The sequence below is a fragment of the Eubalaena glacialis genome, chromosome 19 (genome assembly GCF_028564815.1).
Source record: "Eubalaena glacialis isolate mEubGla1 chromosome 19, mEubGla1.1.hap2.+ XY, whole genome shotgun sequence".
In the NCBI taxonomy this organism is placed as follows: Eukaryota; Metazoa; Chordata; class Mammalia; order Artiodactyla; family Balaenidae; genus Eubalaena; species Eubalaena glacialis.
This window is the reverse complement of record NC_083734.1, coordinates 33059523-33131168: the sequence shown is the minus strand read 5'-3', so window position 1 is coordinate 33131168 and position 71646 is coordinate 33059523.

The window sequence follows — 71646 nt, the reverse complement described above, 5'->3', positions numbered from 1 at the left end:
CCTAGGGTGAAATGCAGGTTTCACTCTGCCGTCTGAGAAATCTTGCCCTGCACGTGACTGAGATCACGGCCTGTTAGATCCGTACCCAATCGCACATACAATTCCGCTGGTGGGCACACAGAGCTCCGGCAGAGCTCGAAGTTCCCAGAGCACGTGCAATACTCCTAGTGGCTGCAACAAACAATGTCGTACACAGCACACTTGGACCTTGACGTCCTTTCAAGGAAAGGCCGCAGGGCAGGGTCATTGAATCGAGAGAGGGAAACACTTGGCTGCATTCCTCAGGTGAGACACAGGTCAAACTGTGCCGGCTGAAAAGCTCAGGTTCCCTTTGGGAAGCTCTTCGTTGTATGCGGGACGGGAAGGCCTTTGCTTGCAGGCTGTGGCCATTGCCAGGCTAGGACGGAGGAAACACCGCCTTTCCAAGCACGCTTGTTAGCACGCATGGGAGAGAACTCACGCCCTGTTTCAGTCCCCTGCCAGCCATACATACACGTCAAGGACAGTGTTCCCAGAGATACCTTCCTGTAAATGGGAGAGAGGAAGTTTGACTGGGCAAAATTCAGCCTTGGCAGGCCGTCTGAACAGCTTACTCCCTTGATGGCTTTGGAGCAGAGAGCATCACGCAGCGTTCCGTGAAGCTCATGGTAGGCTGATTTTAGGGCTCTCGCCGACACTCCTCGGGCTCTAGCACTCTCAACCTCTTCCGGCCCTTACTGGCCTTCTCTGACACACCTCGGCGAGTACAGAGCTTAGGGCGACACATTCCGTTTACGATGGGAAGCAGGAATTCACAGCAGTGTGTCACTCCGTCCGGCCTTCTCTCCTTTGGTACGCAGAGCTTTTGCACTTCTTGCAAACACCTCAGCGGAGAGCCCAAAGTATTCCTGATCTCTTCAACAATGTAGTGTTGCTCTAGACTTGAAATGTGTCTGCGCTGCGAGATACATTAGAGTGTGTAGTCGTTGCTTCTGAAGGTGAGGAACCCTTCCCAAATGGGCTTTCAGGGTGAAACCTGTTGCGAGTGGCCGTCTGCAAGCCCTTGCGATCACATTCGTCAGCGGCTGTGGTGGCAGTCAAGTTCTGACAGCAAATGGAAATATCAGCTCTCCATGTTTACGAAACGCACCGCTCCGTGTGTCAAACGGAAAAGTCTACCTTTCCTTCAGAGTCCTCAACCCTGTGAGACAAACATGCTGTGGGTGGCTCCATTCAAAGTGTTTCTCAGGATACCGGGGGAAACTTCCCATTCTAAGAGGGACGAATAGGCTCTGTTTGTTTCCTGTCCGGTCAAGTCCATTTCCAGGAACACATCAGAGTCCTTGGTAAAGCTCGTTGTGTGAATGGGCAGAGGAAGAAAGCACTCAGTGCTGGAGAAGGTTAGCTGGCTGACATTGCAGGCACAGTACACAGCACTCTGTACTTGCACCTTGCCTGTGGCAAATGCATACATACTCTGATGAGGAAGAGACAAGCGGTGCAGGTCCTCTACTGGATTTCCCACTTACTTGTAGATGACAACACAGAAGCTTGCCCATGGAACTTGAGACCGGCTTATGTGCAAGTCTACCCAAAATGGAAGAGCCGTTTCCTCCTGCCCCCAGGGACACGTTCCATACTTTGCCTGTGCAGAGGCTGTGAGGCTTTGTTGATCCAGCTCGTGGGAAACGGATATATAAATTCTGTGAGGAACGAGGATTTCCTTCCCTGCAGCAGCGCCTGTGCTTCCACGTTGCCTTTGGCACACGGTGCTCGAGCGGCGCTCTCAATGAACTGGAAAGAGCCAAATGACAGGAATGTTAATCACGACGCTTCATGCACCACCCTCACCCTTCACATACATCTTCCCCTCAGGGAAATATCCCTGAAGGGTAGTAGAGTCCTAGGGGGAGAAACAAGTGCCTGCAAACCTAGGGTGAAATGCAGGTTTCACTCTGCCGTCTGAAAAATCTTGCCCTGCACGTGACTGAGATCACGGCGTGTTAGATCCGTACCCAATCGCACATACAATTCCGCTGGTGGGCACACAGAGCTCCGGCAGAGCTCGAAGTTCCCAGAGCACGTGCAATACTCCTGGTGCCTGCAACAAGCAATGTCGTACACAGCACACTTGGACCTTGACTTCCTTTCAAGGAAAGGCCGCAGGGCAGGGTCATTGAATCGAGAGAGGGAAACACTTGGCTGCATTCCTCAGGTGAGACACAGGTCAAACTGTGCCGGCTGAAAAGCTCAGGTTCCCTTTGGGAAGCTCTTCGTTGTATGCGGGACGGGAAGGCCTTTGCTTGCAGGCTGTGGCCATTGCCAGGCTAGGACGGAGGAAACACCGACTTTCCAAGCACGCTTGTTAGCACGCATGGGAGAGAACTCACGCCCTGTTTCAGTCCCCTGCCAGCCATACATACACGTCAAGGACAGTGTTCCCAGAGATACCTTCCTGTAAATGGGAGAGAGGAAGTTTGACTGGGCAAAACTCAGCCTTGGCAGGCCGTCTGAACAGCTTACTCCCTTGATGGCTTTGGAGCAGAGAGCATCACGCAGCGTTCCGTGAAGCTCATGGTAGGCTGATTTTAGGGCTCTCGCCGACACTCCTCGGGCTCTAGCACTCTCAACCTCTTCCGGCCCTTACTGGCCTTCTCTGACACACCTCGGCGAGTACAGAGCTTAGGGCGAAACATTCCGTTTACGATGGGAAGCAGGAATTCACAGCAGTGTGTCACTCCGTCCGGCCTTCTCTCCTTTGGCACGCAGAGCTTTTGCACTTCTTGCAAACACCTCAGCGGAGAGCCCAAAGTATTCCTGATCTCTTCAACAATGTAGTGTTGCTCTAGACTTGAAATGTGTCTGCGCTGCGAGATACATTAGAGTGTGTAGTCGTTGCTTCTGAAGGTGAGGAACCCTTCCCAAATGGGCTTTCAGGGTGAAACCTGTTGCGAGTGGCCGTCTGCAAGCCCTTGCGATCACATTCGTCAGCGGCTGTGGTGGCAGTCAAGTTCTGACAGCAAATGGAAATATCAGCTCTCCATGTTTACGAAACGCACCGCTCCGTGTGTCAAACGGAAAAGTCTACCTTTCCTTCAGAGTCCTCAACCCTGTGAGACAAACATGCTGTGGGTGGCTCCATTCAAAGTGTTTCTCAGGATACCGGGGGAAACTTCCCATTCTAAGAGGGACGAATAGGCTCTGTTTGTTTCCTGTCCGGTCAAGTCCATTTCCAGGAACACATCAGAGTCCTTGGTAAAGCTCGTTGTGTGAATGGGCAGAGGAAGAAAGCACTCAGTGCTGGAGAAGGTTAGCTGGCTGACATTGCAGGCACAGTACACAGCACTCTGTACTTGCACCTTGCCTGTGGCAAATGCATACATACTCTGATGAGGAAGAGACAAGCGGTGCAGGTCCTCTACTGGATTTCCCACTTACTTGTAGATGACAACACAGAAGCTTGCCCATGGAACTTGAGACCGGCTTATGTGCAAGTCTACCCAAAATGGAAGAGCCGTTTCCTCCTGCCCCCAGGGACACGTTCCATACTTTGCCTGTGCAGAGGCTGTGAGGCTTTGTTGATCCAGCTCGTGGGAAACGGATATATAAATTCTGTGAGGAACGAGGATTTCCTTCCCTGCAGCAGCGCCTGTGCTTCCACGTTGCCTTTGGCACACGGTGCTCGAGCGGCGCTCTCAATGAACTGGAAAGAGCCAAATGACAGGAATGTTAATCACGACGCTTCATGCACCACCCTCACCCTTCACATACATCTTCCCCTCAGGGAAATATCCCTGAAGGGTAGTAGAGTCCTAGGGGGAGAAACAAGTGCCTGCAAACCTAGGGTGAAATGCAGGTTTCACTCTGCCGTCTGAAAAATCTTGCCCTGCACGTGACTGAGATCACGGCGTGTTAGATCCGTACCCAATCGCACATACAATTCCGCTGGTGGGCACACAGAGCTCCGGCAGAGCTCGAAGTTCCCAGAGCACGTGCAATACTCCTGGTGCCTGCAACAAGCAATGTCGTACACAGCACACTTGGACCTTGACTTCCTTTCAAGGAAAGGCCGCAGGGCAGGGTCATTGAATCGAGAGAGGGAAACACTTGGCTGCATTCCTCAGGTGAGACACAGGTCAAACTGTGCCGGCTGAAAAGCTCAGGTTCCCTTTGGGAAGCTCTTCGTTGTATGCGGGACGGGAAGGCCTTTGCTTGCAGGCTGTGGCCATTGCCAGGCTAGGACGGAGGAAACACCGACTTTCCAAGCACGCTTGTTAGCACGCATGGGAGAGAACTCACGCCCTGTTTCAGTCCCCTGCCAGCCATACATACACGTCAAGGACAGTGTTCCCAGAGATACCTTCCTCTAAATGGGAGAGAGGAAGTTTGACTGGGCAAAACTCAGCCTTGGCAGGCCGTCTGAACAGCTTACTCCCTTGATGGCTTTGGAGCAGAGAGCATCACGCAGCGTTCCGTGAAGCTCATGGTAGGCTGATTTTAGGGCTCTCGCCGACACTCCTCGGGCTCTAGCACTCTCAACCTCTTCCGGCCCTTACTGGCCTTCTCTGACACACCTCGGCGAGTACAGAGCTTAGGGCGAAACATTCCGTTTACGATGGGAAGCAGGAATTCACAGCAGTGTGTCACTCCGTCCGGCCTTCTCTCCTTTGGCACGCAGAGCTTTTGCACTTCTTGCAAACACCTCAGCGGAGAGCCCAAAGTATTCCTGATCTCTTCAACAATGTAGTGTTGCTCTAGACTTGAAATGTGTCTGCGCTGCGAGATACATTAGAGTGTGTAGTCGTTGCTTCTGAAGGTGAGGAACCCTTCCCAAATGGGCTTTCAGGGTGAAACCTGTTGCGAGTGGCCGTCTGCAAGCCCTTGCGATCACATTCGTCAGCGGCTGTGGTGGCAGTCAAGTTCTGACAGCAAATGGAAATATCAGCTCTCCATGTTTACGAAACGCACCGCTCCGTGTGTCAAACGGAAAAGTCTACCTTTCCTTCAGAGTCCTCAACCCTGTGAGACAAACATGCTGTGGGTGGCTCCATTCAAAGTGTTTCTCAGGATACCGGGGGAAACTTCCCATTCTAAGAGGGACGAATAGGCTCTGTTTGTTTCCTGTCCGGTCAAGTCCATTTCCAGGAACACATCAGAGTCCTTGGTAAAGCTCGTTGTGTGAATGGGCAGAGGAAGAAAGCACTCAGTGCTGGAGAAGGTTGGCTGGCTGACATTGCAGGCACAGTACACAGCACTCTGTACTTGCACCTTGCCTGTGGCAAATGCATACATACTCTGATGAGGAAGAGACAAGCGGTGCAGGTCCTCTACTGGATTTCCCACTTACTTGTAGATGACAACACAGAAGCTTGCCCATGGAACTTGAGACCGGCTTATGTGCAAGTCTACCCAAAATGGAAGAGCCGTTTCCTCCTGCCCCCAGGGACACGTTCCATACTTTGCCTGTGCAGAGGCTGTGAGGCTTTGTTGATCCAGCTCGTGGGAAACGGATATATAAATTCTGTGAGGAACGAGGATTTCCTTCCCTGCAGCAGCGCCTGTGCTTCCACGTTGCCTTTGGCACACGGTGCTCGAGCGGCGCTCTCAATGAACTGGAAAGAGCCAAATGACAGGAATGTTAATCACGACGCTTCATGCACCACCCTCACCCTTCACATACATCTTCCCCTCAGGGAAATATCCCTGAAGGGTAGTAGAGTCCTAGGGGGAGAAACAAGTGCCTGCAAACCTAGGGTGAAATGCAGGTTTCACTCTGCCGTCTGAAAAATCTTGCCCTGCACGTGACTGAGATCACGGCGTGTTAGATCCGTACCCAATCGCACATACAATTCCGCTGGTGGGCACACAGAGCTCCGGCAGAGCTCGAAGTTCCCAGAGCACGTGCAATACTCCTGGTGCCTGCAACAAGCAATGTCGTACACAGCACACTTGGACCTTGACTTCCTTTCAAGGAAAGGCCGCAGGGCAGGGTCATTGAATCGAGAGAGGGAAACACTTGGCTGCATTCCTCAGGTGAGACACAGGTCAAACTGTGCCGGCTGAAAAGCTCAGGTTCCCTTTGGGAAGCTCTTCGTTGTATGCGGGACGGGAAGGCCTTTGCTTGCAGGCTGTGGCCATTGCCAGGCTAGGACGGAGGAAACACCGACTTTCCAAGCACGCTTGTTAGCACGCATGGGAGAGAACTCACGCCCTGTTTCAGTCCCCTGCCAGCCATACATACACGTCAAGGACAGTGTTCCCAGAGATACCTTCCTCTAAATGGGAGAGAGGAAGTTTGACTGGGCAAAACTCAGCCTTGGCAGGCCGTCTGAACAGCTTACTCCCTTGATGGCTTTGGAGAAGAGAGCATCACGCAGCGTTCCGTGAAGCTCATGGTAGGCTGATTTTAGGGCTCTCGCCGACACTCCTCGGGCTCTAGCACTCTCAACCTCTTCCGGCCCTTACTGGCCTTCTCTGACACACCTCGGCGAGTACAGAGCTTAGGGCGACACATTCCGTTTACGATGGGAAGCAGGAATTCACAGCAGTGTGTCAAGCCCTCCGGCCTTCTCTCCTTTGGCACGCAGAGCTTTTGCACTTCTTGCAAACACCTCAGCGGAGAGCCCAAAGTATTCCTGATCTCTTCAACAATGTAGTGCTGCACTAGACTTCAAATATGTCTCTGCTGCGAGATACATTAGAGCGTGTAGTCGTTGCTTCTGAAGGTGAGGAACCCTTCCCAAATGGGCTTTCAGGGTGAAACCTGTTGCGAGTGGCCTTCTGCAAGCCGTTGCGATCACATTCGTCAGCGGCTGTGGTGGCAGTCAAGTTCTGACAGCAAATGGAAATATCAGCTCTCCATGTTTACAAAACGCACCCCTCCTTGTGTCAAAGGGAAAAGTCTACCTTTCCTTCAGAGTCCTCAACCCTGTGAGACAAACATGCTGTGGGTGGCTCCATTCAAAGTGTTTCTCAGGATACCGGGGGAAACTTCCCATTCTAAGAGGGACGAATAGGCTCTGTTTGTTTCCTGTCCGGTCAAGTCCATTTCCAGGAACACATCAGAGTCCTTGGTAAAGCTCGTTGTGTGAATGGGCAGATGAAGAAAGCACTCAGTGCTGAAGAAGGTTAGCTGGCTGACATTGCAGGCACAGTACACAGCACTCTGTACTTGCACCTTGCCTGTGGCAAATGCATACATACTCTGATGAGGAAGAGACAAGCGGTGCAGGTCCTCTACTGGCTTTCCCACTTACTTGTAGATGACAACAGAGAAGCTTGCCCATGGAACTTGAGACCGGCTTATGTGCAAGTCTACCCAAAATGGAAGAGCCGTTTCCTCCTGCCCCCAGGGACACGTTCCATACTTTGCCTGTGCAGAGGCTTTGAGGCTTTGTTGATCCAGCTCGTGGGAAACGGATATATAAATTCTGTGAGGAACGAGGATTTCCTTCCCTGCAGCAGCGCCTGTGCTTCCACGTTGCCTTTGGCACACGGTGCTCGAGCGGCGCTCTCAATGAACTGGAAAGAGCCAAATGACAGGAATGTTAATCACGACGCTTCATGCACCACCCTCACCCTTCACATACATCTTCCCCTCAGGGAAATATCCCTGAAGGGTAGTAGAGTCCTGGGGGAGAAACAAGTGCCTGCAAACCTAGGGTGAAGTGCAGGTTTCACTCTGCCGTCTGAAAAATCGTGCCCTGCACGTGACTGAGATCACGGCGTGTTAGATCCGTACCCAATCGCACATACAATTCCGCTGGTGGGCACACAGAGCTCCGGCAGAGCTCGAAGTTCCCAGAGCACGTGCAATACTCCTGGTGCCTGCAACAAGCAATGTCGTACACGGCACACTTGGACCTTGACGTCCTTTCAAGGAAAGGCCGCAGGGCAGGGTCATTGAATCGAGAGAGGGAAACACTTGGCTGCATTCCTCAGGTGAGACACAGGTCAAACTGTGCCGGCTGAAAAGCTCAGGTTCCCTTTGGGAAGCTCTTCGTTGTAGGCGGGACGGGAAGGCCTTTGCTTGCAGGCTGTGGCCATTGCCAGGCTAGGACGGAGGAAACACCGCCTATCCCAGCACGCTTGTTAGCACGCATGGGAGAGAACTCACGCCCTGTTTCAGTCCCCTGCCAGCCATACATACACGTCAAGGACAGTGTTCCCAGAGATACCTTCCTGTAAATGGGAGAGAGGAAGTTTGACTGGGCAAAACTCAGCCTTGGCAGGCCGTCTGAACAGCTTACTCCCTTGATGGCTTTGGAGCAGAGAGCATCACGCAGCGTTCCGTGAAGCTCATGGTAGGCTGATTTTAGGGCTCTCGCCGACACTCCTCGGGCTCTAGCACTCTCAACCTCTTCCGGCCCTTACTGGCCTTCTCTGACACACCTCTGCGAGTACAGAGCTTAGGGCGACACATTCCGTTTACGATGGGAAGCAGGAATTCACAGCAGTGTGTCAAGCCCTGCGGCCTTCTCTCCTTTGGCACGCAGAGCTTTTGCACTTCTTACAAACACCTCAGCGGAGAGCCCAAAGTATTCCTGATCTCTTCAACAATGTAGTGCTGCACTAGACTTCAAATATGTCTTCGCTGCGAGATATATTACAGCGTGTAGTCGTTGCTTCTGAAGGTGAGGAACGCTTCCCAAATGGGCTTTCAGGGTGAAACCTGTTGCGAGTGGCCTTCTGCAAGCCCTTGCGATCACATTCGTCAGCGGCTGTGGTGGCAGTCAAGTTCTGACAGCAAATGGAAATATCAGCTCTCCATGTTTACAAAACGCACCCCTCCGTGTGTCAAAGGGAAAAGTCTACCTTTCCTTCAGAGTCCTCAACCCTGTGAGACAAACATGCTGTGGGTGGCTCCATTCAAAGTGTTTCTCAGGATACCGGGGGAAACTTCCCATTCTAAGAGGGACGAATAGGCTCTCTTTGTTTCCTGTCCGGTCAAGTCCATTTCCAGGAACACATCAGAGTCCTTGGTAAAGCTCGTTGTGTGAATGGGCAGAGGAAGAAAGCACTCAGTGCTGGAGAAGGTTAGCTGGCTGACATTGCAGGCACAGTACACAGCACTCTGTACTTGCACCTTGCCTGTGGCAAATGCATACATACTCTGATGAGGAAGAGACAAGCGGTGCAGGTCCTCTACTGGCTTTCCCACTTACTTGTAGATGACAACAGAGAAGCTTGCCCATGGAACTTGAGACCGGCTTATGTGCAAGTCTACCCAAAATGGAAGAGCCGTTTCCTCCTGCCCCCAGGGACACGTTCCATACTTTGCCTGTGCAGAGGCTTTGAGGCTTTGTTGATCCAGCTCGTGGGAAACGGATATATAAATTCTGTGAGGAACGAGGATTTCCTTCCCTGCAGCAGCGCCTGTGCTTCCACGTTGCCTTTGGCACACGGTGCTCGAGCGGCGCTCTCAATGAACTGGAAAGAGCCAAATGACAGGAATGTTAATCACGACGCTTCATGCACCACCCTCACCCTTCACATACATCTTCCCCTCAGGGAAATATCCCTGAAGGGTAGTAGAGTCCTGGGGGAGAAACAAGTGCCTGCAAACCTAGGGTGAAGTGCAGGTTTCACTCTGCCGTCTGAAAAATCGTGCCCTGCACGTGACTGAGATCACGGCGTGTTAGATCCGTACCCAATCGCACATACAATTCCGCTGGTGGGCACACAGAGCTCCGGCAGAGCTCGAAGTTCCCAGAGCACGTGCAATACTCCTGGTGCCTGCAACAAGCAATGTCGTACACAGCACACTTGGACCTTGACGTCCTTTCAAGGAAAGGCCGCAGGGCAGGGTCATTGAATCGAGAGAGGGAAACACTTGGCTGCATTCCTCAGGTGAGACACAGGTCAAACTGTGCCGGCTGAAAAGCTCAGGTTCCCTTTGGGAAGCTCTTCGTTGTAGGCGGGACGGGAAGGCCTTTGCTTGCAGGCTGTGGCCATTGCCAGGCTAGGACGGAGGAAACACCGCCTATCCCAGCACGCTTGTTAGCACGCATGGGAGAGAACTCACGCCCTGTTTCAGTCCCCTGCCAGCCATACATACACGTCAAGGACAGTGTTCCCAGAGATACCTTCCTGTAAATGGGAGAGAGGAAGTTTGACTGGGCAAAACTCAGCCTTGGCAGGCCGTCTGAACAGCTTACTCCCTTGATGGCTTTGGAGCAGAGAGCATCACGCAGCGTTCCGTGAAGCTCATGGTAGGCTGATTTTAGGGCTCTCGCCGACACTCCTCGGGCTCTAGCACTCTCAACCTCTTCCGGCCCTTACTGGCCTTCTCTGACACACCTCTGCGAGTACAGAGCTTAGGGCGACACATTCCGTTTACGATGGGAAGCAGGAATTCACAGCAGTGTGTCAAGCCCTGCGGCCTTCTCTCCTTTGGCACGCAGAGCTTTTGCACTTCTTACAAACACCTCAGCGGAGAGCCCAAAGTATTCCTGATCTCTTCAACAATGTAGTGCTGCACTAGACTTCAAATATGTCTTCGCTGCGAGATATATTACAGCGTGTAGTCGTTGCTTCTGAAGGTGAGGAACGCTTCCCAAATGGGCTTTCAGGGTGAAACCTGTTGCGAGTGGCCTTCTGCAAGCCCTTGCGATCACATTCGTCAGCGGCTGTGGTGGCAGTCAAGTTCTGACAGCAAATGGAAATATCAGCTCTCCATGTTTACAAAACGCACCCCTCCGTGTGTCAAAGGGAAAAGTCTACCTTTCCTTCAGAGTCCTCAACCCTGTGAGACAAACATGCTGTGGGTGGCTCCATTCAAAGTGTTTCTCAGGATACCGGGGGAAACTTCCCATTCTAAGAGGGACGAATAGGCTCTCTTTGTTTCCTGTCCGGTCAAGTCCATTTCCAGGAACACATCAGAGTCCTTGGTAAAGCTCGTTGTGTGAATGGGCAGAGGAAGAAAGCACTCAGTGCTGGAGAAGGTTAGCTGGCTGACATTGCAGGCACAGTACACAGCACTCTGTACTTGCACCTTGCCTGTGGCAAATGCATACATACTCTGATGAGGAAGAGACAAGCGGTGCAGGTCCTCTACTGGCTTTCCCACTTATTTGTAGATGACAACAGAGAAGCTTGCCCATGGAACTTGAGACCGGCTTATGTGCAAGTCTACCCAAAATGGAAGAGCCGTTTCCTCCTGCCCCCAGGGACATGTTCCGTACTTTGCCTGGGCAGAGGCTGTGAGGCTTTGTTGATCCAGCTCGTGGGAAACGGATATATAAATTCTGTGAGGAACGAGGATTTCCTTCCCTGCAGCAGCGCCTGTGCTTCCACGTTGCCTTTGGCACACGGTGCTCGAGCGGCACTCTCAATGAACTGGAAAGAGCCAAATGACAGGAATGTTAATCACGACGCTTCATGCACCACCCTCACCCTTCACATACATCTTCCCCTCAGGGAAATATCCCTGAAGGGTAGTAGAGTGTTAGGGGGAGAAACAAGTGCCTGCAAACTTAGGGTGAAATGCAGGTTTCACTCTGCCGTCTGAAAAATCTTGCCCTGCACGTGACTGAGATCACGGCGTGTTAGATCCGTCCCCAATCGCACATACAATTCCGCTGGTGGGCACACAGAGCTCCGGCAGAGCTCGAAGTTCCCAGAGAACGTGCAATACTCCTGGTGGCTGCAACAAGCAATGTCGTACACAGCACACTTGGACCTTGACGTCCTTTCAAGGAAAGGCCGCAGGGCAGGGTCATTGAATCGAGAGAGGGAAACACTTGGCTGCATTCCTCAGGTGAGACACAGGTCAAACTGTGCCGGCTGAAAAGCTCAGGTTCCCTTTGGGAAGCTCTTCGTTGTATGCGGGACGGGAAGGCCTTTGCTTGCAGTCTGTAGCCATTGCCAGGCTAGGACGGAGGAAACACCGCCTATCCCAGCACGCTTGTTAGCACGCATGGGAGAGAACTCACGCCCTGTTTCAGTCCCCTGCCAGCCATACATACACGTCAAGGACAGTGTTCCCAGAGATACCTTCCTGTAAATGGGAGAGAGGAAGTTTGACTGGGCAAAACTGAGCCTTGGCAGACCGTCTGAACAGCTTACTCCCTTGATGGCTTTGGAGCAGAGAGCATCACGCAGCGTTCCGTGAAGCTCATGGTAGGCTGATTTTAGGTCTCTCGCCGACACTCCTCGGGCTCTAGCACTCTCAACCTCTTCCGGCCCTTACTGGCCTTCTCTGACACACCTCGGCGAGTACAGAGCTTAGGGCGACACATTCCGTTTACGATGGGAAGCAGGAATTCACAGCAGTGTGTCAAGCCCTGCGGCCTTCTCTCCTTTGGCACGCAGAACTTTTGCACTTCTTACAAACACCTCAGCGGAGAGCCCAAAGTATTCCTGATCTCTTCAACAATGTAGTGCTGCACTAGACTTCAAATATGTCTTCGCTGCGAGATACATTAGAGCGTGTAGTCGTTGCTTCTGAAGGTGAGGAACGCTTCCCTAATGGGCTTTCAGGGTGAAACCTGCTGCGAGTGGCCGTCTGCAAGCCCTTGCGACCACATCCGTCAGCGGCTGTGGTGGCAGTCAAGTTCTGACAGCAAATGGAAATATCAGCTCGCCATGTTTACGAACCGCACCCCTCCTTGTGTCAAAGGGAAAAGTCTAAGCACCTTCAGAGTCCTAAACCCTGTGAGACAAACATGCTGTAGGTGGCTCCATTCAAAGTATTTCTCAGGATACCGGGGAAAACTTCCTATTCCAAGAGGGACGAATAGGATCTGTTTCTTTACTGTCCGGTCAAGTCCATTTCCAGGAACACATCAGAGTCCTTGGTCAAGCTCATTGTGTGAATGGCCAGACGAAGAAGGCACTCAGTGCTGGAGAAGGTTGGCTGGCTGACATTGCAGGCACAGTACACAGCACTCTGTACTTGCACCTTGCCTGTGGCACATGCATACATACTCTGATGAGGAAGAGACAAGCGGTGCAGGTCCTCTACTGGCTTTCCCACTTATTTGTAGATGACAACAGAGAAGCTTGCCCATGGAACTTGAGACCGGCTTATGTGCAAGTCTACCCAAAATGGAAGAGCCGTTTCCTCCTGCCCCCAGGGACACGTTCCGTACTTTGCCTGGGCAGAGGCTGTGAGGCTTTGTTGATCCAGCTCGTGGGAAACGGATATATAAATTCTGTGAGGAACGAGGATTTCCTTCCCTGCAGCAGCGCCTGTGCTTCCACGTTGCCTTTGGCACACGGTGCTCGAGCGGCGCTCTCAATGAACTGGAAAGAGCCAAATGACAGGAATGTTAATCACGACGCTTCATGCACCACCCTCACCCTTCACATACATCTTCCCCTCAGGGAAATATCCCTGAAGGGTAGTAGAGTCCTGGGGGAGAAACAAGTGCCTGCAAACCTAGGGTGAAGTGCAGGTTTCACTCTGCCGTCTGAAAAATCTTGCCCTGCACGTGACTGAGATCACGGCGTGTTAGATCCGTACCCAATCGCACATACAATTCCGCTGGTGGGCACACAGAGCTCCGGCAGAGCTCGAAGTTCCCAGAGCACGTGCAATACTCCTGTTGCCTGCAACAAGCAATGTCGTACACAGCACACTTGGACCTTGACGTCCTTTCAAGGAAAGGCCGCAGGGCAGGGTCATTGAATCGAGAGAGGGAAACACTTGGCTGCATTCCTCAGGTGAGACACAGGTCAAACTGTGCCGGCTGAAAAGCTCAGGTTCCCTTTGGGAAGCTCTTCGTTGTATGCGGGACGGGAAGGCCTTTGCTTGCAGGCTGTGGCCATTGCCAGGCTAGGACGGAGGAAACACCGACTTTCTAAGCACGCTTGTTAGCACGCATGGGAGAGAACTCACGCCCTGTTTCAGTCCCCTGCCAGCCATACATACACGTCAAGGACAGTGTTCCCAGAGATACCTTCCTGTAAATGGGAGAGAGGAAGTTTGACTGGGCAAAACTCAGCCTTGGCAGGCCGTCTGAACAGCTTACTCCCTTGATGGCTTTGGAGCAGAGAGCATCACGCAGCGTTCCGTGAAGCTCATGGTAGGCTGATTTTAGGGCTCTCGCCGACACTCCTCGGGCTCTAGCCCTCTCAACCTCTTCCGGCCCTTACTGGCCTTGTCTGACACACCTCGGCGAGTACAGAGCTTAGGGCGACACATTCCGTTTACGATGGGAAGCAGGAATTCAGAGCAGTGTGTCAAGCCCTCCGGCCTTCTCTCCTTCGGCACGCAGAGCTTTTGCACTTCTTGCAAACACCTCAGCAGAGAGCCCAAAGTATTCCTGATCTCTTCAACAATGTAGTGCTGCACTAGACTTCAAATATGTCTCCGCTGCGAGATACATTAGAGCGTGTAGTCGTTGCTTCTGAAGGTGAGGAACCCTTCCCAAATGGGCTTTCAGGGTGAAACCTGTTGCGAGTGGCCTTCTGCAAGCCCTTGCGATCACATTCGTCAGCGGCTGTGGTGGCAGTCAAGTTCTGACAGCAAATGGAAATATCAGCTCTCCATGTTTACAAAACGCACCCCTCCGTGTGTCAAAGGGAAAAGTCTACCTTTCCTTAGGAGTCCTCAACCCTGTGAGACAAACATGCTGTGGGTGGCTCCATTCAAAGTGTTTCTCAGGATACCGGGGGAAACTTCCCATTCTAAGAGGGACCAATAGGCTCTGTTTGTTTCCTGTCCGGTCAAGTCCATTTCCAGGAACACATCAGAGTCCTTGGTAAAGCTCGTTGTGTGAATGGGCAGAGGAAGAAAGCACTCAGTGCTGGAGAAGGTTAGCTGGCTGACATTGCAGGCACAGTACACAGCACTCTGTACTTGCACCTTGCCTGTGGCAAATGCATACATACTCTGATGAGGAAGAGACAAGCGGTGCAGGTCCTCTACTGGCTTTCCCACTTATTTGTAGATGACAACAGAGAAGCTTGCCCATGGAACTTGAGACCGGCTTATGTGCAAGTCTACCCAAAATGGAAGAGCCGTTTCCTCCTGCCCCCAGGGACACGTTCCATACTTTGCCTGTGCAGAGGCTGTGAGGCTTTGTTGATCCAGCTCGTGGGAAACGGATATATAAATTCTGTGAGGAACGAGGATTTCCTTCCCTGCAGCAGCGCCTGTGCTTCCACGTTGCCTTTGGCACACGGTGCTCGAGCGGCGCTCTCAATGAACTGGAAAGAGCCAAATGACAGGAATGTTAATCACGACGCTTCATGCACCACCCTCACCCTTCACATACATCTTCCCCTCAGGGAAATATCCCTGAAGGGTAGTAGAGTCCTGGGGGAGAAACAAGTGCCTGCAAACCTAGGGTGAAGTGCAGGTTTCACTCTGCCGTCTGAAAAATCTTGCCCTGCACGTGACTGAGATCACGGCGTGTTAGATCCGTACCCAATCGCACATACAATTCCGCTGGTGGGCACTCAGAGCTCCGGCAGAGCTCGAAGTTCCCAGAGCACGTGCAATACTCCTTGTGCCTGCAACAAGCAATGTCGTACACAGCACACTTGGACCTTGACGTCCTTTCAAGGAAAGGCCGCAGGGCAGGGTCATTGAATCGAGAGAGGGAAACACTTGGCTGCATTCCTCAGGTGAGACACAGGTCAAACTGTGCCGGCTGAAAAGCTCAGGTTCCCTTTGGGAATCTCTTCGTTGTATGCGGGACGGGAAGGCCTTTGCTTGCAGGCTGTGGCCATTGCCAGGCTAGGACGGAGGAAACACCGCCTTTCCAAGCACGCTTCTTAGCACGCATGGGAGAGAACTCACGCCCTGTTTCAGTCCCCTGCCAGCCATACATACACGTCAAGGACAGTGTTCCCAGAGATACCTTCCTGTAAATGGGAGAGAGGAAATTTGACTGGGCAAAACTCAGCCTTGGCAGGCCGTCTGAACAGCTTACTCCCTTGATGGCTTTGGAGCAGAGAGCATCACGCAGCGTTCCGTGAAGCTCATGGTAGGCTGATTTTAGGGCTCTCGCCGACACTCCTCGGGCTCTAGCACTCTCAACCTCTTCCGGCCCTTACTGGCCTTCTCTGACACACCTCGGCGAGTACAGAGCTTAGGGCGACACATTCCGTTTACGATGGGAAGCAGGAATTCACAGCAGTGTGTCAAGCCCTCCGGCCTTCTCTCCTTTGGCACGCAGAGCTTTTGCACTTCTTACAAACACCTCATCGGAGAGCCCAAAGTATTCCTGATCTCTTCAACAATGTAGTGCTGCACTAGACTTCAAATATGTCTTCGCTGCGAGATACATTAGAGCGTGTAGTCGTTGCTTCTGAAGGTGAGGAACGCTTCCCTAATGGGCTTTCAGGGTGAAACCTGCTGCGAGTGGCCGTCTGCAAGCCCTTGCGACCACATCCGTCAGCGGCTGTGGTGGCAGTCAAGTTCTGACAGCAAATGGAAATATCAGCTCTCCATGTTTACGAAACGCACCCCTCCGTGTGTCAAAGGGAAAAGTCTACCTTTCCTTCAGCGTACTCAACCCTGTGAGACAAACATGCTGTGGGTGGCTCCATTCAAAGTATTTCTCAGGATACCGGGGAAAACTTCCTATTCCAAGAGGGACGAATAGGATCTGTTTCTTTACTGTCCGGTCAAGTCCATTTCCAGGAACACATCAGAGTCCTTGGTCAAGCTCATTGTGTGAATGGCCAGACGAAGAAGGCACTCAGTGCTGGAGAAGGTTGGCTGGCTGACATTGCAGGCACAGTACACAGCACTCTGTACTTGCACCTTGCCTGTGGCACATGCATACATACTCTGATGAGGAAGAGACAAGCGATGCAGGTCCTCTACTGGATTTCCCACTTACTTGTAGATGACAACAGAGAAGCTTGCCCATGGAACTTGAGACCGGCTTATGTGCAAGTCTACACAAAATGGAAGAGCCGTTTCCTCCTGCCCCCAGGGACACGTTCCGCACTTTGCCTGGGCAGAGTCTATGAGGCTTTGTTGATCAGGCTCCTGGGAAACGGATATATAAATTCTGTGAGGAACGAGGGTATCCTTCCCTGCAGCAGCGCCTGTGCTTCCACGTTGCCTTTGGCACACGGTGCTCGAGCGGCGCTCTCAATGAACTGGAAAGAGCCAAATGACAGGAATGTTAATCACGACGCTTCATGCACCACCCTCACCCTTCACATACATCTTCCCCTCAGGGAAATATCCCTGAAGGGTAGTAGAGTCCTAGGGGGAGAAACAAGTGCCTGCAAACCTAGGGTGAAATGCAGGTTTCACTCTGCCGTCTGAAAAATCTTGCCCTGCACGTGACTGAGATCACGGCGTGTTAGATCCGTACCCAATCGCACATACAATTCCACTGGTGGGCACACAGAGCTCCGGCAGAGCTCGAAGTTCCCAGAGCACGTGCAATACTCCTGGTGCCTGCAACAAGCAATGTCGTACACAGCACACTTGGACCTTGACTTCCTTTCAAGGAAAGGCCTCAGGGCAGGGTCATTGAATCGAGAGAGGGAAACACTTGGCTGCATTCCTCAGGTGAGACACAGGTCAAACTGTGCCGGCTGAAAAGCTCAGGTTCCCTTTGGGAAGCTCTTCGTTGTATGCGGGACGGGAAGGCCTTTGCTTGCAGGCTGTGGCCATTGCCAGGCTAGGACGGAGGAAACACCGACTTTCTAAGCACGCTTGTTAGCACGCATGGGAGAGAACTCACGCCCTGTTTCAGTCCCCTGCCAGCCATACATACACGTCAAGGACAGTGTTCCCAGAGATACCTTCCTGTAAATGGGAGAGAGGAAGTTTGACTGGGCAAAACTCAGCCTTGGCAGGCCGTCTGAACAGCTTACTCCCTTGATGGCTTTGGAGCAGAGAGCATCACGCAGCGTTCCGTGAAGCTCATGGTAGGCTGATTTTAGGGCTCTCGCCGACACTCCTCGGGCTCTAGCCCTCTCAACCTCTTCCGGCCCTTACTGGCCTTGTCTGACACACCTCGGCGAGTACAGAGCTTAGGGCGACACATTCCGTTTACGATGGGAAGCAGGAATTCAGAGCAGTGTGTCAAGCCCTCCGGCCTTCTCTCCTTCGGCACGCAGAGGTTTTGCACTTCTTGCAAACACCTCAGCGGAGAGCCCAAAGTATTCCTGATCTCTTCAACAATGTAGTGCTGCACTAGACTTGAAATATGTCTCCGCTGCGAGATACATTAGAGCGTGTAGTCGTTGCTTCTGAAGGTGAGGAACCCTTCCCAAATGGGCTTTCAGGGTGAAACCTGTTGCGAGTGGCCTTCTGCAAGCCCTTGCGATCACATTCGTCAGCGGCTGTGGTGGCAGTCAAGTTCTGACAGCAAATGGAAATATCAGCTCTCCATGTTTACAAAACGCACCCCTCCGTGTGTCAAAGGGAAAAGTCTACCTTTCCTTAGGAGTCCTCAACCCTGTGAGACAAACATGCTGTGGGTGGCTCCATTCAAAGTGTTTCTCAGGATACCGGGGGAAACTTCCCATTCTAAGAGGGACGAATAGGCTCTGTTTCTTTCCTGTCCGGTCAAGTCCATTTCCAGGAACACATCAGAGTCCTTGGTAAAGCTCGTTGTGTGAATGGGCAGAGGAAGAAAGCACTCAGTGCTGGAGAAGGTTAGCTGGCTGACATTGCAGGCACAGTACACAGCACTCTGTACTTGCACCTTGCCTGTGGCAAATGCATACATACTCTGATGAGGAAGAGACAAGCGGTGCAGGTCCTCTACTGGCTTTCCCACTTATTTGTAGATGACAACAGAGAAGCTTGCCCATGGAACTTGAGACCGGCTTATGTGCAAGTCTACCCAAAATGGAAGAGCCGTTTCCTCCTGCCCCCAGGGACACGTTCCATACTTTGCCTGGGCAGAGGCTGTGAGGCTTTGTTGATCCAGCTCGTGGGAAACGGATATATAAATTCTGTGAGGAACGAGGATTTCCTTCCCTGCAGCAGCGCCTGTGCTTCCACGTTGCCTTTGGCACACGGTGCTCGAGCGGCGCTCTCAATGAACTGGAAAGAGCCAAATGACAGGAATGTTAATCACGACGCTTCATGCACCACCCTCACCCTTCACATACATCTTCCCCTCAGGGAAATATCCCTGAAGGGTAGTAGAGTCCTGGGGGAGAAACAAGTGCCTGCAAACCTAGGGTGAAGTGCAGGTTTCACTCTGCCGTCTGAAAAATCTTGCCCTGCACGTGACTGAGATCACGGCGTGTTAGATCCGTCCCCAATCGCACATACAATTCCGCTGGTGGGCACACAGAGCTCCGGCAGAGCTCGAAGTTCCCAGAGCACGTGCAATACTCCTTGTGCCTGCAACAAGCAATGTCGTACACAGCACACTTGGACCTTGACGTCCTTTCAAGGAAAGGCCGCAGGGCAGGGTCATTGAATCGAGAGAGGGAAACACTTGGCTGCATTCCTCAGGTGAGACACAGGTCAAACTGTGCCGGCTGAAAAGCTCAGGTTCCCTTTGGGAATCTCTTCGTTGTATGCGGGACGGGAAGGCCTTTGCTTGCAGGCTGTGGCCATTGCCAGGCTAGGACGGAGGAAACACCGCCTTTCCAAGCACGCTTGTTAGCACGCATGGGAGAGAACTCACGCCCTGTTTCAGTCCCCTGCCAGCCATACATACACGTCAAGGACAGTGTTCCCAGAGATACCTTCCTGTAAATGGGAGAGAGGAAGTTTGACTGGGCAAAACTCAGCCTTGGCAGGCCGTCTGAACAGCTTACTCCCTTGATGGCTTTGGAGCAGAGAGCATCACGCAGCGTTCCGTGAAGCTCATGGTAGGCTGATTTTAGGGCTCTCGCCGACACTCCTCGGGCTCTAGCACTCTCAACCTCTTCCGGCCCTTACTGGCCTTCTCTGACACACCTCGGCGAGTACAGAGCTTAGGGCGACACATTCCGTTTACGATGGGAAGCAGGAATTCAGAGCAGTGTGTCAAGCCGTCCGGCCTTCTCTCCTTCGGCACGCAGAGCTTTTGCACTTCTTGCAAACACCTCAGCGGAGAGCCCAAAGTATTCCTGATCTCTTCAACAATGTAGTGCTGCACTAGACTTGAAATATGTCTCCGCTGCGAGATACATTACAGCGTGTAGTCGTTGCTTCTGAAGGTGAGGAACCCTTCCCAAATGGGATTTCAGGGTGAAACCTGTTGCGAGTGGCCGTCTGCAAGCCCTTGCGATCACATTCGTCAGCGCCTGTGGTGGCAGTCAAGTTCTGACAGCAAATGGAAATATCAGCTCTCCATGTTTACAAAACGCACCCCTCCGTGTGTCAAAGGGAAAAGTCTACCTTTCCTTCAGAGTCCTCAACCCTGTGAGACAAACATGCTGTGGGTGGCTCCATTCAAAGTGTTTCTCAGGATACCGGGGGAAACTTCCCATTCTAAGAGGGACGAATAGGCTCTGTTTGTTTCCTGTCCGGTCAAGTCCATTTCCAGGAACACATCAGAGTCCTTGGTAAAGCTCGTTGTGTGAATGGGCAGAGGAAGAAAGCACTCAGTGCTGGAGAAGGTTAGCTGGCTGACATTGCAGGCACAGTACACAGCACTCTGTACTTGCACCTTGCCTGTGGCAAATGCATACATACTCTAATGAGGAAGAGACAAGCGGTGCAGGTCCTCTACTGGATTTCCCACTTACTTGTAGATGACAACAGAGAAGCTTGCCCATGGAACTTGAGACCGGCTTATGTGCAAGTCTACCCAAAATGGAAGAGCCGTTTCCTCCTGCCCCCAGGGACACGTTCCGTACTTTGCCTGGGCAGAGGCTGTGAGGCTTTGTTGATCCAGCTCGTGGGAAACGGATATATAAATTCTGTGAGGAACGAGGATTTCCTTCCCTGCAGCAGCGCCTGTGCTTCCACGTTGCCTTTGGCACACGGTGCTCGAGCGGCGCTCTCAATGAACTGGAAAGAGCCAAATGACAGGAATGTTAATCACGACGCTTCATGCACCACCCTCACCCTTCACATACATCTTCCCCTCAAGGAAATATCCCTGAAGGGTAGTAGAGTCCTGGGGGAGAAACAAGTGCCTGCAAACCTAGGGTGAAGTGCAGGTTTCACTCTGCCGTCTGAAAAATCTTGCCCTGCACCTGACTGAGATCACGGCGTGTTAGATCCGTACCCAATCGCACATACAATTCCGCTGGTGGGCACACAGAGCTCCGGCAGAGCTCGAAGTTCCCAGAGCACGTGCAATACTCCTGGTGCCTGCAACAAGCAATGTCGTACACAGCACACTTGGACTTTGACGTCCTTTCAAGGAAAGGCCGCAGGGCAGGGTCATTGAATCGAGAGAGGGAAACACTTGGCTGCATTCCTCAGGTGAGACACAGGTCAAACTGTGCCGGCTGAAAAGCTCAGGTTCCCTTTGGGAATCTCTTCGTTGTATGCGGGACGGGAAGGCCTTTGCTTGCAGGCTGTGGCCATTGCCAGGCTAGGACGGAGGAAACACCGCCTTTCCAAGCACGCTTGTTAGCACGCATGGGAGAGAACTCACGCCCTGTTTCAGTCCCCTGCCAGCCATACATACACGTCAAGGACAGTGTTCCCAGAGATACCTTCCTGTAAATGCGAGAGAGGAAGTTTGACTGGGCAAAACTCAGCCTCGGCAGGCCGTCTGAACAGCTTACTCCCTTGATGGCCTTGGAGCAGAGAGCATCACGCAGCGTTCCGTGAAGCTCATGGTAGGCTGATTTTAGGGCTCTCGCCGACACTCCTCGGGCTCTAGCACTCTCAACCTCTTCCGGCCCTTACTGGCCTTCTCTGACACACCTCGGCGAGTACAGAGCTTAGGGCGACACATTCCGTTTACGATGGGAAGCAGGAATTCACAGCAGTGTGTCAAGCCCTGCGGCCTTCTCGCCTTTGGCACGCAGAGCTTTTGCACTTCTTGCAAACACCTCAGCGGAGAGCCCAAAGTATTCCTGATCTCTTCAACAATGTAGTGCTGCACTAGACTTCAAATATGTCTTCGCTACGAGATACATTACAGCGTGTAGTCGTTGCTTCTGAAGGTGAGGAACCCTTTCCAAATGGGCTTTCAGGGTGAAACCTGTTGCGAGTGGCCTTCTGCAAGCCGTTGCGATCACATTCGTCAGCGGCTGTGGTGGCAGTCAAGTTCTGACAGCAAATGGAAATATCAGCTCTCCATGTTTACAAAACGCACCCCTCCGTGTGTCAAAGGGAAAAGTCTACCTTTCCTTCAGATTCCTCAACCCTGTGAGACAAACATGCTGTGGGTGGCTCCATTCGAAGTGTTTCTCAGGATACCGGGGGAAACTTCCCATTCTAAGAGGGACGAATAGGCTCTGTTTGTTTCCTGTCCAGTCAAGTCCATTTCCAGGAACACATCAGAGTCCTTGGTAAAGCTCGTTGTGTGAATGGGCAGAGGAAGAAAGCACTCAGTGCTGGAGAAGGTTAGCTGGCTGACATTGCAGGCACAGTACACAGCACTCTGTACTTGCACCTTGCCTGTGGCAAATGCATACATACTCTGATGAGGAAGAGACAAGCGGTGCAGGTCCTCTACTGGCTTTCCCACTTATTTGTAGATGACAACAGAGAAGCTTGCCCATGGAACTTGAGACCGGCTTATGTGCAAGTCTACCCAAAATGGAAGAGCCGTTTCCTCCTGCCCCCAGGGACACGTTCCGTACTTTGCCTGGGCAGAGGCTGTGAGGCTTTGTTGATCCAGCTCGTGGGAAACGGATATATAAATTCTGTGAGGAACGAGGATTTCCTTCCCTGCAGCAGCGCCTGTGCTTCCACGTTGCCTTTGGCACACGGTGCTCGAGCGGCGCTCTCAATGAACTGGAAAGAGCCAAATGACAGGAATGTTAATCACGACGCTTCATGCACCACCCTCACCCTTCACATACATCTTCCCCTCAGGGAAATATCCCTGAAGGGTAGTAGAGTCCTACGGGGAGAAACAAGTGCCTGCACACCTAGGGTGAAATGCAGGTTTCACTCTGCCGTCTGAGAAAACTTGCCCTGCACGTGACTGAGATCACGGCGTGTTAGATCCGTACCCAATCGCACATACAATTCCGCTGGTGGGCACACAGTGCTCCGGCAGAGCTCGAAGTTCCCAGAGGACGTGCAATACTCCTTGTGCCTGCAACAAGCAATGTCGTACACAGCACACTTGGACCTTGACGTCCTTTCAAGGAAATGCCGCAGGGCAGGGTCATTGAATCGAGAGAGGGAAACACTTGGCTGCATTCCTCAGGTGAGACACAGGTCAAACTGTGCCGGCTGAAAAGCTCAGGTTCCCTTTGGGAATCTCTTCGTTGTATGCGGGACGGGAAGGCCTTTGCTTGCAGGCTGTGGCCATTGCCAGGCTAGGACGGAGGAAACACCGCCTTTCCAAGCACGCTTGTTAGCACGCATGGGAGAGAACTCACGCCCTGTTTCAGTCCCCTGCCAGCCATACATACACGTCAAGGACAGTGTTCCCAGAGATACCTTCCTGTAAATGGGAGAGAGGAAGTTTGACTGGGCAAAACTCAGCCTTGGCAGGCCGTCTGAACAGCTTACTCCCTTGATGGCTTTGGAGCAGAGAGCATCACGCAGCGTTCCGTGAAGCTCATGGTAGGCTGATTTTAGGGCTCTCGCCGACACTCCTCGGGCTCTAGCACTCTCAACCTCTTCCGGCCCTTACTGGCCTTCTCTGACACACCTCGGCGAGTACAGAGCTTAGGGCGACACATTCCGTTTACGATGGGAAGCAGGAATTCAGAGCAGTGTGTCAAGCCGTCCGGCCTTCTCTCCTTCGGCACGCAGAGCTTTTGCACTTCTTGCAAACACCTCAGCGGAGAGCCCAAAGTATTCCTGATCTCTTCAACAATGTAGTGCTGCACTAGACTTGAAATATGTCTCCGCTGCGAGATACATTACAGCGTGTAGTCGTTGCTTCTGAAGGTGAGGAACCCTTCCCAAATGGGATTTCAGGGTGAAACCTGTTGCGAGTGGCCGTCTGCAAGCCCTTGCGATCACATTCGTCAGCGCCTGTGGTGGCAGTCAAGTTCTGACAGCAAATGGAAATATCAGCTCTCCATGTTTACAAAACGCACCCCTCCGTGTGTCAAAGGGAAAAGTCTACCTTTCCTTCAGAGTCCTCAACCCTGTGAGACAAACATGCTGTGGGTGGCTCCATTCAAAGTGTTTCTCAGGATACCGGGGGAAACTTCCCATTCTAAGAGGGACGAATAGGCTCTGTTTGTTTCCTGTCCGGTCAAGTCCATTTCCAGGAACACATCAGAGTCCTTGGTAAAGCTCGTTGTGTGAATGGGCAGAGGAAGAAAGCACTCAGTGCTGGAGAAGGTTAGCTGGCTGACATTGCAGGCACAGTACACAGCACTCTGTACTTGCACCTTGCCTGTGGCAAATGCATACATACTCTAATGAGGAAGAGACAAGCGGTGCAGGTCCTCTACTGGATTTCCCACTTACTTGTAGATGACAACAGAGAAGCTTGCCCATGGAACTTGAGACCGGCTTATGTGCAAGTCTACCCAAAATGGAAGAGCCGTTTCCTCCTGCCCCCAGGGACACGTTCCGTACTTTGCCTGGGCAGAGGCTGTGAGGCTTTGTTGATCCAGCTCGTGGGAAACGGATATATAAATTCTGTGAGGAACGAGGATTTCCTTCCCTGCAGCAGCGCCTGTGCTTCCACGTTGCCTTTGGCACACGGTGCTCGAGCGGCGCTCTCAATGAACTGGAAAGAGCCAAATGACAGGAATGTTAATCACGACGCTTCATGCACCACCCTCACCCTTCACATACATCTTCCCCTCAAGGAAATATCCCTGAAGGGTAGTAGAGTCCTGGGGGAGAAACAAGTGCCTGCAAACCTAGGGTGAAGTGCAGGTTTCACTCTGCCGTCTGAAAAATCTTGCCCTGCACCTGACTGAGATCACGGCGTGTTAGATCCGTACCCAATCGCACATACAATTCCGCTGGTGGGCACACAGAGCTCCGGCAGAGCTCGAAGTTCCCAGAGCACGTGCAATACTCCTGGTGCCTGCAACAAGCAATGTCGTACACAGCACACTTGGACCTTGACGTCCTTTCAAGGAAAGGCCGCAGGGCAGGGTCATTGAATCGAGAGAGGGAAACACTTGGCTGCATTCCTCAGGTGAGACACAGGTCAAACTGTGCCGGCTGAAAAGCTCAGGTTCCCTTTGGGAATCTCTTCGTTGTATGCGGGACGGGAAGGCCTTTGCTTGCAGGCTGTGGCCATTGCCAGGCTAGGACGGAGGAAACACCGCCTTTCCAAGCACGCTTGTTAGCACGCATGGGAGAGAACTCACGCCCTGTTTCAGTCCCCTGCCAGCCATACATACACGTCAAGGACAGTGTTCCCAGAGATACCTTCCTGTAAATGCGAGAGAGGAAGTTTGACTGGGCAAAACTCAGCCTCGGCAGGCCGTCTGAACAGCTTACTCCCTTGATGGCCTTGGAGCAGAGAGCATCACGCAGCGTTCCGTGAAGCTCATGGTAGGCTGATTTTAGGGCTCTCGCCGACACTCCTCGGGCTCTAGCACTCTCAACCTCTTCCGGCCCTTACTGGCCTTCTCTGACACACCTCGGCGAGTACAGAGCTTAGGGCGACACATTCCGTTTACGATGGGAAGCAGGAATTCACAGCAGTGTGTCAAGCCCTGCGGCCTTCTCGCCTTTGGCACGCAGAGCTTTTGCACTTCTTGCAAACACCTCAGCGGAGAGCCCAAAGTATTCCTGATCTCTTCAACAATGTAGTGCTGCACTAGACTTCAAATATGTCTTCGCTACGAGATACATTACAGCGTGTAGTCGTTGCTTCTGAAGGTGAGGAACCCTTTCCAAATGGGCTTTCAGGGTGAAACCTGTTGCGAGTGGCCTTCTGCAAGCCGTTGCGATCACATTCGTCAGCGGCTGTGGTGGCAGTCAAGTTCTGACAGCAAATGGAAATATCAGCTCTCCATGTTTACAAAACGCACCCCTCCGTGTGTCAAAGGGAAAAGTCTACCTTTCCTTCAGATTCCTCAACCCTGTGAGACAAACATGCTGTGGGTGGCTCCATTCGAAGTGTTTCTCAGGATACCGGGGGAAACTTCCCATTCTAAGAGGGACGAATAGGCTCTGTTTGTTTCCTGTCCAGTCAAGTCCATTTCCAGGAACACATCAGAGTCCTTGGTAAAGCTCGTTGTGTGAATGGGCAGAGGAAGAAAGCACTCAGTGCTGGAGAAGGTTAGCTGGCTGACATTGCAGGCACAGTACACAGCACTCTGTACTTGCACCTTGCCTGTGGCAAATGCATACATACTCTGATGAGGAAGAGACAAGCGGTGCAGGTCCTCTACTGGCTTTCCCACTTATTTGTAGATGACAACAGAGAAGCTTGCCCATGGAACTTGAGACCGGCTTATGTGCAAGTCTACCCAAAATGGAAGAGCCGTTTCCTCCTGCCCCCAGGGACACGTTCCGTACTTTGCCTGGGCAGAGGCTGTGAGGCTTTGTTGATCCAGCTCGTGGGAAACGGATATATAAATTCTGTGAGGAACGAGGATTTCCTTCCCTGCAGCAGCGCCTGTGCTTCCACGTTGCCTTTGGCACACGGTGCTCGAGCGGCGCTCTCAATGAACTGGAAAGAGCCAAATGACAGGAATGTTAATCACGACGCTTCATGCACCACCCTCACCCTTCACATACATCTTCCCCTCAGGGAAATATCCCTGAAGGGTAGTAGAGTCCTACGGGGAGAAACAAGTGCCTGCACACCTAGGGTGAAATGCAGGTTTCACTCTGCCGTCTGAGAAAACTTGCCCTGCACGTGACTGAGATCACGGCGTGTTAGATCCGTACCCAATCGCACATACAATTCCGCTGGTGGGCACACAGTGCTCCGGCAGAGCTCGAAGTTCCCAGAGGACGTGCAATACTCCTTGTGCCTGCAACAAGCAATGTCGTACACAGCACACTTGGACCTTGACGTCCTTTCAAGGAAATGCCGCAGGGCAGGGTCATTGAATCGAGAGAGGGAAACACTTGGCTGCATTCCTCAGGTGAGACACAGGTCAAACTGTGCCGGCTGAAAAGCTCAGGTTCCCTTTGGGAATCTCTTCGTTGTATGCGGGACGGGAAGGCCTTTGCTTGCAGGCTGTGGCCATTGCCAGGCTAGGACGGAGGAAACACCGCCTTTCCAAGCACGCTTGTTAGCACGCATGGGAGAGAACTCACGCCCTGTTTCAGTCCCCTGCCAGCCATACATACACGTCAAGGACAGTGTTCCCAGAGATACCTTCCTGTAAATGGGAGAGAGGAAGTTTGACTGGGCAAAACTCAGCCTTGGCAGGCCGTCTGAACAGCTTACTCCCTTGATGGCTTTGGAGCAGAGAGCATCACGCAGCGTTCCGTGAAGCTCATGGTAGGCTGATTTTAGGGCTCTCGCCGACACTCCTCGGGCTCTAGCACTCTCAACCTCTTCCGGCCCTTACTGGCCTTGTCTGACACACCTCGGCGAGTACAGAGCTTAGGGCGACACATTCCGTTTACGATGGGAAGCAGGAATTCAGAGCAGTGTGTCAAGCCGTCCGGCCTTCTCTCCTTCGGCACGCAGAGCTTTTGCACTTCTTGCAAACACCTCAGCGGAGAGCCCAAAGTATTCCTGATCTCTTCAACAATGTAGTGCTGCACTAGACTTCAAATATGTCTCCGCTGCGAGATACATTAGAGCGTGTAGTCGTTGCTTCTGAAGGTGAGGAACCCTTCCCAAATGGGATTTCAGGGTGAAACCTGTTGCGAGTGGCCGTCTGCAAGCCCTTGCGATCACATTCGTCAGCGCCTGTGGTGGCAGTCAAGTTCTGACAGCAAATGGAAATATCAGCTCTCCATGTTTACAAAACGCACCCCTCCGTGTGTCAAAGGGAAAAGTCTACCTTTCCTTCAGAGTCCTCAACCCTGTGAGACAAACATGCTGTGGGTGGCTCCATTCAAAGTGTTTCTCAGGATACCGGGGGAAACTTCCCATTCTAAGAGGGACGAATAGGCTCTGTTTGTTTCCTGTCCGGTCAAGTCCATTTCCAGGAACACATCAGAGTCCTTGGTAAAGCTCGTTGTGTGAATGGGCAGAGGAAGAAAGCACTCAGTGCTGGAGAAGGTTAGCTGGCTGACATTGCAGGCACAGTACACAGCACTCTGTACTTGCACCTTGCCTGTGGCAAATGCATACATACTCTAATGAGGAAGAGACAAGCGGTGCAGGTCCTCTACTGGATTTCCCACTTACTTGTAGATGACAACAGAGAAGCTTGCCCATGGAACTTGAGACCGGCTTATGTGCAAGTCTACCCAAAATGGAAGAGCCGTTTCCTCCTGCCCCCAGGGACACGTTCCGTACTTTGCCTGGGCAGAGGCTGTGAGGCTTTGTTGATCCAGCTCGTGGGAAACGGATATATAAATTCTGTGAGGAACGAGGATTTCCTTCCCTGCAGCAGCGCCTGTGCTTCCACGTTGCCTTTGGCACACGGTGCTCGAGCGGCGCTCTCAATGAACTGGAAAGAGCCAAATGACAGGAATGTTAATCACGACGCTTCATGCACCACCCTCACCCTTCACATACATCTTCCCCTCAAGGAAATATCCCTGAAGGGTAGTAGAGTCCTGGGGGAGAAACAAGTGCCTGCAAACCTAGGGTGAAGTGCAGGTTTCACTCTGCCGTCTGAAAAATCATGCCCTGCACCTGACTGAGATCACGGCGTGTTAGATCCGTACCCAATCGCACATACAATTCCGCTGGTGGGCACACAGAGCTCCGGCAGAGCTCGAAGTTCCCAGAGCACGTGCAATACTCCTGGTGCCTGCAACAAGCAATGTCGTACACAGCACACTTGGACCTTGACGTCCTTTCAAGGAAAGGCCGCAGGGCAGGGTCATTGAATCGAGAGAGGGAAACACTTGGCTGCATTCCTCAGGTGAGACACAGGTCAAACTGTGCCGGCTGAAAAGCTCAGGTTCCCTTTGGGAATCTCTTCGTTGTATGCGGGACGGGAAGGCCTTTGCTTGCAGGCTGTGGCCATTGCCAGGCTAGGACGGAGGAAACACCGCCTTTCCAAGCACGCTTGTTAGCACGCATGGGAGAGAACTCACGCCCTGTTTCAGTCCCCTGCCAGCCATACATACACGTCAAGGACAGTGTTCCCAGAGATACCTTCCTGTAAATGCGAGAGAGGAAGTTTGACTGGGCAAAACTCAGCCTCGGCAGGCCGTCTGAACAGCTTACTCCCTTGATGGCCTTGGAGCAGAGAGCATCACGCAGCGTTCCGTGAAGCTCATGGTAGGCTGATTTTAGGGCTCTCGCCGACACTCCTCGGGCTCTAGCACTCTCAACCTCTTCCGGCCCTTACTGGCCTTCTCTGACACACCTCGGCGAGTACAGAGCTTAGGGCGACACATTCCGTTTACGATGGGAAGCAGGAATTCACAGCAGTGTGTCAAGCCCTGCGGCCTTCTCGCCTTTGGCACGCAGAGCTTTTGCACTTCTTGCAAACACCTCAGCGGAGAGCCCAAAGTATTCCTGATCTCTTCAACAATGTAGTGCTGCACTAGACTTCAAATATGTCTTCGCTACGAGATACATTACAGCGTGTAGTCGTTGCTTCTGAAGGTGAGGAACCCTTTCCAAATGGGCTTTCAGGGTGAAACCTGTTGCGAGTGGCCTTCTGCAAGCCGTTGCGATCACATTCGTCAGCGGCTGTGGTGGCAGTCAAGTTCTGACAGCAAATGGAAATATCAGCTCTCCATGTTTACAAAACGCACCCCTCCGTGTGTCAAAGGGAAAAGTCTACCTTTCCTTCAGATTCCTCAACCCTGTGAGACAAACATGCTGTGGGTGGCTCCATTCGAAGTGTTTCTCAGGATACCGGGGGAAACTTCCCATTCTAAGAGGGACGAATAGGCTCTGTTTGTTTCCTGTCCAGTCAAGTCCATTTCCAGGAACACATCAGAGTCCTTGGTAAAGCTCGTTGTGTGAATGGGCAGAGGAAGAAAGCACTCAGTGCTGGAGAAGGTTAGCTGGCTGACATTGCAGGCACAGTACACAGCACTCTGTACTTGCACCTTGCCTGTGGCAAATGCATACATACTCTGATGAGGAAGAGACAAGCGGTGCAGGTCCTCTACTGGCTTTCCCACTTATTTGTAGATGACAACAGAGAAGCTTGCCCATGGAACTTGAGACCGGCTTATGTGCAAGTCTACCCAAAATGGAAGAGCCGTTTCCTCCTGCCCCCAGGGACACGTTCCGTACTTTGCCTGGGCAGAGGCTGTGAGGCTTTGTTGATCCAGCTCGTGGGAAACGGATATATAAATTCTGTGAGGAACGAGGATTTCCTTCCCTGCAGCAGCGCCTGTGCTTCCACGTTGCCTTTGGCACACGGTGCTCGAGCGGCGCTCTCAATGAACTGGAAAGAGCCAAATGACAGGAATGTTAATCACGACGCTTCATGCACCACCCTCACCCTTCACATACATCTTCCCCTCAGGGAAATATCCCTGAAGGGTAGTAGAGTCCTACGGGGAGAAACAAGTGCCTGCACACCTAGGGTGAAATGCAGGTTTCACTCTGCCGTCTGAGAAAACTTGCCCTGCACGTGACTGAGATCACGGCGTGTTAGATCCGTACCCAATCGCACATACAATTCCGCTGGTGGGCACACAGTGCTCCGGCAGAGCTCGAAGTTCCCAGAGGACGTGCAATACTCCTTGTGCCTGCAACAAGCAATGTCGTACACAGCACACTTGGACCTTGACGTCCTTTCAAGGAAATGCCGCAGGGCAGGGTCATTGAATCGAGAGAGGGAAACACTTGGCTGCATTCCTCAGGTGAGACACAGGTCAAACTGTGCCGGCTGAAAAGCTCAGGTTCCCTTTGGGAATCTCTTCGTTGTATGCGGGACGGGAAGGCCTTTGCTTGCAGGCTGTGGCCATTGCCAGGCTAGGACGGAGGAAACACCGCCTTTCCAAGCACGCTTGTTAGCACGCATGGGAGAGAACTCACGCCCTGTTTCAGTCCCCTGCCAGCCATACATACACGTCAAGGACAGTGTTCCCAGAGATACCTTCCTGTAAATGGGAGAGAGGAAGTTTGACTGGGCAAAAAGCCTTGGCAGGCCGTCTGAACAGCTTACTCCCTTGATGGCTTTGGAGCAGAGAGCATCACGCAGCGTTCCGTGAAGCTCATGGTAGGCTGATTTTAGGGCTCTCGCCGACACTCCTCGGGCTCTAGCACTCTCAACCTCTTCCGGCCCTTACTGGCCTTCTCTGACACACCTCGGCGAGTACAGAGCTTAGGGCGACACATTCCGTTTACGATGGGAAGCAGGAATTCACAGCAGTGTGTCAAGCCGTCCGGCCTTCTCGCCTTTGGCACGCAGAGCTTTTGCACTTCTTGCAAACACCTCAGCGGAGAGCCCAAAGTATTCCTGATCTCTTCAACAATGTAGTGCTGCACTAGACTTCAAATATGTCTTCGCTGCGAGATACATTAGAGCGTGTAGTCGTTGCTTCTGAAGGTGAGGAACGCTTCCCAAATGGGCTTTCAGGGTGAAACCTGTTGCGAGTGGCCGTCTGCAAGCCCTTGCGATCACATTCGTCAGCGGCTGTGGTGGCAGTCAAGTTCTGACAGCAAATGGAAATATCAGCTCTCCATGTTTACAAAACGCACCCCTCCGTGTGTCAAAGGGAAAAGTCTACCTTTCCTTCAGAGTCCTCAACCCTGTGAGACAAACATGCTGTGGGTGGCTCCATTCAAAGTGTTTCTCAGGATACCGGGGGAAACTTCCCATTCTAAGAGGGACGAATAGGCTCTGTTTCTTTCCTGTCCGGTCAAGTCCATTTCCAGGAACACATCAGAGTCCTTGGTAAAGCTCGTTGTGTGAATGGGCAGAGGAAGAAAGCACTCAGTGCTGGAGAAGGTTAGCTGGCTGACATTGCAGGCACAGTACACAGCACTCTGTACTTGCACCTTGCCTGTGGCAAATGCATACATACTCTGATGAGGAAGAGACAAGCGGTGCAGGTCCTCTACTGGCTTTCCCACTTATTTGTAGATGACAACAGAGAAGCTTGCCCATGGAACTTGAGACCGGCTTATGTGCAAGTCTACCCAAAATGGAAGAGCCGTTTCCTCCTGCCCCCAGGGACACGTTCCGTACTTTGCCTGGGCAGAGGCTGTGAGGCTTTGTTGATCCAGCTCGTGGGAAACGGATATATAAATTCTGTGAGGAACGAGGATTTCCTTCCCTGCAGCAGCGCCTGTGCTTCCACGTTGCCTTTGGCACACGGTGCTCGAGCAGCGCTCTCAATGAACTGGAAAGAGCCAAATGACAGGAATGTTAATCACGACGCTTCATGCACCACCCTCACCCTTCACATACATCTTCCCCTCACGGAAATATCCCTGAAGGGTAGTAGAGTCCTAGGGGGAAAAACAAGTGCCTGCACACCTAGGGTGAAATGCAGGTTTCACTCTGCCGTCAGAGAAACCTTGCCCTGCACGTGACTGAGATCACGGCGTGTTAGATCCGTACCCAATCGCACATACAATTCCGCTGGTGGGCACACAGAGCTCCGGCAGAGCTCGAAGTTCCCAGAGCACGTGCAATACTCCTGGTGCCTGCAACAAGCAATGTCGTACACAGCACACTTGGACCTTGACGTCCTTTCAAGGAAAGGCCGCAGGGCAGGGTCATTGAATCGAGAGAGGGAAACACTTGGCTGCATTCCTCAGGTGAGACAAAGGTCAAACTGTGCCGGCTGAAAAGCTCAGGTTCCCTTTGGGAAGCTCTTCGTTGTATGCGGGACGGGAAGGCCTTTGTTTGCAGGCTGTGGCCATGGCCAGGCTAGGACGGAGGAAACACCGCCTATCCCAGCACGCTTGTTAGCACGCATGGGAGAGAACTCACGCCCTGTTTCAGTCCCCTGCCAGCCATACATACACGTCAAGGACAGTGTTCCCAGAGATACCTTCCTGTAAATGGGAGAGAGGAAGTTTGACTGGGCAAAACTCAGCCTTGGCAGGCCGTCTGAACAGCTTACTCCCTTGATGGCTTTGGAGCAGAGAGCATCACGCAGCGTTCCGTGAAGCTCATGGTAGGCTGATTTTAGGGCTCTCGCCGACACTCCTCGGGCTCTAGCACTCTCAACCTCTTCCGGCCCTTACTGGCCTTCTCTGACACACCTCGGCGAGTACAGAGCTTAGGGCGACACATTCCGTTTACGATGGGAAGCAGGAATTCACAGCAGTGTGTCAAGCCCTGCGGCCTTCTCTCCTTCGGCACGCAGAGCTTTTGCACTTCTTGCAAACACCTCAGCGGAGAGCCCAAAGTATTCCTGATCTCTTCAACAATGTAGTGCTGCACTAGACTTCAAATATGTCTCCGCTGCGAGATACATTAGAGCGTGTAGTCGTTGCTTCTGAAGGTGAGGAACGCTTCCCTAATGGGCTTTCAGGGTGAAACCTGTTGCGAGTGGCCTTCTGCAAGCCCTTGCGATCATATTCGTCAGCGGCTGTGGTGGCAGTCAAGTTCTGACAGCAAATGGAAATATCAGCTCTCCATGTTTACAAAACGCACCCCTCCGTGTGTCAAACGGGAAAGTCTACCTTTCCTTCAGAGTCCTCAACCCTGTGAGACAAACATGCTGTGGGTGGCTCCATTCAAAGTGTTTCTCAGGATACCGGGGGAAACTTCCCATTCTAAGAGGGACGAATAGGCTCTGTTTGTTTCCTGTCCGGTCAAGTCCATTTCCAGGAACACATCAGAGTCCTTGGTAAAGCTCGTTGTGTGAATGGGCAGAGGAAGAAAGCACTCAGTGCTGGAGAAGGTTAGCTGGCTGACATTGCAGGCACAGTACACAGCACTCTGTACTTGCACCTTGCCTGTGGCAAATGCATACATACTCTAATGAGGAAGAGACAAGCGGTGCAGGTCCTCTACTGGATTTCCCACTTACTTGTAGATGACAACAGAGAAGCTTGCCCATGGAACTTGAGACCGGCTTATGTGCAAGTCTACCCAAAATGGAAGAGCCGTTTCCTCCTGCCCCCAGGGACACGTTCCGTACTTTGCCTGGGCAGAGGCTGTGAGGCTTTGTTGATCAGCTCGTGGGAAACGGATATATAAATTCTGTGAGGAACGAGGATTTCCTTCCCTGCAGCAGCGCCTGTGCTTCCACGTTGCCTTTGGCACACGGTGCTCGAGCGGCGCTCTCAATGAACTGGAAAGAGCCAAATGACAGGAATGTTAATCACGACGCTTCATGCACCACCCTCACCCTTCACATACATCTTCCCCTCAGGGAAATATCCCTGAAGGGTAGTAGAGTCCTGGGGGAGAAACAAGTGCCTGCATACCTAGGGTGAAATGCAGGTTTCACTCTGCCTTCTAAAAATCTTGCCCTGCACGTGACTGAGATCACGGCGTGTTAGATCCGTACCCAATCGCACATACAATTCCGCTGGTGGGCACACAGAGCTCCGGCAGAGCTCGAAGTTCCCAGAGCACGTGCAAAACTCCTGGTGCCTGCAACAAGCAATGTCGTACACGGCACACTTGGACCTTGACGTCCTTTCAAGGAAAGGCCGCAGGGCAGGGTCATTGAATCGAGAGAGGGAAACACTTGGCTGCATTCCTCAGGTGAGACACAGGTCAAACTGTGCCGGCTGAAAAGCTCAGGTTCCCTTTGGGAAGCTCTTCGTTGTATGCGGGACGGGAAGGCCTTTGCTTGCAGGCTGTGGCCATTGCCAGGCTAGGACGGAGGAAACACCGCCTTTCCAAGCACGCTTGTTAGCACGCATGGGAGAGAACTCACGCCCTGTTTCAGTCCCCTGCCAGCCATACATACACGTCAAGGACAGTGTTCCCAGAGATACCTTCCTGTAAATGGGAGATAGGAAGTTTGCCTGGGCAAAACTCAGCCTTGGCAGGCCGTCTGAACAGCTTACTCCCTTGATGGCTTTGGAGCAGAGAGCATCACGCAGCGTTCCGTGAAGCTCATGGTAGGCTGATTTTAGGGCTCTCGCCGACACTCCTCGGGCTCTAGCACTCTCAACCTCTTCCGGCACTTACTGGCCTTCTCTGACACACCTCGGCGAGTACAGAGCTTAGGGCGACACATTCCGTTTACGATGGGCAGCAGGAATTCACAGCAGTGTGTCAAGCCCTCCGGCCTTCTCTCCTTCGGCACGCAGAGGTTTTGCACTTCTTGCAAACACCTCAGCGGAGAGCCCAAAGTATTCCTGATCTCTTCAACAATGTAGTGCTGCACTAGACTTCAAATATGTCTTCGCTGCGAGATACATTAGAGCGTGTAGTCGTTGCTTCTGAAGGTGAGGAACCCTTCCCAAATGGGATTTCAGGGTGAAACCTGTTGCGAGTGGCCGTCTGCAAGCCCTTGCGATCACATTCGTCAGCGCCTGTGGTGGCAGTCAAGTTCTGACAGCAAATGGAAATATCAGCTCTCCATGTTTACGAAACGCACCCCTCCGTGTGTCAAAGGCAAAAGTCTACCTTACCTTCAGAGTCCTCAACCCTGTGAGACAAACATGCTGTGGGTGGCTCCATTCAAAGTGTTTCTCAGGATACCGGGGGAAACTTCCCATTCTAAGAGGGTCGAATAGGCTCTGTTTGTTTCCTGTCCGGTCAAGTCCATTTCCAGGAACACATCAGAGTCCTTGGTAAAGCTCGTTGTGTGAATGGGCAGAGGAAGAAAGCACTCAGTGCTGGAGAAGTTTAGCTGGCTGACATTGCAGGCACAGTACACAGCACTCTGTACTTGCACCTTGCCTGTGGCAAATGCATACATACTCTGATGAGGAAGAGACAAGCGGTGCAGGTCCTCTACTGGCTTTCCCACTTACTTGTAGATGACAACAGAGAAGCTTGCCCATGGAACTTGAGACCGGCTTATGTGCAAGTCTACCCAAAATGGAAGAGCCGTTTCCTCCTGCCCCCAGGGACACGTTCCGTACTTTGCCTGGGCAGAGGCTGTGAGGCTTTGTTGATCCAGCTCGTGGGAAACGGATATATAAATTCTGTGAGGAACGAGGATTTCCTTCCCTGCAGCAGCGCCTGTGCTTCCACGTTGCCTTTGGCACACGGTGCTCGAGCGGCGCTCTCAATGAACTGGAAAGAGCCAAATGACAGGAATGTTAATCACGACGCTTCATGCACCACCCTCACCCTTCACATACATCTTCCCCTCAGGGAAATATCCCTGAAGGGTAGTAGAGTCCTGGGGGAGAAACAAGTGCCTGCATACCTAGGGTGAAATGCAGGTTTCACTCTGCCTTCTAAAAATCTTGCCCTGCACGTGACTGAGATCACGGCGTGTTAGATCCGTACCCAATCGCACATACAATTCCGCTGGTGGGCACACAGAGCTCCGGCAGAGCTCGAAGTTCCCAGAGCACGTGCAAAACTCCTGGTGCCTGCAACAAGCAATGTCGTACACGGCACACTTGGACCTTGACGTCCTTTCAAGGAAAGGCCGCAGGGCAGGGTCATTGAATCGAGAGAGGGAAACACTTGGCTGCATTCCTCAGGTGAGACACAGGTCAAACTGTGCCGGCTGAAAAGCTCAGGTTCCCTTTGGGAAGCTCTTCGTTGTATGCGGGACGGGAAGGCCTTTGCTTGCAGGCTGTGGCCATTGCCAGGCTAGGACGGAGGAAACACCGCCTTTCCAAGCACGCTTGTTAGCACGCATGGGAGAGAACTCACGCCCTGTTTCAGTCCCCTGCCAGCCATACATACACGTCAAGGACAGTGTTCCCAGAGATACCTTCCTGTAAATGGGAGAGAGGAAGTTTGACTGGGCAAAACTCAGCCTTGGCAGGCCGTCTGAACAGCTTACTCCCTTGATGGCTTTGGAGCAGAGAGCATCACGCAGCGTTCCGTGAAGCTCATGGTAGGCTGATTTTAAAGCTCTCGCCGACACTCCTCGGGCTCTAGCACTCTCAACCTCTTCCGGCCCTTACTGGCCTTCTCTGACACACCTCGGCGAGTACAGAGCTTAGGGCGACACATTCCGTTTACGATGGGAAGCAGGAATTCAGAGCAGTGTGTCAAGCCCTCCGGCCTTCTCTCCTTCGGCACGCAGAGCTTTTGCACTTCTTGCAAACACCTCAGCGGAGAGCCCAAAGTATTCCTGATCTCTTCAACAATGTAGTGCTGCACTAGACTTCAAATATGTCTTCGCTGCGAGATACATTACAGCGTGTAGTCGTTGCTTCTGAAGGTGAGGAACCCTTTCCAAATGGGCTTTCAGGGTGAAACCTGTTGCGAGTGGCCTTCTGCAAGCCGTTGCGATCACATTCGTCAGCGGCTGTGGTGGCAGTCAAGTTCTGACAGCAAATGGAAATATCAGCTCTCCATGTTTACAAAACGCACCCCTCCGTGTGTCAAAGGGAAAAGTCTACCTTTCCTTCAGATTCCTCAACCCTGTGAGACAAACATGCTGTGGGTGGCTCCATTCGAAGTGTTTCTCAGGATACCGGGGGAAACTTCCCATTCTAAGAGGGACGAATAGGCTCTGTTTGTTTCCTGTCCAGTCAAGTCCATTTCCAGGAACACATCAGAGTCCTTGGTAAAGCTCGTTGTGTGAATGGGCAGAGGAAGAAAGCACTCAGTGCTGGAGAAGGTTAGCTGGCTGACATTGCAGGCACAGTACACAGCACTCTGTACTTGCACCTTGCCTGTGGCAAATGCATACATACTCTGATGAGGAAGAGACAAGCGGTGCAGGTCCTCTACTGGCTTTCCCACTTATTTGTAGATGACAACAGAGAAGCTTGCCCATGGAACTTGAGACCGGCTTATGTGCAAGTCTACCCAAAATGGAAGAGCCGTTTCCTCCTGCCCCCAGGGACACGTTCCGTACTTTGCCTGGGCAGAGGCTGTGAGGCTTTGTTGATCCAGCTCGTGGGAAACGGATATATAAATTCTGTGAGGAACGAGGATTTCCTTCCCTGCAGCAGCGCCTGTGCTTCCACGTTGCCTTTGGCACACGGTGCTCGAGCGGCGCTCTCAATGAACTGGAAAGAGCCAAATGACAGGAATGTTAATCACGACGCTTCATGCACCACCCTCACCCTTCACATACATCTTCCCCTCAGGGAAATATCCCTGAAGGGTAGTAGAGTCCTACGGGGAGAAACAAGTGCCTGCACACCTAGGGTGAAATGCAGGTTTCACTCTGCCGTCTGAGAAAACTTGCCCTGCACGTGACTGAGATCACGGCGTGTTAGATCCGTACCCAATCGCACATACAATTCCGCTGGTGGGCACACAGTGCTCCGGCAGAGCTCGAAGTTCCCAGAGGACGTGCAATACTCCTTGTGCCTGCAACAAGCAATGTCGTACACAGCACACTTGGACCTTGACGTCCTTTCTAGGAAATGCCGCAGGGCAGGGTCATTGAATCGAGAGAGGGAAACACTTGGCTGCATTCCTCAGGTGAGACACAGGTCAAACTGTGCCGGCTGAAAAGCTCAGGTTCCCTTTGGGAATCTCTTCGTTGTATGCGGGACGGGAAGGCCTTTGCTTGCAGGCTGTGGCCATTGCCAGGCTAGGACGGAGGAAACACCGCCTTTCCAAGCACGCTTGTTAGCACGCATGGGAGAGAACTCACGCCCTGTTTCAGTCCCCTGCCAGCCATACATACACGTCAAGGACAGTGTTCCCAGAGATACCTTCCTGTAAATGGGAGAGAGGAAGTTTGACTGGGCAAAACTCAGCCTTGGCAGGCCGTCTGAACAGCTTACTCCCTTGATGGCTTTGGAGCAGAGAGCATCACGCAGCGTTCCGTGAAGCTCATGGTAGGCTGATTTTAGGGCTCTCGCCGACACTCCTCGGGCTCTAGCACTCTCAACCTCTTCCGGCCCTTACTGGCCTTCTCTGACACACCTCGGCGAGTACAGAGCTTAGGGCGACACATTCCGTTTACGATGGGAAGCAGGAATTCAGAGCAGTGTGTCAAGCCGTCCGGCCTTCTCTCCTTCGGCACGCAGAGCTTTTGCACTTCTTGCAAACACCTCAGCGGAGAGCCCAAAGTATTCCTGATCTCTTCAACAATGTAGTGCTGCACTAGACTTGAAATATGTCTCCGCTGCGAGATACATTACAGCGTGTAGTCGTTGCTTCTGAAGGTGAGGAACCCTTCCCAAATGGGATTTCAGGGTGAAACCTGTTGCGAGTGGCCGTCTGCAAGCCCTTGCGATCACATTCGTCAGCGCCTGTGGTGGCAGTCAAGTTCTGACAGCAAATGGAAATATCAGCTCTCCATGTTTACAAAACGCACCCCTCCGTGTGTCAAAGGGAAAAGTCTACCTTTCCTTCAGAGTCCTCAACCCTGTGAGACAAACATGCTGTGGGTGGCTCCATTCAAAGTGTTTCTCAGGATACCGGGGGAAACTTCCCATTCTAAGAGGGACGAATAGGCTCTGTTTGTTTCCTGTCCGGTCAAGTCCATTTCCAGGAACACATCAGAGTCCTTGGTAAAGCTCGTTGTGTGAATGGGCAGAGGAAGAAAGCACTCAGTGCTGGAGAAGGTTAGCTGGCTGACATTGCAGGCACAGTACACAGCACTCTGTACTTGCACCTTGCCTGTGGCAAATGCATACATACTCTAATGAGGAAGAGACAAGCGGTGCAGGTCCTCTACTGGATTTCCCACTTACTTGTAGATGACAACAGAGAAGCTTGCCCATGGAACTTGAGACCGGCTTATGTGCAAGTCTACCCAAAATGGAAGAGCCGTTTCCTCCTGCCCCCAGGGACACGTTCCGTACTTTGCCTGGGCAGAGGCTGTGAGGCTTTGTTGATCCAGCTCGTGGGAAACGGATATATAAATTCTGTGAGGAACGAGGATTTCCTTCCCTGCAGCAGCGCCTGTGCTTCCACGTTGCCTTTGGCACACGGTGCTCGAGCGGCGCTCTCAATGAACTGGAAAGAGCCAAATGACAGGAATGTTAATCACGACGCTTCATGCACCACCCTCACCCTTCACATACATCTTCCCCTCAAGGAAATATCCCTGAAGGGTAGTAGAGTCCTGGGGGAGAAACAAGTGCCTGCAAACCTAGGGTGAAGTGCAGGTTTCACTCTGCCGTCTGAAAAATCATGCCCTGCACCTGACTGAGATCACGGCGTGTTAGATCCGTACCCAATCGCACATACAATTCCGCTGGTGGGCACACAGAGCTCCGGCAGAGCTCGAAGTTCCCAGAGCACGTGCAATACTCCTGGTGCCTGCAACAAGCAATGTCGTACACAGCACACTTGGACCTTGACGTCCTTTCAAGGAAAGGCCGCAGGGCAGGGTCATTGAATCGAGAGAGGGAAACACTTGGCTGCATTCCTCAGGTGAGACACAGGTCAAACTGTGCCGGCTGAAAAGCTCAGGTTCCCTTTGGGAATCTCTTCGTTGTATGCGGGACGGGAAGGCCTTTGCTTGCAGGCTGTGGCCATTGCCAGGCTAGGACGGAGGAAACACCGCCTTTCCAAGCACGCTTGTTAGCACGCATGGGAGAGAACTCACGCCCTGTTTCAGTCCCCTGCCAGCCATACATACACGTCAAGGACAGTGTTCCCAGAGATACCTTCCTGTAAATGCGAGAGAGGAAGTTTGACTGGGCAAAACTCAGCCTCGGCAGGCCGTCTGAACAGCTTACTCCCTTGATGGCCTTGGAGCAGAGAGCATCACGCAGCGTTCCGTGAAGCTCATGGTAGGCTGATTTTAGGGCTCTCGCCGACACTCCTCGGGCTCTAGCACTCTCAACCTCTTCCGGCCCTTACTGGCCTTCTCTGACACACCTCGGCGAGTACAGAGCTTAGGGCGACACATTCCGTTTACGATGGGAAGCAGGAATTCACAGCAGTGTGTCAAGCCCTGCGGCCTTCTCGCCTTTGGCACGCAGAGCTTTTGCACTTCTTGCAAACACCTCAGCGGAGAGCCCAAAGTATTCCTGATCTCTTCAACAATGTAGTGCTGCACTAGACTTCAAATATGTCTTCGCTACGAGATACATTACAGCGTGTAGTCGTTGCTTCTGAAGGTGAGGAACCCTTTCCAAATGGGCTTTCAGGGTGAAACCTGTTGCGAGTGGCCTTCTGCAAGCCGTTGCGATCACATTCGTCAGCGGCTGTGGTGGCAGTCAAGTTCTGACAGCAAATGGAAATATCAGCTCTCCATGTTTACAAAACGCACCCCTCCGTGTGTCAAAGGGAAAAGTCTACCTTTCCTTCAGATTCCTCAACCCTGTGAGACAAACATGCTGTGGGTGGCTCCATTCGAAGTGTTTCTCAGGATACCGGGGGAAACTTCCCATTCTAAGAGGGACGAATAGGCTCTGTTTGTTTCCTGTCCAGTCAAGTCCATTTCCAGGAACACATCAGAGTCCTTGGTAAAGCTCGTTGTGTGAATGGGCAGAGGAAGAAAGCACTCAGTGCTGGAGAAGGTTAGCTGGCTGACATTGCAGGCACAGTACACAGCACTCTGTACTTGCACCTTGCCTGTGGCAAATGCATACATACTCTGATGAGGAAGAGACAAGCGGTGCAGGTCCTCTACTGGCTTTCCCACTTATTTGTAGATGACAACAGAGAAGCTTGCCCATGGAACTTGAGACCGGCTTATGTGCAAGTCTACCCAAAATGGAAGAGCCGTTTCCTCCTGCCCCCAGGGACACGTTCCGTACTTTGCCTGGGCAGAGGCTGTGAGGCTTTGTTGATCCAGCTCGTGGGAAACGGATATATAAATTCTGTGAGGAACGAGGATTTCCTTCCCTGCAGCAGCGCCTGTGCTTCCACGTTGCCTTTGGCACACGGTGCTCGAGCGGCGCTCTCAATGAACTGGAAAGAGCCAAATGACAGGAATGTTAATCACGACGCTTCATGCACCACCCTCACCCTTCACATACATCTTCCCCTCAGGGAAATATCCCTGAAGGGTAGTAGAGTCCTACGGGGAGAAACAAGTGCCTGCACACCTAGGGTGAAATGCAGGTTTCACTCTGCCGTCTGAGAAAACTTGCCCTGCACGTGACTGAGATCACGGCGTGTTAGATCCGTACCCAATCGCACATACAATTCCGCTGGTGGGCACACAGTGCTCCGGCAGAGCTCGAAGTTCCCAGAGGACGTGCAATACTCCTTGTGCCTGCAACAAGCAATGTCGTACACAGCACACTTGGACCTTGACGTCCTTTCAAGGAAATGCCGCAGGGCAGGGTCATTGAATCGAGAGAGGGAAACACTTGGCTGCATTCCTCAGGTGAGACACAGGTCAAACTGTGCCGGCTGAAAAGCTCAGGTTCCCTTTGGGAATCTCTTCGTTGTATGCGGGACGGGAAGGCCTTTGCTTGCAGGCTGTGGCCATTGCCAGGCTAGGACGGAGGAAACACCGCCTTTCCAAGCACGCTTGTTAGCACGCATGGGAGAGAACTCACGCCCTGTTTCAGTCCCCTGCCAGCCATACATACACGTCAAGGACAGTGTTCCCAGAGATACCTTCCTGTAAATGGGAGAGAGGAAGTTTGACTGGGCAAAAAGCCTTGGCAGGCCGTCTGAACAGCTTACTCCCTTGATGGCTTTGGAGCAGAGAGCATCACGCAGCGTTCCGTGAAGCTCATGGTAGGCTGATTTTAGGGCTCTCGCCGACACTCCTCGGGCTCTAGCACTCTCAACCTCTTCCGGCCCTTACTGGCCTTCTCTGACACACCTCGGCGAGTACAGAGCTTAGGGCGACACATTCCGTTTACGATGGGAAGCAGGAATTCACAGCAGTGTGTCAAGCCGTCCGGCCTTCTCGCCTTTGGCACGCAGAGCTTTTGCACTTCTTGCAAACACCTCAGCGGAGAGCCCAAAGTATTCCTGATCTCTTCAACAATGTAGTGCTGCACTAGACTTCAAATATGTCTTCGCTGCGAGATACATTAGAGCGTGTAGTCGTTGCTTCTGAAGGTGAGGAACGCTTCCCAAATGGGCTTTCAGGGTGAAACCTGTTGCGAGTGGCCGTCTGCAAGCCCTTGCGATCACATTCGTCAGCGGCTGTGGTGGCAGTCAAGTTCTGACAGCAAATGGAAATATCAGCTCTCCATGTTTACAAAACGCACCCCTCCGTGTGTCAAAGGGAAAAGTCTACCTTTCCTTCAGAGTCCTCAACCCTGTGAGACAAACATGCTGTGGGTGGCTCCATTCAAAGTGTTTCTCAGGATACCGGGGGAAACTTCCCATTCTAAGAGGGACGAATAGGCTCTGTTTCTTTCCTGTCCGGTCAAGTCCATTTCCAGGAACACATCAGAGTCCTTGGTAAAGCTCGTTGTGTGAATGGGCAGAGGAAGAAAGCACTCAGTGCTGGAGAAGGTTAGCTGGCTGACATTGCAGGCACAGTACACAGCACTCTGTACTTGCACCTTGCCTGTGGCAAATGCATACATACTCTGATGAGGAAGAGACAAGCGGTGCAGGTCCTCTACTGGCTTTCCCACTTATTTGTAGATGACAACAGAGAAGCTTGCCCATGGAACTTGAGACCGGCTTATGTGCAAGTCTACCCAAAATGGAAGAGCCGTTTCCTCCTGCCCCCAGGGACACGTTCCGTACTTTGCCTGGGCAGAGGCTGTGAGGCTTTGTTGATCCAGCTCGTGGGAAACGGATATATAAATTCTGTGAGGAACGAGGATTTCCTTCCCTGCAGCAGCGCCTGTGCTTCCACGTTGCCTTTGGCACACGGTGCTCGAGCAGCGCTCTCAATGAACTGGAAAGAGCCAAATGACAGGAATGTTAATCACGACGCTTCATGCACCACCCTCACCCTTCACATACATCTTCCCCTCACGGAAATATCCCTGAAGGGTAGTAGAGTCCTAGGGGGAAAAACAAGTGCCTGCACACCTAGGGTGAAATGCAGGTTTCACTCTGCCGTCAGAGAAACCTTGCCCTGCACGTGACTGAGATCACGGCGTGTTAGATCCGTACCCAATCGCACATACAATTCCGCTGGTGGGCACACAGAGCTCCGGCAGAGCTCGAAGTTCCCAGAGCACGTGCAATACTCCTGGTGCCTGCAACAAGCAATGTCGTACACAGCACACTTGGACCTTGACGTCCTTTCAAGGAAAGGCCGCAGGGCAGGGTCATTGAATCGAGAGAGGGAAACACTTGGCTGCATTCCTCAGGTGAGACAAAGGTCAAACTGTGCCGGCTGAAAAGCTCAGGTTCCCTTTGGGAAGCTCTTCGTTGTATGCGGGACGGGAAGGCCTTTGTTTGCAGGCTGTGGCCATGGCCAGGCTAGGACGGAGGAAACACCGCCTATCCCAGCACGCTTGTTAGCACGCATGGGAGAGAACTCACGCCCTGTTTCAGTCCCCTGCCAGCCATACATACACGTCAAGGACAGTGTTCCCAGAGATACCTTCCTGTAAATGGGAGAGAGGAAGTTTGACTGGGCAAAACTCAGCCTTGGCAGGCCGTCTGAACAGCTTACTCCCTTGATGGCTTTGGAGCAGAGAGCATCACGCAGCGTTCCGTGAAGCTCATGGTAGGCTGATTTTAGGGCTCTCGCCGACACTCCTCGGGCTCTAGCACTCTCAACCTCTTCCGGCCCTTACTGGCCTTCTCTGACACACCTCGGCGAGTACAGAGCTTAGGGCGACACATTCCGTTTACGATGGGAAGCAGGAATTCACAGCAGTGTGTCAAGCCCTGCGGCCTTCTCTCCTTCGGCACGCAGAGCTTTTGCACTTCTTGCAAACACCTCAGCGGAGAGCCCAAAGTATTCCTGATCTCTTCAACAATGTAGTGCTGCACTAGACTTCAAATATGTCTCCGCTGCGAGATACATTAGAGCGTGTAGTCGTTGCTTCTGAAGGTGAGGAACGCTTCCCTAATGGGCTTTCAGGGTGAAACCTGTTGCGAGTGGCCTTCTGCAAGCCCTTGCGATCATATTCGTCAGCGGCTGTGGTGGCAGTCAAGTTCTGACAGCAAATGGAAATATCAGCTCTCCATGTTTACAAAACGCACCCCTCCGTGTGTCAAACGGGAAAGTCTACCTTTCCTTCAGAGTCCTCAACCCTGTGAGACAAACATGCTGTGGGTGGCTCCATTCAAAGTGTTTCTCAGGATACCGGGGGAAACTTCCCATTCTAAGAGGGACGAATAGGCTCTGTTTGTTTCCTGTCCGGTCAAGTCCATTTCCAGGAACACATCAGAGTCCTTGGTAAAGCTCGTTGTGTGAATGGGCAGAGGAAGAAAGCACTCAGTGCTGGAGAAGGTTAGCTGGCTGACATTGCAGGCACAGTACACAGCACTCTGTACTTGCACCTTGCCTGTGGCAAATGCATACATACTCTAATGAGGAAGAGACAAGCGGTGCAGGTCCTCTACTGGATTTCCCACTTACTTGTAGATGACAACAGAGAAGCTTGCCCATGGAACTTGAGACCGGCTTATGTGCAAGTCTACCCAAAATGGAAGAGCCGTTTCCTCCTGCCCCCAGGGACACGTTCCGTACTTTGCCTGGGCAGAGGCTGTGAGGCTTTGTTGATCAGCTCGTGGGAAACGGATATATAAATTCTGTGAGGAACGAGGATTTCCTTCCCTGCAGCAGCGCCTGTGCTTCCACGTTGCCTTTGGCACACGGTGCTCGAGCGGCGCTCTCAATGAACTGGAAAGAGCCAAATGACAGGAATGTTAATCACGACGCTTCATGCACCACCCTCACCCTTCACATACATCTTCCCCTCAGGGAAATATCCCTGAAGGGTAGTAGAGTCCTGGGGGAGAAACAAGTGCCTGCATACCTAGGGTGAAATGCAGGTTTCACTCTGCCTTCTAAAAATCTTGCCCTGCACGTGACTGAGATCACGGCGTGTTAGATCCGTACCCAATCGCACATACAATTCCGCTGGTGGGCACACAGAGCTCCGGCAGAGCTCGAAGTTCCCAGAGCACGTGCAAAACTCCTGGTGCCTGCAACAAGCAATGTCGTACACGGCACACTTGGACCTTGACGTCCTTTCAAGGAAAGGCCGCAGGGCAGGGTCATTGAATCGAGAGAGGGAAACACTTGGCTGCATTCCTCAGGTGAGACACAGGTCAAACTGTGCCGGCTGAAAAGCTCAGGTTCCCTTTGGGAAGCTCTTCGTTGTATGCGGGACGGGAAGGCCTTTGCTTGCAGGCTGTGGCCATTGCCAGGCTAGGACGGAGGAAACACCGCCTTTCCAAGCACGCTTGTTAGCACGCATGGGAGAGAACTCACGCCCTGTTTCAGTCCCCTGCCAGCCATACATACACGTCAAGGACAGTGTTCCCAGAGATACCTTCCTGTAAATGGGAGATAGGAAGTTTGCCTGGGCAAAACTCAGCCTTGGCAGGCCGTCTGAACAGCTTACTCCCTTGATGGCTTTGGAGCAGAGAGCATCACGCAGCGTTCCGTGAAGCTCATGGTAGGCTGATTTTAGGGCTCTCGCCGACACTCCTCGGGCTCTAGCACTCTCAACCTCTTCCGGCACTTACTGGCCTTCTCTGACACACCTCGGCGAGTACAGAGCTTAGGGCGACACATTCCGTTTACGATGGGCAGCAGGAATTCACAGCAGTGTGTCAAGCCCTCCGGCCTTCTCTCCTTCGGCACGCAGAGGTTTTGCACTTCTTGCAAACACCTCAGCGGAGAGCCCAAAGTATTCCTGATCTCTTCAACAATGTAGTGCTGCACTAGACTTCAAATATGTCTTCGCTGCGAGATACATTAGAGCGTGTAGTCGTTGCTTCTGAAGGTGAGGAACCCTTCCCAAATGGGATTTCAGGGTGAAACCTGTTGCGAGTGGCCGTCTGCAAGCCCTTGCGATCACATTCGTCAGCGCCTGTGGTGGCAGTCAAGTTCTGACAGCAAATGGAAATATCAGCTCTCCATGTTTACGAAACGCACCCCTCCGTGTGTCAAAGGCAAAAGTCTACCTTACCTTCAGAGTCCTCAACCCTGTGAGACAAACATGCTGTGGGTGGCTCCATTCAAAGTGTTTCTCAGGATACCGGGGGAAACTTCCCATTCTAAGAGGGTCGAATAGGCTCTGTTTGTTTCCTGTCCGGTCAAGTCCATTTCCAGGAACACATCAGAGTCCTTGGTAAAGCTCGTTGTGTGAATGGGCAGAGGAAGAAAGCACTCAGTGCTGGAGAAGTTTAGCTGGCTGACATTGCAGGCACAGTACACAGCACTCTGTACTTGCACCTTGCCTGTGGCAAATGCATACATACTCTGATGAGGAAGAGACAAGCGGTGCAGGTCCTCTACTGGCTTTCCCACTTACTTGTAGATGACAACAGAGAAGCTTGCCCATGGAACTTGAGACCGGCTTATGTGCAAGTCTACCCAAAATGGAAGAGCCGTTTCCTCCTGCCCCCAGGGACACGTTCCGTACTTTGCCTGGGCAGAGGCTGTGAGGCTTTGTTGATCCAGCTCGTGGGAAACGGATATATAAATTCTGTGAGGAACGAGGATTTCCTTCCCTGCAGCAGCGCCTGTGCTTCCACGTTGCCTTTGGCACACGGTGCTCGAGCGGCGCTCTCAATGAACTGGAAAGAGCCAAATGACAGGAATGTTAATCACGACGCTTCATGCACCACCCTCACCCTTCACATACATCTTCCCCTCAGGGAAATATCCCTGAAGGGTAGTAGAGTCCTGGGGGAGAAACAAGTGCCTGCATACCTAGGGTGAAATGCAGGTTTCACTCTGCCTTCTAAAAATCTTGCCCTGCACGTGACTGAGATCACGGCGTGTTAGATCCGTACCCAATCGCACATACAATTCCGCTGGTGGGCACACAGAGCTCCGGCAGAGCTCGAAGTTCCCAGAGCACGTGCAAAACTCCTGGTGCCTGCAACAAGCAATGTCGTACACGGCACACTTGGACCTTGACGTCCTTTCAAGGAAAGGCCGCAGGGCAGGGTCATTGAATCGAGAGAGGGAAACACTTGGCTGCATTCCTCAGGTGAGACACAGGTCAAACTGTGCCGGCTGAAAAGCTCAGGTTCCCTTTGGGAAGCTCTTCGTTGTATGCGGGACGGGAAGGCCTTTGCTTGCAGGCTGTGGCCATTGCCAGGCTAGGACGGAGGAAACACCGCCTTTCCAAGCACGCTTGTTAGCACGCATGGGAGAGAACTCACGCCCTGTTTCAGTCCCCTGCCAGCCATACATACACGTCAAGGACAGTGTTCCCAGAGATACCTTCCTGTAAATGGGAGAGAGGAAGTTTGACTGGGCAAAACTCAGCCTTGGCAGGCCGTCTGAACAGCTTACTCCCTTGATGGCTTTGGAGCAGAGAGCATCACGCAGCGTTCCGTGAAGCTCATGGTAGGCTGATTTTAAAGCTCTCGCCGACACTCCTCGGGCTCTAGCACTCTCAACCTCTTCCGGCCCTTACTGGCCTTCTCTGACACACCTCGGCGAGTACAGAGCTTAGGGCGACACATTCCGTTTACGATGGGAAGCAGGAATTCAGAGCAGTGTGTCAAGCCCTCCGGCCTTCTCTCCTTCGGCACGCAGAGCTTTTGCACTTCTTGCAAACACCTCAGCGGAGAGCCCAAAGTATTCCTGATCTCTTCAACAATGTAGTGCTGCACTAGACTTCAAATATGTCTTCGCTGCGAGATACATTAGAGCGTGTAGTCGTTGCTTCTGAAGGTGAGGAACGCTTCCCAAATGGGCTTTCAGGGTGAAACCTGTTGCGAGTGGCCGTCTGCAAGCCCTTGCGATCACATTCGTCAGCGGCTGTGGTGGCAGTCAAGTTCTGACAGCAAATGGAAATATCAGCTCTCCATGTTTACGAAACGCACCCCTCCGTATGTCAAAGGGAAAAGTCTACCTTTCCTTCAGAGTCCTCAACCCTGTGAGACAAACATGCTGTGGGTGGCTCCATTCAAAGTGTTTCTCAGGATACCGGGGGAAACTTCCCATTCTAAGAGGGACGAATAGGCTCTGTTTGTTTCCTGTCCGGTCAAGTCCATTTCCAGGAACACATCAGAGTCCTTGGTAAAGCTCGTTGTGTGAATGGGCAGAGGAAGAAAGCACTCAGTGCTGGAGAAGGTTAGCTGGCTGACATTGCAGGCACAGTACACAGCACTCTGTACTTGCACCTTGCCTGTGGCAAATGCATACATACTCTGATGAGGAAGAGACAAGCGGTGCAGGTCCTCTACTGGCTTTCCCACTTACTTGTAGATGACAACAGAGAAGCTTGCCCATGGAACTTGAGACCGGCTTATGTGCAAGTCTACCCAAAATGGAAGAGCCGTTTCCTCCTGCCCCCAGGGACACGTTCCGTACTTTGCCTGGGCAGAGGCTGTGAGGCTTTGTTGATCCAGCTCGTGGGAAACGGATATATAAATTCTGTGAGGAACGAGGATTTCCTTCCCTGCAGCAGCGCCTGTGCTTCCACGTTGCCTTTGGCACACGGTGCTCGAGCAGCGCTCTCAATGAACTGGAAAGAGCCAAATGACAGGAATGTTAATCACGACGCTTCATGCACCACCCTCACCCTTCACATACATCTTCCCCTCACGGAAATATCCCTGAAGGGTAGTAGAGTCCTAGAGGGAGAAACAAGTGCCTGCACACCTAGGGTGAAATGCAGGTTTCACTCTGCCGTCTGAGAAACCTTGCCCTGCACGTGACTGAGATCACGGCGTGTTAGATCCGTACCCAATCGCACATACAATTCCGCTGGTGGGCACACAGAGCTCCGGCAGAGCTCGAAGTTCCCAGAGCACGTGCAATACTCCTGGTGCCTGCAACAAGCAATGTCGTACACAGCACACTTGGACCTTGACGTCCTTTCAAGGAAAGGCCGCAGGGCAGGGTCATTGAATCGAGAGAGGGAAACACTTGGCTGCATTCCTCAGGTGAGACAAAGGTCAAACTGTGCCGGCTGAAAAGCTCAGGTTCCCTTTGGGAAGCTCTTCGTTGTATGCGGGACGGGAAGGCCTTTGCTTGCAGTCTGTGGCCATTGCCAGGCTAGGACGGAGGAAACACCGCCTATCCCAGCACGCTTGTTAGCACGCATGGGAGAGAACTCACGCCCTGTTTCAGTCCCCTGCCAGCCATACATACACGTCAAGGACAGTGTTCCCAGAGATACCTTCCTGTAAATGGGAGAGAGGAAGTTTGACTGGGCAAAACTCAGCCTTGGCAGGCCGTCTGAACAGCTTACTCCCTTGATGGCTTTGGAGCAGAGAGCATCACGCAGCGTTCCGTGAAGCTCATGGTAGGCTGATTTTAGGGCTCTCGCCGACACTCCTCGGGCTCTAGCACTCTCAACCTCTTCCGGCCCTTACTGGCCTTCTCTGACACACCTCGGCGAGTACAGAGCTTAGGGCGACACATTCCGTTTACGATGGGCAGCAGGAATTCACAGCAGTGTGTCAAGCCCTGCGGCCTTCTCTCCTTCGGCACGCAGAGGTTTTGCACTTCTTGCAAACACCTCAGCGGAGAGCCCAAAGTATTCCTGATCTCTTCAACAATGTAGTGCTGCACTAGACTTCAAATATGTCTCCGCTGCGAGATACATTAGAGCGTGTAGTCGTTGCTTCTGAAGGTGAGGAACGCTTCCCAAATGGGCTTTCAGGGTGAAACCTGTTGCGAGTGGCCTTCTGCAAGCCCTTGCGATCATATTCGTCAGCGGCTGTGGTGGCAGTCAAGTTCTGACAGCAAATGGAAATATCAGCTCTCCATGTTTACAAAACGCACCCCTCCGTGTGTCAAACGGGAAAGTCTACCTTTCCTTCAGAGTCCTCAACCCTGTGAGACAAACATGCTGTGGGTGGCTCCATTCAAAATGTTTCTCAGGATACCGGGGGAAACTTCCCATTCTAAGAGGGACGAATAGGCTCTGTTTGTTTCCTGTCCGGTCAAGTCCATTTCCAGGAACACATCAGAGTCCTTGGTAAAGCTCGTTGTGTGAATGGGCAGAGGAAGAAAGCACTCAGTGCTGGAGAAGGTTAGCTGGCTGACATTGCAGGCACAGTACACAGCACTCTGTACTTGTACCTTGCCTGTGGCAAATGCATACATACTCTGATGAGGAAGAGACAAGCGGTGCAGGTCCTCTACTGGCTTTCCCACTTACTTGTAGATGACAACAGAGAAGCTTGCCCATGGAACTTGAGACCGGCTTATGTGCAAGTCTACCCAAAATGGAAGAGCCGTTTCCTCCTGCCCCCAGGGACACGTTCCGTACTTTGCCTGGGCAGAGGCTGTGAGGCTTTGTTGATCCAGCTCGTGGGAAACGGATATATAAATTCTGTGAGGAACGAGGATTTCCTTCCCTGCAGCAGCGCCTGTGCTTCCACGTTGCCTTTGGCACACGGTGCTCGAGCAGCGCTCTCAATGAACTGGAAAGAGCCAAATGACAGGAATGTTAATCACGACGCTTCATGCACCACCCTCACCCTTCACATACATCTTCCCCTCACGGAAATATCCCTGAAGGGTAGTAGAGTCCTAGAGGGAGAAACAAGTGCCTGCACACCTAGGGTGAAATGCAGGTTTCACTCTGCCGTCTGAGAAACCTTGCCCTGCACGTGACTGAGATCACGGCGTGTTAGATCCGTACCCAATCGCACATACAATTCCGCTGGTGGGCACACAGAGCTCCGGCAGAGCTCGAAGTTCCCAGAGCACGTGCAATACTCCTGGTGCCTGCAACAAGCAATGTCGTACACAGCACACTTGGACCTTGACGTCCTTTCAAGGAAAGGCCGCAGGGCAGGGTCATTGAATCGAGAGAGGGAAACACTTGGCTGCATTCCTCAGGTGAGACAAAGGTCAAACTGTGCCGGCTGAAAAGCTCAGGTTCCCTTTGGGAAGCTCTTCGTTGTATGCGGGACGGGAAGGCCTTTGCTTGCAGTCTGTGGCCATTGCCAGGCTAGGACGGAGGAAACACCGCCTATCCCAGCACGCTTGTTAGCACGCATGGGAGAGAACTCACGCCCTGTTTCAGTCCCCTGCCAGCCATACATACACGTCAAGGACAGTGTTCCCAGAGATACCTTCCTGTAAATGGGAGAGAGGAAGTTTGACTGGGCAAAACTCAGCCTTGGCAGGCCGTCTGAACAGCTTACTCCCTTGATGGCTTTGGAGCAGAGAGCATCACGCAGCGTTCCGTGAAGCTCATGGTAGGCTGATTTTAGGGCTCTCGCCGACACTCCTCGGGCTCTAGCACTCTCAACCTCTTCCGGCCCTTACTGGCCTTCTCTGACACACCTCGGCGAGTACAGAGCTTAGGGCGACACATTCCGTTTACGATGGGCAGCAGGAATTCACAGCAGTGTGTCAAGCCCTGCGGCCTTCTCTCCTTCGGCACGCAGAGGTTTTGCACTTCTTGCAAACACCTCAGCGGAGAGCCCAAAGTATTCCTGATCTCTTCAACAATGTAGTGCTGCACTAGACTTCAAATATGTCTCCGCTGCGAGATACATTAGAGCGTGTAGTCGTTGCTTCTGAAGGTGAGGAACGCTTCCCAAATGGGCTTTCAGGGTGAAACCTGTTGCGAGTGGCCTTCTGCAAGCCCTTGCGATCATATTCGTCAGCGGCTGTGGTGGCAGTCAAGTTCTGACAGCAAATGGAAATATCAGCTCTCCATGTTTACAAAACGCACCCCTCCGTGTGTCAAACGGGAAAGTCTACCTTTCCTTCAGAGTCCTCAACCCTGTGAGACAAACATGCTGTGGGTGGCTCCATTCAAAATGTTTCTCAGGATACCGGGGGAAACTTCCCATTCTAAGAGGGACGAATAGGCTCTGTTTGTTTCCTGTCCGGTCAAGTCCATTTCCAGGAACACATCAGAGTCCTTGGTAAAGCTCGTTGTGTGAATGGGCAGAGGAAGAAAGCACTCAGTGCTGGAGAAGGTTAGCTGGCTGACATTGCAGGCACAGTACACAGCACTCTGTACTTGCACCTTGCCTGTGGCAAATGCATACATACTCTGATGAGGAAGAGACAAGCGGTGCAGGTCGTCTACTGGATTTCCCACTTACTTGTAGATGACAACAGAGAAGCTTGCCCATGGAACTTGAGACCGGCTTATGTGCAAGTCTACCCAAAATGGAAGAGCCGTTTCCTCCTGCCCCCAGGGACACGTTCCGTACTTTGCCTGGGCAGAGGCTGTGAGGCTTTGTTGATCCAGCTCGTGGGAAACGGATATATAAATTCTGTGAGGAACGAGGATTTCCTTCCCTGCAGCAGCGCCTGTGCTTCCACGTTGCCTTTGGCACACGGTGCTCGAGCGGCGCTCTCAATGAACTGGAAAGAGCCAAATGACAGGAATGTTAATCACGACGCTTCATGCACCACCCTCACCCTTCACATACATCTTCCCCTCAGGGAAATATCCCTGAAGGGTAGTAGAGTCCTGGGGGAGAAACAAGTGCCTGCATACCTAGGGTGAAATGCAGGTTTCACTCTGCCTTCTAAAAATCTTGCCCTGCACGTGACTGAGATCACGGCGTGTTAGATCCGTACCCAATCGCACATACAATTCCGCTGGTGGGCACACAGAGCTCCGGCAGAGCTCGAAGTTCCCAGAGCACGTGCAAAACTCCTGGTGCCTGCAACAAGCAATGTCGTACACGGCACACTTGGACCTTGACGTCCTTTCAAGGAAAGGCCGCAGGGCAGGGTCATTGAATCGAGAGAGGGAAACACTTGGCTGCATTCCTCAGGTGAGACACAGGTCAAACTGTGCCGGCTGAAAAGCTCAGGTTCCCTTTGGGAAGCTCTTCGTTGTATGCGGGACGGGAAGGCCTTTGCTTGCAGGCTGTGGCCATTGCCAGGCTAGGACGGAGGAAACACCGCCTTTCCAAGCACGCTTGTTAGCACGCATGGGAGAGAACTCACGCCCTGTTTCAGTCCCCTGCCAGCCATACATACACGTCAAGGACAGTGTTCCCAGAGATACCTTCCTGTAAATGGGAGAGAGGAAGTTTGACTGGGCAAAACTCAGCCTTGGCAGGCCGTCTGAACAGCTTACTCCCTTGATGGCTTTGGAGCAGAGAGCATCACGCAGCGTTCCGTGAAGCTCATGGTAGGCTGATTTTAGGGCTCTCGCCGACACTCCTCGGGCTCTAGCACTCTCAACCTCTTCCGGCACTTACTGGCCTTCTCTGACACACCTCGGCGAGTACAGAGCTTAGGGCGACACATTCCGTTTACGATGGGCAGCAGGAATTCACAGCAGTGTGTCAAGCCCTCCGGCCTTCTCTCCTTCGGCACGCAGAGGTTTTGCACTTCTTGCAAACACCTCAGCGGAGAGCCCAAAGTATTCCTGATCTCTTCAACAATGTAGTGCTGCACTAGACTTCAAATATGTCTTCGCTGCGAGATACATTAGAGCGTGTAGTCGTTGCTTCTGAAGGTGAGGAACCCTTCCCAAATGGGATTTCAGGGTGAAACCTGTTGCGAGTGGCCGTCTGCAAGCCCTTGCGATCACATTCGTCAGCGCCTGTGGTGGCAGTCAAGTTCTGACAGCAAATGGAAATATCAGCTCTCCATGTTTACGAAACGCACCCCTCCGTGTGTCAAAGGCAAAAGTCTACCTTACCTTCAGAGTCCTCAACCCTGTGAGACAAACATGCTGTGGGTGGCTCCATTCAAAGTGTTTCTCAGGATACCGGGGGAAACTTCCCATTCTAAGAGGGTCGAATAGGCTCTGTTTGTTTCCTGTCCGGTCAAGTCCATTTCCAGGAACACATCAGAGTCCTTGGTAAAGCTCGTTGTGTGAATGGGCAGAGGAAGAAAGCACTCAGTGCTGGAGAAGTTTAGCTGGCTGACATTGCAGGCACAGTACACAGCACTCTGTACTTGCACCTTGCCTGTGGCAAATGCATACATACTCTGATGAGGAAGAGACAAGCGGTGCAGGTCCTCTACTGGCTTTCCCACTTACTTGTAGATGACAACAGAGAAGCTTGCCCATGGAACTTGAGACCGGCTTATGTGCAAGTCTACCCAAAATGGAAGAGCCGTTTCCTCCTGCCCCCAGGGACACGTTCCGTACTTTGCCTGGGCAGAGGCTGTGAGGCTTTGTTGATCCAGCTCGTGGGAAACGGATATATAAATTCTGTGAGGAACGAGGATTTCCTTCCCTGCAGCAGCGCCTGTGCTTCCACGTTGCCTTTGGCACACGGTGCTCGAGCGGCGCTCTCAATGAACTGGAAAGAGCCAAATGACAGGAATGTTAATCACGACGCTTCATGCACCACCCTCACCCTTCACATACATCTTCCCCTCAGGGAAATATCCCTGAAGGGTAGTAGAGTCCTGGGGGAGAAACAAGTGCCTGCATACCTAGGGTGAAATGCAGGTTTCACTCTGCCTTCTAAAAATCTTGCCCTGCACGTGACTGAGATCACGGCGTGTTAGATCCGTACCCAATCGCACATACAATTCCGCTGGTGGGCACACAGAGCTCCGGCAGAGCTCGAAGTTCCCAGAGCACGTGCAAAACTCCTGGTGCCTGCAACAAGCAATGTCGTACACGGCACACTTGGACCTTGACGTCCTTTCAAGGAAAGGCCGCAGGGCAGGGTCATTGAATCGAGAGAGGGAAACACTTGGCTGCATTCCTCAGGTGAGACACAGGTCAAACTGTGCCGGCTGAAAAGCTCAGGTTCCCTTTGGGAAGCTCTTCGTTGTATGCGGGACGGGAAGGCCTTTGCTTGCAGGCTGTGGCCATTGCCAGGCTAGGACGGAGGAAACACCGCCTTTCCAAGCACGCTTGTTAGCACGCATGGGAGAGAACTCACGCCCTGTTTCAGTCCCCTGCCAGCCATACATACACGTCAAGGACAGTGTTCCCAGAGATACCTTCCTGTAAATGGGAGAGAGGAAGTTTGACTGGGCAAAACTCAGCCTTGGCAGGCCGTCTGAACAGCTTACTCCCTTGATGGCTTTGGAGCAGAGAGCATCACGCAGCGTTCCGTGAAGCTCATGGTAGGCTGATTTTAAAGCTCTCGCCGACACTCCTCGGGCTCTAGCACTCTCAACCTCTTCCGGCCCTTACTGGCCTTCTCTGACACACCTCGGCGAGTACAGAGCTTAGGGCGACACATTCCGTTTACGATGGGAAGCAGGAATTCACAGCAGTGTGTCAAGCCCTCCGGCCTTCTCTCCTTCGGCACGCAGAGCTTTTGCACTTCTTGCAAACACCTCAGCGGAGAGCCCAAAGTATTCCTGATCTCTTCAACAATGTAGTGCTGCACTAGACTTCAAATATGTCTTCGCTGCGAGATACATTAGAGCGTGTAGTCGTTGCTTCTGAAGGTGAGGAACGCTTCCCAAATGGGCTTTCAGGGTGAAACCTGTTGCGAGTGGCCGTCTGCAAGCCCTTGCGATCACATTCGTCAGCGGCTGTGGTGGCAGTCAAGTTCTGACAGCAAATGGAAATATCAGCTCTCCATGTTTACGAAACGCACCCCTCCGTATGTCAAAGGGAAAAGTCTACCTTTCCTTCAGAGTCCTCAACCCTGTGAGACAAACATGCTGTGGGTGGCTCCATTCAAAGTGTTTCTCAGGATACCGGGGGAAACTTCCCATTCTAAGAGGGACGAATAGGCTCTGTTTGTTTCCTGTCCGGTCAAGTCCATTTCCAGGAACACATCAGAGTCCTTGGTAAAGCTCGTTGTGTGAATGGGCAGAGGAAGAAAGCACTCAGTGCTGGAGAAGGTTAGCTGGCTGACATTGCAGGCACAGTACACAGCACTCTGTACTTGCACCTTGCCTGTGGCAAATGCATACATACTCTGATGAGGAAGAGACAAGCGGTGCAGGTCCTCTACTGGCTTTCCCACTTACTTGTAGATGACAACAGAGAAGCTTGCCCATGGAACTTGAGACCGGCTTATGTGCAAGTCTACCCAAAATGGAAGAGCCGTTTCCTCCTGCCCCCAGGGACACGTTCCGTACTTTGCCTGGGCAGAGGCTGTGAGGCTTTGTTGATCCAGCTCGTGGGAAACGGATATATAAATTCTGTGAGGAACGAGGATTTCCTTCCCTGCAGCAGCGCCTGTGCTTCCACGTTGCCTTTGGCACACGGTGCTCGAGCAGCGCTCTCAATGAACTGGAAAGAGCCAAATGACAGGAATGTTAATCACGACGCTTCATGCACCACCCTCACCCTTCACATACATCTTCCCCTCAGGGAAATATCCCTGAAGGGTAGTAGAGTCCTAGAGGGAGAAACAAGTGCCTGCACACCTAGGGTGAAATGCAGGTTTCACTCTGCCGTCTGAGAAACCTTGCCCTGCACGTGACTGAGATCACGGCGTGTTAGATCCGTACCCAATCGCACATACAATTCCGCTGGTGGGCACACAGAGCTCCGGCAGAGCTCGAAGTTCCCAGAGCACGTGCAATACTCCTGGTGCCTGCAACAAGCAATGTCGTACACAGCACACTTGGACCTTGACGTCCTTTCAAGGAAAGGCCGCAGGGCAGGGTCATTGAATCGAGAGAGGGAAACACTTGGCTGCATTCCTCAGGTGAGACAAAGGTCAAACTGTGCCGGCTGAAAAGCTCAGGTTCCCTTTGGGAAGCTCTTCGTTGTAGGCGGGACGGGAAGGCCTTTGCTTGCAGTCTGTGGCCATTGCCAGGCTAGGACGGAGGAAACACCGCCTATCCCAGCACGCTTGTTAGCACGCATGGGAGAGAACTCACGCCCTGTTTCAGTCCCCTGCCAGCCATACATACACGTCAAGGACAGTGTTCCCAGAGATACCTTCCTGTAAATGGGAGAGAGGAAGTTTGACTGGGCAAAACTCAGCCTTGGCAGGCCGTCTGAACAGCTTACTCCCTTGATGGCTTTGGAGCAGAGAGCATCACGCAGCGTTCCGTGAAGCTCATGGTAGGCTGATTTTAGGGCTCTCGCCGACACTCCTCGGGCTCTAGCACTCTCAACCTCTTCCGGCCCTTACTGGCCTTCTCTGACACACCTCGGCGAGTACAGAGCTTAGGGCGACACATTCCGTTTACGATGGGAAGCAGGAATTCACAGCAGTGTGTCAAGCCCTGCGGCCTTCTCTCCTTCGGCACGCAGAGGTTTTGCACTTCTTGCAAACACCTCAGCGGAGAGCCCAAAGTATTCCTGATCTCTTCAACAATGTAGTGCTGCACTAGACTTCAAATATGTCTCCGCTGCGAGATACATTAGAGCGTGTAGTCGTTGCTTCTGAAGGTGAGGAACGCTTCCCAAATGGGCTTTCAGGGTGAAACCTGTTGCGAGTGGCCTTCTGCAAGCCCTTGCGATCATATTCGTCAGCGGCTGTGGTGGCAGTCAAGTTCTGACAGCAAATGGAAATATCAGCTCTCCATGTTTACAAAACGCACCCCTCCGTGTGTCAAACGGGAAAGTCTACCTTTCCTTCAGAGTCCTCAACCCTGTGAGACAAACATGCTGTGGGTGGCTCCATTCAAAATGTTTCTCAGGATACCGGGGGAAACTTCCCATTCTAAGAGGGACGAATAGGCTCTGTTTGTTTCCTGTCCGGTCAAGTCCATTTCCAGGAACACATCAGAGTCCTTGGTAAAGCTCGTTGTGTGAATGGGCAGAGGAAGAAAGCACTCAGTGCTGGAGAAGGTTAGCTGGCTGACATTGCAGGCACAGTACACAGCACTCTGTACTTGCACCTTGCCTGTGGCAAATGCATACATACTCTGATGAGGAAGAGACAAGCGGTGCAGGTCGTCTACTGGATTTCCCACTTACTTGTAGATGACAACAGAGAAGCTTGCCCATGGAACTTGAGACCGGCTTATGTGCAAGTCTACCCAAAATGGAAGAGCCGTTTCCTCCTGCCCCCAGGGACACGTTCCGTACTTTGCCTGGGCAGAGGCTGTGAGGCTTTGTTGATCCAGCTCGTGGGAAACGGATATATAAATTCTGTGAGGAACGAGGATTTCCTTCCCTGCAGCAGCGCCTGTGCTTCCACGTTGCCTTTGGCACACGGTGCTCGAGCGGCGCTCTCAATGAACTGGAAAGAGCCAAATGACAGGAATGTTAATCACGACGCTTCATGCACCACCCTCACCCTTCACATACATCTTCCCCTCAGGGAAATATCCCTGAAGGGTAGTAGAGTCCTGGGGGAGAAACAAGTGCCTGCATACCTAGGGTGAAATGCAGGTTTCACTCTGCCTTCTAAAAATCTTGCCCTGCACGTGACTGAGATCACGGCGTGTTAGATCCGTACCCAATCGCACATACAATTCCGCTGGTGGGCACACAGAGCTCCGGCAGAGCTCGAAGTTCCCAGAGCACGTGCAAAACTCCTGGTGCCTGCAACAAGCAATGTCGTACACGGCACACTTGGACCTTGACGTCCTTTCAAGGAAAGGCCGCAGGGCAGGGTCATTGAATCGAGAGAGGGAAACACTTGGCTGCATTCCTCAGGTGAGACACAGGTCAAACTGTGCCGGCTGAAAAGCTCAGGTTCCCTTTGGGAAGCTCTTCGTTGTATGCGGGACGGGAAGGCCTTTGCTTGCAGGCTGTGGCCATTGCCAGGCTAGGACGGAGGAAACACCGCCTTTCCAAGCACGCTTGTTAGCACGCATGGGAGAGAACTCACGCCCTGTTTCAGTCCCCTGCCAGCCATACATACACGTCAAGGACAGTGTTCCCAGAGATACCTTCCTGTAAATGGGAGAGAGGAAGTTTGACTGGGCAAAACTCAGCCTTGGCAGGCCGTCTGAACAGCTTACTCCCTTGATGGCTTTGGAGCAGAGAGCATCACGCAGCGTTCCGTGAAGCTCATGGTAGGCTGATTTTAAAGCTCTCGCCGACACTCCTCGGGCTCTAGCACTCTCAACCTCTTCCGGCCCTTACTGGCCTTCTCTGACACACCTCGGCGAGTACAGAGCTTAGGGCGACACATTCCGTTTACGATGGGAAGCAGGAATTCACAGCAGTGTGTCAAGCCCTCCGGCCTTCTCTCCTTCGGCACGCAGAGCTTTTGCACTTCTTGCAAACACCTCAGCGGAGAGCCCAAAGTATTCCTGATCTCTTCAACAATGTAGTGCTGCACTAGACTTCAAATATGTCTTCGCTGCGAGATACATTAGAGCGTGTAGTCGTTGCTTCTGAAGGTGAGGAACGCTTCCCAAATGGGCTTTCAGGGTGAAACCTGTTGCGAGTGGCCGTCTGCAAGCCCTTGCGATCACATTCGTCAGCGGCTGTGGTGGCAGTCAAGTTCTGACAGCAAATGGAAATATCAGCTCTCCATGTTTACGAAACGCACCCCTCCGTATGTCAAAGGGAAAAGTCTACCTTTCCTTCAGAGTCCTCAACCCTGTGAGACAAACATGCTGTGGGTGGCTCCATTCAAAGTGTTTCTCAGGATACCGGGGGAAACTTCCCATTCTAAGAGGGACGAATAGGCTCTGTTTGTTTCCTGTCCGGTCAAGTCCATTTCCAGGAACACATCAGAGTCCTTGGTAAAGCTCGTTGTGTGAATGGGCAGAGGAAGAAAGCACTCAGTGCTGGAGAAGGTTAGCTGGCTGACATTGCAGGCACAGTACACAGCACTCTGTACTTGCACCTTGCCTGTGGCAAATGCATACATACTCTGATGAGGAAGAGACAAGCGGTGCAGGTCCTCTACTGGCTTTCCCACTTACTTGTAGATGACAACAGAGAAGCTTGCCCATGGAACTTGAGACCGGCTTATGTGCAAGTCTACCCAAAATGGAAGAGCCGTTTCCTCCTGCCCCCAGGGACACGTTCCGTACTTTGCCTGGGCAGAGGCTGTGAGGCTTTGTTGATCCAGCTCGTGGGAAACGGATATATAAATTCTGTGAGGAACGAGGATTTCCTTCCCTGCAGCAGCGCCTGTGCTTCCACGTTGCCTTTGGCACACGGTGCTCGAGCAGCGCTCTCAATGAACTGGAAAGAGCCAAATGACAGGAATGTTAATCACGACGCTTCATGCACCACCCTCACCCTTCACATACATCTTCCCCTCAGGGAAATATCCCTGAAGGGTAGTAGAGTCCTAGAGGGAGAAACAAGTGCCTGCACACCTAGGGTGAAATGCAGGTTTCACTCTGCCGTCTGAGAAACCTTGCCCTGCACGTGACTGAGATCACGGCGTGTTAGATCCGTACCCAATCGCACATACAATTCCGCTGGTGGGCACACAGAGCTCCGGCAGAGCTCGAAGTTCCCAGAGCACGTGCAATACTCCTGGTGCCTGCAACAAGCAATGTCGTACACAGCACACTTGGACCTTGACGTCCTTTCAAGGAAAGGCCGCAGGGCAGGGTCATTGAATCGAGAGAGGGAAACACTTGGCTGCATTCCTCAGGTGAGACAAAGGTCAAACTGTGCCGGCTGAAAAGCTCAGGTTCCCTTTGGGAAGCTCTTCGTTGTATGCGGGACGGGAAGGCCTTTGCTTGCAGTCTGTGGCCATTGCCAGGCTAGGACGGAGGAAACACCGCCTATCCCAGCACGCTTGTTAGCACGCATGGGAGAGAACTCACGCCCTGTTTCAGTCCCCTGCCAGCCATACATACACGTCAAGGACAGTGTTCCCAGAGATACCTTCCTGTAAATGGGAGAGAGGAAGTTTGACTGGGCAAAACTCAGCCTTGGCAGGCCGTCTGAACAGCTTACTCCCTTGATGGCTTTGGAGCAGAGAGCATCACGCAGCGTTCCGTGAAGCTCATGGTAGGCTGATTTTAGGGCTCTCGCCGACACTCCTCGGGCTCTAGCACTCTCAACCTCTTCCGGCCCTTACTGGCCTTCTCTGACACACCTCGGCGAGTACAGAGCTTAGGGCGACACATTCCGTTTACGATGGGAAGCAGGAATTCACAGCAGTGTGTCAAGCCCTGCGGCCTTCTCTCCTTCGGCACGCAGAGGTTTTGCACTTCTTGCAAACACCTCAGCGGAGAGCCCAAAGTATTCCTGATCTCTTCAACAATGTAGTGCTGCACTAGACTTCAAATATGTCTCCGCTGCGAGATACATTAGAGCGTGTAGTCGTTGCTTCTGAAGGTGAGAAACGCTTCCCAAATGGGCTTTCAGGGTGAAACCTGTTGCGAGTGGCCTTCTGCAAGCCCTTGCGATCATATTCGTCAGCGGCTGTGGTGGCAGTCAAGTTCTGACAGCAAATGGAAATATCAGCTCTCCATGTTTACAAAACGCACCCCTCCGTGTGTCAAACGGGAAAGTCTACCTTTCCTTCAGAGTCCTCAACCCTGTGAGACAAACATGCTGTGGGTGGCTCCATTCAAAATGTTTCTCAGGATACCGGGGGAAACTTCCCATTCTAAGAGGGACGAATAGGCTCTGTTTGTTTCCTGTCCGGTCAAGTCCATTTCCAGGAACACATCAGAGTCCTTGGTAAAGCTCGTTGTGTGAATGGGCAGAGGAAGAAAGCACTCAGTGCTGGAGAAGGTTAGCTGGCTGACATTGCAGGCACAGTACACAGCACTCTGTACTTGCACCTTGCCTGTGGCAAATGCATACATACTCTGATGAGGAAGAGACAAGCGGTGCAGGTCGTCTACTGGATTTCCCACTTACTTGTAGATGACAACAGAGAAGCTTGCCCATGGAACTTGAGACCGGCTTATGTGCAAGTCTACCCAAAATGGAAGAGCCGTTTCCTCCTGCCCCCAGGGACACGTTCCGTACTTTGCCTGGGCAGAGGCTGTGAGGCTTTGTTGATCCAGCTCGTGGGAAACGGATATATAAATTCTGTGAGGAACGAGGATTTCCTTCCCTGCAGCAGCGCCTGTGCTTCCACGTTGCCTTTGGCACACGGTGCTCGAGCGGCGCTCTCAATGAACTGGAAAGAGCCAAATGACAGGAATGTTAATCACGACGCTTCATGCACCACCCTCACCCTTCACATACATCTTCCCCTCAGGGAAATATCCCTGAAGGGTAGTAGAGTCCTGGGGGAGAAACAAGTGCCTGCATACCTAGGGTGAAATGCAGGTTTCACTCTGCCTTCTAAAAATCTTGCCCTGCACGTGACTGAGATCACGGCGTGTTAGATCCGTACCCAATCGCACATACAATTCCGCTGGTGGGCACACAGAGCTCCGGCAGAGCTCGAAGTTCCCAGAGCACGTGCAAAACTCCTGGTGCCTGCAACAAGCAATGTCGTACACGGCACACTTGGACCTTGACGTCCTTTCAAGGAAAGGCCGCAGGGCAGGGTCATTGAATCGAGAGAGGGAAACACTTGGCTGCATTCCTCAGGTGAGACACAGGTCAAACTGTGCCGGCTGAAAAGCTCAGGTTCCCTTTGGGAAGCTCTTCGTTGTATGCGGGACGGGAAGGCCTTTGCTTGCAGGCTGTGGCCATTGCCAGGCTAGGACGGAGGAAACACCGCCTTTCCAAGCACGCTTGTTAGCACGCATGGGAGAGAACTCACGCCCTGTTTCAGTCCCCTGCCAGCCATACATACACGTCAAGGACAGTGTTCCCAGAGATACCTTCCTGTAAATGGGAGAGAGGAAGTTTGACTGGGCAAAACTCAGCCTTGGCAGGCCGTCTGAACAGCTTACTCCCTTGATGGCTTTGGAGCAGAGAGCATCACGCAGCGTTCCGTGAAGCTCATGGTAGGCTGATTTTAGGGCTCTCGCCGACACTCCTCGGGCTCTAGCACTCTCAACCTCTTCCGGCACTTACTGGCCTTCTCTGACACACCTCGGCGAGTACAGAGCTTAGGGCGACACATTCCGTTTACGATGGGCAGCAGGAATTCACAGCAGTGTGTCAAGCCCTCCGGCCTTCTCTCCTTCGGCACGCAGAGGTTTTGCACTTCTTGCAAACACCTCAGCGGAGAGCCCAAAGTATTCCTGATCTCTTCAACAATGTAGTGCTGCACTAGACTTCAAATATGTCTTCGCTGCGAGATACATTAGAGCGTGTAGTCGTTGCTTCTGAAGGTGAGGAACCCTTCCCAAATGGGATTTCAGGGTGAAACCTGTTGCGAGTGGCCGTCTGCAAGCCCTTGCGATCACATTCGTCAGCGCCTGTGGTGGCAGTCAAGTTCTGACAGCAAATGGAAATATCAGCTCTCCATGTTTACGAAACGCACCCCTCCGTGTGTCAAAGGCAAAAGTCTACCTTACCTTCAGAGTCCTCAACCCTGTGAGACAAACATGCTGTGGGTGGCTCCATTCAAAGTGTTTCTCAGGATACCGGGGGAAACTTCCCATTCTAAGAGGGTCGAATAGGCTCTGTTTGTTTCCTGTCCGGTCAAGTCCATTTCCAGGAACACATCAGAGTCCTTGGTAAAGCTCGTTGTGTGAATGGGCAGAGGAAGAAAGCACTCAGTGCTGGAGAAGTTTAGCTGGCTGACATTGCAGGCACAGTACACAGCACTCTGTACTTGCACCTTGCCTGTGGCAAATGCATACATACTCTGATGAGGAAGAGACAAGCGGTGCAGGTCCTCTACTGGCTTTCCCACTTACTTGTAGATGACAACAGAGAAGCTTGCCCATGGAACTTGAGACCGGCTTATGTGCAAGTCTACCCAAAATGGAAGAGCCGTTTCCTCCTGCCCCCAGGGACACGTTCCGTACTTTGCCTGGGCAGAGGCTGTGAGGCTTTGTTGATCCAGCTCGTGGGAAACGGATATATAAATTCTGTGAGGAACGAGGATTTCCTTCCCTGCAGCAGCGCCTGTGCTTCCACGTTGCCTTTGGCACACGGTGCTCGAGCGGCGCTCTCAATGAACTGGAAAGAGCCAAATGACAGGAATGTTAATCACGACGCTTCATGCACCACCCTCACCCTTCACATACATCTTCCCCTCAGGGAAATATCCCTGAAGGGTAGTAGAGTCCTGGGGGAGAAACAAGTGCCTGCATACCTAGGGTGAAATGCAGGTTTCACTCTGCCTTCTAAAAATCTTGCCCTGCACGTGACTGAGATCACGGCGTGTTAGATCCGTACCCAATCGCACATACAATTCCGCTGGTGGGCACACAGAGCTCCGGCAGAGCTCGAAGTTCCCAGAGCACGTGCAAAACTCCTGGTGCCTGCAACAAGCAATGTCGTACACGGCACACTTGGACCTTGACGTCCTTTCAAGGAAAGGCCGCAGGGCAGGGTCATTGAATCGAGAGAGGGAAACACTTGGCTGCATTCCTCAGGTGAGACACAGGTCAAACTGTGCCGGCTGAAAAGCTCAGGTTCCCTTTGGGAAGCTCTTCGTTGTATGCGGGACGGGAAGGCCTTTGCTTGCAGGCTGTGGCCATTGCCAGGCTAGGACGGAGGAAACACCGCCTTTCCAAGCACGCTTGTTAGCACGCATGGGAGAGAACTCACGCCCTGTTTCAGTCCCCTGCCAGCCATACATACACGTCAAGGACAGTGTTCCCAGAGATACCTTCCTGTAAATGGGAGAGAGGAAGTTTGACTGGGCAAAACTCAGCCTTGGCAGGCCGTCTGAACAGCTTACTCCCTTGATGGCTTTGGAGCAGAGAGCATCACGCAGCGTTCCGTGAAGCTCATGGTAGGCTGATTTTAAAGCTCTCGCCGACACTCCTCGGGCTCTAGCACTCTCAACCTCTTCCGGCCCTTACTGGCCTTCTCTGACACACCTCGGCAAGTAGAGAGCTTAGGGCGACACATTCCGTTTATGATGGGAAGCAGGAATTCACAGCAGTGTGTCAAGCCCTCCGGCCTTCTCTCCTTTGGCACGCAGAGCTTTTGCACTTCTTGCATACACCTCAGCGGAGAGCCCAAAGTATTCCTGATCTCTTCAACAATGTAGTGCTGCACCAGACTTCAAATATGTTTTCGCTGAGAGATACATTAGAGCGTGTAGTCATTGCTTCTGAAGGTGAGGAATGCTTCCCTAATGGGCTTTCAGGGTGAAACCTGTTGCGAGTGGCCGTCTGCAAGCCCTTGCGATCACATCCGTCAGCGGCTGTGGTGGCAGTCAAGTTCTGACAGCAAATGAAATATCAGCTCTCCATGTTTACGAACCGCACCCCTCCGTGTGTCAAAGGGAAAAGTCTACCTTTCCTTCAGAGTCCTAAACCCTGTGAGACAAACATGGTGTGGGTGGCTCCATTCAAAGTATTTCTCAGGATACCGGGGGAAACTTCCCATTCTAAGAGGGACGAATAGGCTCTGTTTGTTTCCTGTCCGGTCAAGTCCATTTCCAGGAACACATCAGAGTCCTTGGTAAAGCTTGTTGTGTGAATGGCCAGAGGAAGAAGGCTCTCAGTACTGGAGAAGGTTGGCTGGCTGACATTGCAGGCACAGTACACAGCACTCTGTACTTGTTCCTTGCCTGTGGCAAATGCATACATACTCTGATGAGGAAGAGACAAGCGATGCAGGTCCTCTACTGGATTTCCCACTTACTTGTAGATGACAACAGAGAAGCTTGCCCATGGAACTTGAGACCGGCTTATGTGCAAGTCTACACAAAATGGAAGAGCCGTTTCCTCCTGCCCCCAGGGACACGTTCCGTACTTTGCCTGGGCAGAGGCTGTGAGGCTTTGTTGATCCAGCTCGTGGGAAACGGATATATAAATTCTGTGAGGAACGAGGATTTCCTTCCCTGCAGCAGCGCCTGTGCTTCCACGTTGCCTTTGGCACACGGTGCTTCGAGCGGCTCTCTCAGTGAACTGGAAAGAGCCAAATGACAGGAATGTTAATCACGACGCTTCATGCACCACCCTCACCCTTCACATACATCTTCCCCTCAGGGAAATATCCCTGAAGGGTAGTAGAGTCCTAGGGGGAGAAACAAGTGCCTGCAAACCTAGGGTGAAATGCAGGTTTCACTCTGCTGTCTGAAAAATCTTGCCCTGCACGTGACTGAGATCACGGCGTGTTAGATCCGTACGCAATAGCACATACAATTCCGCTGGTGGGCACACAGAGCTCCGGCAGAGCTCGAAGTTCCCAGAGCACGTGCAATACCCCTGGTGCCTGCAACAAGCAATGTCGTACACAGCACACTTGGACATTGACTTCCTTTCAAGGAAAGGCCGCAGGGCAGGGTCATTGAATCGAGAGAGGGAAACACTTGGCTGCATTCCTCAGGTGAGACACAGGTCAAACTGTGCCGTCTGAAAAGCTCAGGTTCCCTTTGGGAAGCTCTTCGTTGTATGCGGGACGGGAAGGCCTTTGCTTGCAGTCTGTGGCCATTGCCAGGCTAGGACGGAGGAAACACCGCCTTTCCAAGCACGCTTGTTAGCACGCATGGGAGAGAACTCACGCCCTGTTTCAGTCCCCTGCCAGCCATACATACACGTCAAGGACAGTGTTCCCAGAGATACCTTCCTGTAAATGGGAGAGAGGAAGTTTGACTGGGCAAAACTCAGCCTCGGTAGGCCGTCTGAACAGCTTACTCTCTTGATGGCCTTGGAGCAGAGAGCATCACGCAGCGTTCGGTGAAGCTCATGGTAGGCTGATTTTACGGCTCTCACCGAGACTCCTCGGTTCTCGCCCTCTCAACCTCTTCCGGCTCTTACTGGCCTTCTCTGACACACCTCGGCGAGTAGAGAGCTTAGGGCGACACATTCCGTTTATGATGGCAAGCAGGAATTTACAGCAGTGTGTCAAGCCCTCCGGCCTTCTCTCCTTTGGCACGCAGAGCTTTTGCACTTCTTGCAAACACCTCAGCGGAGAGCCGAAAGCATTCCTGATCTCTTCAACAATGTAGTGCTGCACCAGACTTCAAATATGTCTTTGCTGCGAGATACATTAGAGCGTGTAGTCGTTGCTTCTGAAGGTGAGGAACGCTTCCCTAATGGGCTTTCAGGGTGAAACCTGTTGCGAGTGGCCGTCTGCAAGCCCTTGCGATCACATCCATCAGCGGCTGTGGTGGCAGTCAAGTTCTGACAGCAAATGGAAATATCAGCTCTCCATGTTTACGAACCGCACCCCTCCGTGTGTCAAAGGGAAAAGTCTACCTTTCCTTCAGAGTCCTAAACCCTGTGAGACAAACATGGTGTGGGTGGCTCCATTCAAAGTATTTCTCAGGATACCGGGGGAAACTTCCCATTCTAAGAGGGACGAATAGGCTCTGTTTGTTTCCTGTCCGGTCAAGTCCATTTCCAGGAACACATCAGAGTCCTTGGTAAAGCTCGTTGTGTGAATGGCCAGAGGAAGAAGGCTCTCAGTACTGGCGAAGGTTGGCTGGCTGACATTGCAGGCACAATACACAGCACTCTGTACTTGCACCTTGCCTGTGGCAAATGCATACATACTCTGATGAGGAAGAGACAAGCGATGCAGGTCCTCTACTGGCTTTCCCACTTATTTGTAGATGACAACAGAGAAGCTTGCCCATGGAACTTGAGACCGGCTTATGTGCAAGTCTACACAAAATGGAAGAGCCGTTTCCTCCTGCCCCCAGGGACACGTTCCGTACTTTGCCTGGGCAGAGCCTATGAGGCTTTGTTGATCCAGCTGGTGGGAAACGGATATATAAATTCTGTGAGGAACGAGGATTTCCTTCCCTGCAGCAGCGCCTGTGCTTCCACGTTGCCTTTGGCACAAGGTGCTCGAGCGGCGCTCTCAATGAACTGGAAAGAGCCAAATGACAGGAATGTTAATCACGACGTTTCATGCACCACCGTCACCCTTCACATACATCTTCCCCTCAGGGAAATATCCCTGAAGGGTAGTAGAGTCCTAGGGGGAGCCACAAGTGCCTGCAAACCTAGGGTGAAATGCAGGTTTCACTCTGCCGTCTGACAAATCTTGCCCTGCTCGTGACTGAGATCACGGCGTGTTAGATCCTTACCCAACAGCATATACAATTCCGCTGGTGGGCACACAGAGCTCCAGCAGAGCTCGAACATCCCAGAGCACGTGCAATACTCCTGGTGCCTGCAACAAGCAATGTCGTACACAGCGCACACTTCGACTATGACTTCTTTTCAAAGAAAGGCCGCAGGGCAGGGTCATTGAATCCGAGAGAGGGAAACACTTGGCTGCATTCCTCAGGTGAGACACAGGTCAAACTGTGCCGGCTGAAAAGCTCAGGTTCCCTTTGGGAAGCTCTTCGTTTTACGCGGGAGGGGAAGGCCTTTGCTTGCAATCTGTGGCCATTGCCAGGCTAGGACAGAGGAAACACCGCCTTTCCAAGCACTCTTGTTAGCACGCATGGGAGAGAACTCACGCCCTGTTTCAGTCACCTGCCAGCCATACATACACGTCAAGGACAGTGTTCCCAGAGATACCTTCCTGTAAATGGGAGAGAGGAAATTTGACTGGGCAAAACTCAGCCTTGGCGGGCCGTCTGAACAGCTTGCTCCCTTGATGTCCTTGGAGCAGAGAGCATCACGCAGCGTTCGGTGAAGCTCATGGTAGGCTGATTTTAGGGCTCTCACCGGCAATCCTCGGGCTCTAGCCCTGTCAACCTCTTCCGGCCCTTAGTGGCCTTCTCTGACACACCTCGGCGAGTAGAGAGCTTAGGGCGATACATTCAGTTTACGATGGGAAGCGGGATTTCACAGCAGTGTGTCAGGCCCTCCGGCCTTCTCTCCTTTGGCACGCAGAGCTTTTGCACTTCTTGCAAACACCTCAGCGGAGAGCCCAAAGTATTCCTGATCTCTTCAACATTGTAGTGCTGCACTAGACTTCAAATATGTCTTTGCTGCGAGATACATTAGAGCGTGTAGTCGTTGCTTCTGAAGGTGAGGTAGGCCTCCCTAATGGGCTTTCAGGGTGAAACCTGTTGCGAGGGGCCATCTGCAAGCCCTTGCGATCACATCCATCAGCGGCTGTGGTGGCAGTCAAGTTCTGACAGCAAATGGAAATATCAGCTCTCCATGTTTACGAACCGCCCCCCTCCGAGTGTCAAAGGGAAAAGTCTACCTTTCCTTCGGAGTCCTCAACCCTGTGAGACAAACATGGTGCGGGTGGCTCCATTGCAATTATTTCTCAGTATACAGGGGGAAACTTCCCATTGTAAGAGGGACGAATAGGCTCTGTTTGTTTCCTGTCCGTTCAAGTCCATTTCCAGGAACACATCAGAGTCCTTGGTAAAGCTCGTTGTGTGAATGGCCAGAGGAAGAAGGCTCTCAGTACTGGAGAAGGTTGGCTGGCTGACATTCCACGCATGGTACACAGCACTCTGGCCTCGCACATTGCCTGTGGCAAACGCATACATACTGTGATGAGGAAGAGCGAAGCGATGCAGGTCCTCTACTGGATTTCCCACTTATTTGTAGATGACAACAGAGAAGCTTGCCCATGGAACTTGAGACCGGCTTATGTGCAAGTCTACACAAAATGGAAGAGCCGTTTCCTCCTGCCCCCAGGGACACGTTCCGTCCTTTGCCTGGGCAGAGTCTATGAGGTTTTGTTGATCCAGATCGTGGGAAACGGATATATCAGTCCCGTGAGGAACGAGGATTTCCTTCCCTGCAGCAGCGCCTGTTCTTCCACTTTGCGTTTGGCACATGGTGCTTCGAGCGGCGCTCTCAAGGAACTGGAAAGAGCCAAATGACAGGAATGTTAATCACGACGCTTCTTGCAACACCCTCACCCTTCAGACACATCTTCCCCTCAGGGAAATAGTCCTGAAGGTTAGTAGAGTCTTACAGTGAGAAACAAGTGCCTGCAAACCTAGGGTGAAATGCAGGTTTCACTCTGCCGTCTGAAAAATCTTGCCCTGTATGTTGACTGAGATCACGGCGTGTTAGACCGTACCCTATAGCACTTCCAGGTCCTCCAGTTGGACACAAAGTGTTCTAGTCGAGCTCGAAGGTCCCAGAGCACGTGCAATACTCCTGGTGTCTGCAACAAGCAATATCGTACACAGCGCACACTTCGACTATGACTTCCTTTCAAGGAAAGGCCGCAGGGCAGGGTCATTGAATCTGAGAGAGGGAAACACTTGGCTGCATTCCTCAGGTGAGACACAGGTAAAACTGTGCCGTCTGAAAAGCATTTGACCTGCAGTTTGCTTGAGCACACATTGTGTCGCTCACCGTTAAGTCGGACTGAATGTGCCAGGTTGTGAAAAATTTACGGACGACATCTTTTCACGGATCGTAAGCCATAGTTGCCTATCCTCTTCTAGTAAAATATGTAGAGAGAAAGTTTGTGCTGGTAACGTGGCAGAAAGGACTTCAGTAATTTTAATCACTGTGCTTCATACACAACCTTCAGATAGATCTTCCCCTCAAGGAAAATCACTGATTGGTAGTAGAGTTTTATGGTGAGGAACAAGTGGCTGAAAACGTAGGGTTATATGCATGTTTCACTCTGCAGTCTCAAACATCTTGCTCTGTACGTTGACTGAGATCACTGCGTTTTAGACCCGCGCCCAATAGCACTTACAATACCTTGGTCTCCTAACTTACAGACCGCGTCTCTACATGCCTCCTAAGGCAGGTATGTCTTGCAGCACCATAAGAGCCCTGATCAGGGAACCCTGGCAGGTATGACGGTTGGGTAAATTTCTGCTTCTTTTCCCAGCTCCTCCTTCTTTGCGCGATGAGAAGGCCTCTTGCTTGTTTAATCCACTCGTCTTCGGTGTTCAGCAGACACATGAATACGCCCATACGTCCTCACTGTTACACACCTATGAAATAAAGCCTTCCCCACCTAGATACCTGAGGTGAGTTCCATACCCCAGGAACACCGTGCCTAAGCGATCTTTCCCATA